This window comes from Aulonocara sp. 'chitande type north' Nkhata Bay, linkage group LG22, assembly GCF_057382095.1.
Source record: "Aulonocara sp. 'chitande type north' Nkhata Bay isolate Kocher_YH1m ecotype deep benthic linkage group LG22, A_spYH_male_GT1.1, whole genome shotgun sequence".
Taxonomy (NCBI): Eukaryota; Metazoa; Chordata; class Actinopteri; order Cichliformes; family Cichlidae; genus Aulonocara; species Aulonocara sp. 'chitande type north' Nkhata Bay.
Window position 1 is genome coordinate 32,876,121 of NC_141364.1, and position 72,089 is coordinate 32,948,209.

General features: G+C 38.5%; 1 long non-coding RNA gene and 1 pseudogene across 8 annotated transcripts; both read left to right on the top strand.

Moving 5' to 3' along the window:
• The first annotated feature begins 21,584 nt into the window (after positions 1-21,584).
• Positions 21,585-31,897, top strand: LOC147304496 (uncharacterized). Of its 7 annotated transcripts, none has more exons than XR_015126924.1 (10): positions 21,585-21,638; positions 21,844-23,302; positions 23,964-24,125; positions 24,378-24,486; positions 24,592-24,711; positions 24,854-25,015; positions 28,894-29,007; positions 29,734-29,891; positions 30,319-30,376; positions 31,330-31,894. It is a non-coding gene; the product is annotated as an uncharacterized LOC147304496 (long non-coding RNA). The 7 variants fall into 7 exon arrangements; XR_015126926.1 differs by adding an exon at positions 23,618-23,698 and having other exon boundaries at positions 21,602-23,302; positions 31,330-31,897; XR_015126929.1 differs by having other exon boundaries at positions 21,602-23,302; positions 30,322-30,376; positions 31,330-31,897.
• A 3,013-nt stretch (positions 31,898-34,910) lies between these two features.
• LOC147304497 (uncharacterized) lies at positions 34,911-48,134 on the top strand (annotated as a pseudogene). The gene is made up of 2 exons (XR_015127026.1): positions 34,911-35,585; positions 45,800-48,134. The product of XR_015127026.1 is annotated as an uncharacterized LOC147304497 (transcript).
• The last annotated feature ends 23,955 nt before the right edge of the window (positions 48,135-72,089 follow it).

The window sequence follows — 72,089 nt, forward strand, 5'->3', positions numbered from 1 at the left end:
AGCTTTTTATATGAAGTTGTACAAAAACGCTTTCTTTCGCCAAGACAGTGCGTTTCTCACTGTTACATGCATTTGAATGGGGAACTCGACCGAAACAAAGTATAGGTTTTCATTATGTGTATAGCTTGGAAATCTTAGCTCAAACAGCTGCAAAACCTGTTCTGTTTTCCCAGCACAGGGACCTTGAGTTCTATAAGATAAAGCCATGAACATGTGTTTCTGAGTCTTCCATCAAAAGTTACAGCTATTTATAGGAAGTTGTACAAAAACGCTTTCTTTCGCCAAGACAGTGCGTTTCTCACTGTTACATGCATTTGAATGGGGAACTCGACCGAAACAAAGTATAGGTTTTCATTATGTGTATAACTTGGAAATCTTAGCTCAAACAGCTGCAAATCCTGTTTGCCCAGCACGGGGACCTTGAGTTCTATAAGATAAAGCCATAAACATGTGTATCCCAGTCTTCTATCAAAAGTTACAGCTATTTATATGAAGTTGTACAAAAACGCTTTATTTCGCCAAGACAGTGCGTTTCTCACTGTTACATGCATTTGAATGGGGAACTCGACCGAAACAAAGTATAGGTTTTCATTATGTGTATAACTTGGAAATCTTAGCTCAAACAGCTGCAAATCCTGTTTTCCCAGCACGGGGACCTTGAGTTCTATAAGATAAAGCCATAAACATGTGTATCCGAGTCTTCTATCAAAAGTTACAGCTATTTATATGAAGTTGTTCAAAAACGCTTTCTTTCGCCAAGACAGTGCGTTTCTCACTGTTACATGCATTTGAATGGGAAACTCGACCGAAACAAAGTATAGGTTTTCATTATGTGTATAACTTGGAAATCTTAGCTCAAACAGCTGCAAATCCTGTTTTCCCAGCACGGGGACCTTGAGTTCTATAAGATAAAGCCATAAACATGTGTATCCGAGTCTTCTATCAAAAGTTACAGCTTTTTATATGAAGTTGTACAAAAACGCTTTCTTTCGCCAAGACAGTGCGTTTCTCACTGTTACATGCATTTGAATGGGGAACTCGACCGAAACAAAGTATAGGTTTTCATTATGTGTATAGCTTGGAAATCTTAGCTCAAACAGCTGCAAAACCTGTTCTGTTTTCCCAGCACAGGGACCTTGAGTTCTATAAGATAAAGCCATGAACATGTGTTTCTGAGTCTTCCATCAAAAGTTACAGCTATTTATAGGAAGTTGTACAAAAACGCTTTCTTTCGCCAAGACAGTGCGTTTCTCACTGTTACATGCATTTGAATGGGAAACTCGCCCGAAACAAAGTATAGGTTTTCATTATGTGTATAACTTGGAAATCTTAGCTCAAACAGCTGCAAAACCTGTTCTGTTTTCCCAGCACAGGGAGCTTGAGTTCTATAAGATAAAGCCATGAACATGTGTTTCTGAGTCTTCCATCAAAAGTTACAGCTATTTATAGGAAGTTGTACAAAAACGCTTTCTTTCGCCAAGACAGTGCGTTTCTCACTGTTACATGCATTTGAATGGGGAACTCGACCGAAACAAAGTATAGGTTTTCATTATGTGTATAACTTGGAAATCTTAGCTCAAACAGCTGCAAAACCTATTTTCCCAGCACGGGGACCTTGAGTTCTATAAGATAAAGCCATAAACATGTTTGTCTGAGTCTTTCATCAAAAGTTACAGCTATTTATATGAAGTTGTACAAAAACGCTTTCTTTCGCCAAGACAGTGCGTTTCTCACTGTTACATGCATTTGAATGGGGAACTCGACCGAAACAAAGTATAGGTTTTCATTATGTGTATAACTTGAAAATCTTAGCTCAAACAGCTGCAAATCCTGTTTTCCCAGCACGGGGACCTTGAGTTCTATAAGATAAAGCCATAAACATGTGTATCCGAGTCTTCTATCAAAAGTTACAGCTATTTATATGAAGTTGTACAAAAACGCTTTCTTTCGCCAAGACAGTGCGTTTCTCACTGTTACATGCATTTGAATGGGGAACTCGACCGAAACAAAGTATAGGTTTTCATTATGTGTATAACTTGAAAATCTTAGCTCAAACAGCTGCAAAACCTGTTTTCCCAGCACGGGGACCTTGAGTTCTATAAGATAAAGCCATAAACATGTGTATCTGAGTCTTCTATCAAAAGTTACAGCTATTTATATGAAGTTGTACAAAAACGCTTTCTTTCGCCAAGACAGTGCGTTTCTCACTGTTACATGCATTTGAATGGGGAACTCGACCGAAACAAAGTATAGGTTTTCATTATGTGTATAACTTGAAAATCTTAGCTCAAACAGCTGCAAATCCTGTTTGCCCAGCACGGGGACCTTGAGTTCTATAAGATAAAGCCATAAACATGTGTATCCGAGTCTTCTATCAAAAGTTACAGCTATTTATATGAAGTTGTACAAAAACGCTTTCTTTCGCCAAGACAGTGCGTTTCTCACTGTTACATGCATTTGAATGGGGAACTCGACCGAAACAAAGTATAGGTTTTCATTATGTGTATAGCTTGGAAATCTTAGCTCAAACAGCTGCAAAACCTGTTCTGTTTTCCCAGCACAGGGACCTTGAGTTCTATAAGATAAAGCCATGAACATGTGTTTCTGAGTCTTCCATCAAAAGTTACAGCTATTTATAGGAAGTTGTACAAAAACGCTTTCTTTCGCCAAGACAGTGCGTTTCTCACTGTTACATGCATTTGAATGGGAAACTCGCCCGAAACAAAGTATAGGTTTTCATTATGTGTATAACTTGGAAATCTTAGCTCAAACAGCTGCAAAACCTGTTCTGTTTTCCCAGCACAGGGAGCTTGAGTTCTATAAGATAAAGCCATGAACATGTGTTTCTGAGTCTTCCATCAAAAGTTACAGCTATTTATAGGAAGTTGTACAAAAACGCTTTCTTTCGCCAAGACAGTGCGTTTCTCACTGTTACATGCATTTGAATGGGGAACTCGACCGAAACAAAGTATAGGTTTTCATTATGTGTATAACTTGGAAATCTTAGCTCAAACAGCTGCAAAACCTATTTTCCCAGCACGGGGACCTTGAGTTCTATAAGATAAAGCCATAAACATGTTTGTCTGAGTCTTTCATCAAAAGTTACAGCTATTTATATGAAGTTGTACAAAAACGCTTTCTTTCGCCAAGACAGTGCGTTTCTCACTGTTACATGCATTTGAATGGGGAACTCGACCGAAACAAAGTATAGGTTTTCATTATGTGTATAACTTGAAAATCTTAGCTCAAACAGCTGCAAATCCTGTTTTCCCAGCACGGGGACCTTGAGTTCTATAAGATAAAGCCATAAACATGTGTATCCGAGTCTTCTATCAAAAGTTACAGCTATTTATATGAAGTTGTACAAAAACGCTTTCTTTCGCCAAGACAGTGCGTTTCTCACTGTTACATGCATTTGAATGGGGAACTCGACCGAAACAAAGTATAGGTTTTCATTATGTGTATAACTTGAAAATCTTAGCTCAAACAGCTGCAAAACCTGTTTTCCCAGCACGGGGACCTTGAGTTCTATAAGATAAAGCCATAAACATGTGTATCTGAGTCTTCTATCAAAAGTTACAGCTATTTATATGAAGTTGTACAAAAACGCTTTCTTTCGCCAAGACAGTGCGTTTCTCACTGTTACATGCATTTGAATGGGGAACTCGACCGAAACAAAGTATAGGTTTTCATTATGTGTATAACTTGAAAATCTTAGCTCAAACAGCTGCAAATCCTGTTTGCCCAGCACGGGGACCTTGAGTTCTATAAGATAAAGCCATAAACATGTGTATCCGAGTCTTCTATCAAAAGTTACAGCTATTTATATGAAGTTGTACAAAAACGCTTTCTTTCGCCAAGACAGTGCGTTTCTCACTGTTACATGCATTTGAATGGGGAACTCGACTGAAACAAAGTATAGGTTTTCATTATGTGTTTAACTTGAAAATCTTAGCTCAAACAGCTGCAAATCCTGTTTTCCCAGCACAGGGACCTTGAGTTCTATAAGATAAAGCCATGAACATGTGTTTCTGAGTCTTCCATCAAAAGTTACAGCTATTTATATGAAGTTGTACAAAAACGCTTTCTTTCGCCAAGACAGTGCCTTTCTCACTGTTACATGCATTTGAATGGGAAACTCGACCGAAACAAAGTATAGGTTTTCATTATGTGTATAACTTGGAAATCTTAGCTCAAACAGCTGCAAATCCTGTTTTCCCAGCACGGGGACCTTGAGTTCTATAAGATAAAGCCATAAACATGTGTATCCGAGTCTTCTATCAAAAGTTACAGCTATTTATATGAAGTTGTTCAAAAACGCTTTCTTTCGCCAAGACAGTGCGTTTCTCACTGTTACATGCATTTGAATGGGAAACTCGACCGAAACAAAGTATAGGTTTTCATTATGTGTATAACTTGGAAATCTTAGCTCAAACAGCTGCAAATCCTGTTTTCCCAGCACGGGGACCTTGAGTTCTATAAGATAAAGCCATAAACATGTGTATCCGAGTCTTCTATCAAAAGTTACAGCTTTTTATATGAAGTTGTACAAAAACGCTTTCTTTCGCCAAGACAGTGCGTTTCTCACTGTTACATGCATTTGAATGGGGAACTCGACCGAAACAAAGTATAGGTTTTCATTATGTGTATAGCTTGGAAATCTTAGCTCAAACAGCTGCAAAACCTGTTCTGTTTTCCCAGCACAGGGACCTTGAGTTCTATAAGATAAAGCCATAAACATGTGTATCCGAGTCTTCTATCAAAAGTTACAGCTATTTATATGAAGTTGTACAAAAACGCTTTCTTTCGCCAACACAGTGCGTTTCTCACTGTTACATGCATTTGAATGGGGAACTCGACCGAAACAAAGTATAGGTTTTCATTATGTGTATAACTTGAAAATCTTAGCTCAAACAGCTGCAAAACCTGTTTTCCCAGCACGGGGACCTTGAGTTCTATAAGATAAAGCCATAAACATGTGTATCTGAGTCTTCTATCAAAAGTTACAGCTATTTATATGAAGTTGTACAAAAACGCTTTCTTTCGCCAAGACAGTGCGTTTCTCACTGTTACATGCATTTGAATGGGGAACTCGACCGAAACAAAGTATAGGTTTTCATTATGTGTATAACTTGAAAATCTTAGCTCAAACAGCTGCAAATCCTGTTTGCCCAGCACGGGGACCTTGAGTTCTATAAGATAAAGCCATAAACATGTGTATCCGAGTCTTCTATCAAAAGTTACAGCTATTTATATGAAGTTGTACAAAAACGCTTTCTTTCGCCAAGACAGTGCGTTTCTCACTGTTACATGCATTTGAATGGGGAACTCGACCGAAACAAAGTATAGGTTTTCATTATGTGTTTAACTTGAAAATCTTAGCTCAAACAGCTGCAAATCCTGTTTTCCCAGCACAGGGACCTTGAGTTCTATAAGATAAAGCCATGAACATGTGTTTCTGAGTCTTCCATCAAAAGTTACAGCTATTTATATGAAGTTGTACAAAAACGCTTTCTTTCGCCAAGACAGTGCCTTTCTCACTGTTACATGCATTTGAATGGGAAACTCGACCGAAACAAAGTATAGGTTTTCATTATGTGTATAACTTGGAAATCTTAGCTCAAACAGCTGCAAATCCTGTTTTCCCAGCACGGGGACCTTGAGTTCTATAAGATAAAGCCATAAACATGTGTATCCGAGTCTTCTATCAAAAGTTACAGCTATTTATATGAAGTTGTTCAAAAACGCTTTCTTTCGCCAAGACAGTGCGTTTCTCACTGTTACATGCATTTGAATGGGAAACTCGACCGAAACAAAGTATAGGTTTTCATTATGTGTATAACTTGGAAATCTTAGCTCAAACAGCTGCAAATCCTGTTTTCCCAGCACGGGGACCTTGAGTTCTATAAGATAAAGCCATAAACATGTGTATCCGAGTCTTCTATCAAAAGTTACAGCTTTTTATATGAAGTTGTACAAAAACGCTTTCTTTCGCCAAGACAGTGCGTTTCTCACTGTTACATGCATTTGAATGGGGAACTCGACCGAAACAAAGTATAGGTTTTCATTATGTGTATAGCTTGGAAATCTTAGCTCAAACAGCTGCAAAACCTGTTCTGTTTTCCCAGCACAGGGACCTTGAGTTCTATAAGATAAAGCCATGAACATGTGTTTCTGAGTCTTCCATCAAAAGTTACAGCTATTTATAGGAAGTTGTACAAAAACGCTTTCTTTCGCCAAGACAGTGCGTTTCTCACTGTTACATGCATTTGAATGGGGAACTCGACCGAAACAAAGTATAGGTTTTCATTATGTGTATAACTTGGAAATCTTAGCTCAAACAGCTGCAAATCCTGTTTTCCCAGCACGGGGACCTTGAGTTCTATAAGATAAAGCCATAAACATGTGTATCCGAGTCTTCTATCAAAAGTTACAGCTATTTATATGAAGTTGTACAAAAACGCTTTCTTTCGCCAACACAGTGCGTTTCTCACTGTTACATGCATTTGAATGGGGAACTCGACCGAAACAAAGTATAGGTTTTCATTATGTGTATAACTTGAAAATCTTAGCTCAAACAGCTGCAAATCCTGTTTTCCCAGCACGGGAACCTTGAGTTCTATAAGATAAAGCCATAAACATGTTTGTCTGAGTCTTCTATCAAAAGTTACAGCGATTTATATGAAGTTGTACAAAAACGCTTTCTTTCGCCAAGACAGTGCGTTTCTCACTGTTACATGCATTTGAATGGGGAACTCGACCGAAACAAAGTATAGGTTTTCATTATGTGAATAACTTGGAAATCTTAGCTCAAACAGCTGCAAAACCTGTTTTCCCAGCACGGGGACCTTGAGTTCTATAAGATAAAGCCATAAACATGTTTGTCTGAGTCTTTCATCAAAAGTTACAGCTATTTATATGAAGTTGTACAAAAACGCTTTCTTTCGCCAAGACAGTGCCTTTCTCACTGTTACATGCATTTGAATGGGGAACTCGACCGAAACAAAGTATAGGTTTTCATTATGTGTTTAACTTGAAAATCTTAGCTCAAACAGCTGCAAATCCTGTTTTCCCAGCACAGGGACCTTGAGTTCTATAAGATAAAGCCATGAACATGTGTTTCTGAGTCTTCCATCAAAAGTTACAGCTATTTATATGAAGTTTTACAAAAACGCTTTCTTTCGCCAAGACAGTGCGTTTCTCACTGTTACATGCATTTGAATGGGGAACTCGACCGAAACAAAGTATAGGTTTTCATTATGTGTATAACTTGAAAATCTTAGCTCAAACAGCTGCAAATCCTGTTTGCCCAGCACGGGGACCTTGAGTTCTATAAGATAAAGCCATAAACATGTGTATCCGAGTCTTCTATCAAAAGTTACAGCTATTTATATGAAGTTGTTCAAAAACGCTTTCTTTCGCCAAGACAATGCGTTTCTCACTGTTACATGCATTTGAATGGGGAACTCGACCGAAACAAAGTATAGGTTTTCATTATGTGTATAACTTTAAAATCTTAGCTCAAACGGCTGCAAAACCTGTTTTCCCAGCACGGGGACCTTGAGTTCTATAAGATAAAGCCATAAACATGTTTGTCTGAGTCTTCTACCAAAAGTTACAGCTATTTATATGAAGTTTTACAAAAACGCTTTCTTTCGCAAAGACAGTGCGTTTCTCACTGTTACATGCATTTGAATGGGGAACTCGACCAAAACAAAGTATAGGTTTTCATTATGTGTATAACTTGAAAATCCTAGCTCAAACAGCTGCAAATCCTGTTTGCCCAGCACGGGGACCTTGAGTTCTATAAGATAAAGCCATAAACATGTGTATCCCAGTCTTCTATCAAAAGTTACAGCTATTTATATGAAGTTGTACAAAAACGCTTTATTTCGCCAAGACAGTGCGTTTCTCACTGTTACATGCATTTGAATGGGGAACTCGACCGAAACAAAGTATAGGTTTTCATTATGTGTATAACTTGGAAATCTTAGCTCAAACAGCTGCAAATCCTGTTTTCCCAGCACAGGGACCCTGAGTTCTATAAGATAAAGCCATGAACATGTGTTTCTGAGTCTTCCATCAAAAGTTACAGCTATTTATATGAAGTTGTACAAAAACGCTTTCTTTCGCCAAGACAGTGCGTTTCTCACTGTTACATGCATTTGAATGGGGAACTCGACCGAAACAAAGTATAGGTTTTCATTATGTGTATAACTTTAAAATCTTAGCTCAAACAGCTGCAAATCCTGTTTTCCCAGCACGGGGACCTTGAGTTCTATAAGATAAAGCCATAAACATGTGTATCCGAGTCTTCTATCAAAAGTTACAGCTTTTTATATGAAGTTGTACAAAAACGCTTTCTTTCGCCAAGACAGTGCGTTTCTCACTGTTACATGCATTTGAATGGGGAACTCGACCGAAACAAAGTATAGGTTTTCATTATGTGTATAACTTGGAAATCTTAGCTCAAACAGCTGCAAAACCTGTTCTGTTTTCCCAGCACAGGGACCTTGAGTTGCCCAGCACGGGGATATTGAGTTCTATAAGATAAAGCCATGAACATGTGTTTCTGAGTCTTCCATCAAAAGTTACAGCTATTTATAGGAAGTTGTACAAAAACGCTTTCTTTCGCCAAGACAGTGCGTTTCTCACTGTTACATGCATTTGAATGGGGAACTCGACCGAAACAAAGTATAGGTTTTCATTATGTGTATAACTTGGAAATCTTAGCTCAAACAGCTGCAAAACCTGTTTTCCCAGCACGGGGACCTTGAGTTCTATAAGATAAAGCCATAAACATGTTTGTCTGAGTCTTCTATCAAAAGTTACAGCTATTTATATGAAGTTGTACAAAAACGCTTTATTTCGCCAAGACAATGCGTTTCTCACTGTTACATGCATTTGAATGGGGAACTCGACCAAAACAAAGTATAGGTTTTCATTATGTGTATAACTTGAAAATCTTAGCTCAAACAGCTGCAAATCCTGTTTTCCCAGCACGGGGACCTTGAGTTCTATAAGATAAAGCCATAAACATGTTTGTCTGAGTCTTCTATCAAAAGTTACAGCTATTTATATGAAGTTGTACAAAAACGCTTTATTTCGCCAAGACAATGCGTTTCTCACTGTTACATGCATTTGAATGGGGAACTCGACCGACACAAAGTATAGGTTTTCATTATGTGTATAACTTGAAAATCTTAGCTCAAACAGCTGCAAATCCTGTTTTCCCAGCACGGGGACCTTGAGTTCTATAAGATAAAGCCATAAACATGTTTGTCTGAGTCTTCTACCAAAAGTTACAGCTATTTATATGAAGTTGTACAAAAACGCTTTCTTTCGCCAACACAGTGCGTTTCTCACTGTTACATGCATTTGAATGGGGAACTCGACCGAAACAAAGTATAGGTTTTCATTATGTGTATAACTTGAAAATCTTAGCTCAAACAGCTGCAAATCCTGTTTTCCCAGCACGGGGACCTTGAGTTCTATAAGATAAAGCCATAAACATGTGTTTCTGAGTCTTCCATCAAAAGTTACAGCTATTTATATGAAGTTGTACAAAAACGCTTTCTTTCGCCAAGACAGTGCCTTTCTCACTGTTACATGCATTTGAATGGGGAACTCGACCGAAACAAAGTATAGGTTTTCATTATGTGTATAACTTTAAAATCTTAGCTCAAACAGCTGCAAATCCTGTTTGCCCAGCACGGGGACCTTGAGTTCTATAAGATAAAGCCATAAACATGTGTATCCGAGTCTTCTATCAAAAGTTACAGCTATTTATATGAAGTTGTACAAAAACGCTTTATTTCGCCAAGACAGTGCGTTTCTCACTGTTACATGCATTTGAATGGGAAACTCGCCCGAAACAAAGTATAGGTTTTCATTATGTGTATAACTTGGAAATCTTAGCTCAAACAGCTGCAAATCCTGTTTTCCCAGCACGGGGACCTTGAGTTCTATAAGATAAAGCCATAAACATGTGTATCCGAGTCTTCTATCAAAAGTTACAGCTATTTATATGAAGTTGTACAAAAACGCTTTATTTCGCCAAGACAATGCGTTTCTCACTGTTACATGCATTTGAATGGGGAACTCGACCGAAACAAAGTATAGGTTTTCATTATGTGTATAACTTGAAAATCTTAGCTCAAACAGCTGCAAATCCTGTTTTCCCAGCACGGGGACCTTGAGTTCTATAAGATAAAGCCATAAACATGTTTGTCTGAGTCTTCTACCAAAAGTTACAGCTATTTATATGAAGTTGTACAAAAACGCTTTCTTTCGCCAACACAGTGCGTTTCTCACTGTTACATGCATTTGAATGGGGAACTCGACCGAAACAAAGTATAGGTTTTCATTATGTGTATAACTTGGAAATCTTAGCTCAAACAGCTGCAAAACCTATTTTCCCAGCACGGGGACCTTGAGTTCTATAAGATAAAGCCATAAACATGTTTGTCTGAGTCTTTCATCAAAAGTTAGAGCTATTTATATGAAGTTGTACAAAAACGCTTTCTTTCGCCAAGACAGTGCGTTTCTCACTGTTACATGCATTTGAATGGGGAACTCGACCGAAACAAAGTATAGGTTTTCATTATGTGTATAACTTGAAAATCTTAGCTCAAACAGCTGCAAATCCTGTTTTCCCAGCACGGGGACCTTGAGTTCTATAAGATAAAGCCATGAACATGTGTTTCTGAGTCTTCCATCAAAAGTTACAGCTATTTATAGGAAGTTGTACAAAAACGCTTTCTTTCGCCAAGACAGTGCGTTTCTCACTGTTACATGCATTTGAATGGGGAACTCGACCGAAACAAAGTATAGGTTTTCATTATGTGTATAACTTGGAAATCTTAGCTCAAACAGCTGCAAAACCTATTTTCCCAGCACGGGGACCTTGAGTTCTATAAGATAAAGCCATAAACATGTTTGTCTGAGTCTTTCATCAAAAGTTACAGCTATTTATATGAAGTTGTACAAAAACGCTTTCTTTCGCCAAGACAGTGCGTTTCTCACTGTTACATGCATTTGAATGGGGAACTCGACCGAAACAAAGTATAGGTTTTCATTATGTGTATAACTTGAAAATCTTAGCTCAAACAGCTGCAAATCCTGTTTTCCCAGCACGGGGACCTTGAGTTCTATAAGATAAAGCCATAAACATGTTTGTCTGAGTCTTCTACCAAAAGTTACAGCTATTTATATGAAGTTGTACAAAAACGCTTTATTTCACCAAGACAGTGCGTTTCTCACTGTTACATGCATTTGAATGGGGAACTCGACCGAAACAAAGTATAGGTTTTCATTATGTGTATAACTTGGAAATCTTAGCTCAAACAGCTGCAAATCCTGTTTTCCCAGCACGGGGACCTTGAGTTCTATAAGATAAAGCCATAAACATGTGTATCTGAGTCTTCTATCAAAAGTTACAGCTATTTATATGAAGTTGTACAAAAACGCTTTCTTTCGCCAAGACAGTGCGTTTCTCACTGTTGCAAACATTTGAATGGGGAACTCGCCCGAAACAAAGTATAGGTTTTCATTATGTGTATAACTTGAAAATCTTAGCTCAAACAGCTGCAAATCCTGTTTTCCCAGCACGGGGACCTTGGGTTCTATAAGATAAAGCCATAAACATGTTTGTCTGAGTCTTCTACCAAAAGTTACAGCTATTTATATGAAGTTGTACAAAAACGCTTTCTTTCGCCAAAACAGTGCGTTTCTCACTGTTACATGCATTTGAATGGGGAACTCGACCGAAACAAAGTATAGGTTTTCATTATGTGTATAACTTGGAAATCTTAGCTCAAACAGCTGCAAATCCTGTTTTCCCAGCACAGGGACCCTGAGTTCTATAAGATAAAGCCATGAACATGTGTTTCTGAGTCTTCCATCAAAAGTTACAGCTATTTATATGAAGTTGTACAAAAACGCTTTCTTTCGCCAAGACAGTGCGTTTCTCACTGTTACATGCATTTGAATGGGGAACTCGACCGAAACAAAGTATAGGTTTTCATTATGTGTATAACTTGGAAATCTTAGCTCAAACAGCTGCCAAACCTGTTCTGTTTTCCCAGCACAGGGACCTTGAGTTGCCCAGCACGGGGATATTGAGTTCTATAAGATAAAGCCATGAACATGTGTTTCTGAGTCTTCCATCAAAAGTTACAGCTATTTATAGGAAGTTGTACAAAAACGCTTTCTTTCGCCAAGACAGTGCGTTTCTCACTGTTACATGCATTTGAATGGGGAACTCGACCGAAACAAAGTATAGGTTTTCATTATGTGTATAACTTGGAAATCTTAGCTCAAACAGCTGCAAAACCTGTTTTCCCAGCACGGGGACCTTGAGTTCTATAAGATAAAGCCATAAACATGTTTGTCTGAGTCTTCTATCAAAAGTTACAGCTATTTATATGAAGTTGTACAAAAACGCTTTATTTCGCCAAGACAATGCGTTTCTCACTGTTACATGCATTTGAATGGGGAACTCGACCGAAACAAAGTATAGGTTTTCATTATGTGTATAACTTGAAAATCTTAGCTCAAACAGCTGCAAATCCTGTTTTCCCAGCACGGGGACCTTGAGTTCTATAAGATAAAGCCATAAACATGTTTGTCTGAGTCTTCTACCAAAAGTTACAGCTATTTATATGAAGTTGTACAAAAACGCTTTCTTTCGCCAACACAGTGCGTTTCTCACTGTTACATGCATTTGAATGGGGAACTCGACCGAAACAAAGTATAGGTTTTCATTATGTGTATAACTTGAAAATCTTAGCTCAAACAGCTGCAAATCCTGTTTTCCCAGCACGGGGACCTTGAGTTCTATAAGATAAAGCCATAAACATGTGTTTCTGAGTCTTCCATCAAAAGTTACAGCTATTTATATGAAGTTGTACAAAAACGCTTTCTTTCGCCAAGACAGTGCCTTTCTCACTGTTACATGCATTTGAATGGGGAACTCGACCGAAACAAAGTATAGGTTTTCATTATGTGTATAACTTTAAAATCTTAGCTCAAACAGCTGCAAATCCTGTTTGCCCAGCACGGGGACCTTGAGTTCTATAAGATAAAGCCATAAACATGTGTATCCGAGTCTTCTATCAAAAGTTACAGCTATTTATATGAAGTTGTTCAAAAACGCTTTCTTTCGCCAAGACAGTGCGTTTCTCACTGTTACATGCATTTGAATGGGGAACTCGACCGAAACAAAGTATAGGTTTTCATTATGTGTATAACTTTAAAATCTTAGCTCAAACAGCTGCAAATCCTGTTTTCCCAGCACGGGGACCTTGAGTTCTATAAGATAAAGCCATAAACATGTGTATCCGAGTCTTCTATCAAAAGTTACAGCTTTTTATATGAAGTTGTACAAAAACGCTTTCTTTCGCCAAGACAGTGCGTTTCTCACTGTTACATGCATTTGAATGGGGAACTCGACCGAAACAAAGTATAGGTTTTCATTATGTGTATAACTTGGAAATCTTAGCTCAAACAGCTGCAAAACCTGTTCTGTTTTCCCAGCACAGGGACCTTGAGTTGCCCAGCACGGGGATATTGAGTTCTATAAGATAAAGCCATGAACATGTGTTTCTGAGTCTTCCATCAAAAGTTACAGCTATTTATAGGAAGTTGTACAAAAACGCTTTCTTTCGCCAAGACAGTGCGTTTCTCACTGTTACATGCATTTGAATGGGGAACTCGACCGAAACAAAGTATAGGTTTTCATTACGTGTATAACTTGGAAATCTTAGCTCAAACAGCTGCAAAACCTGTTTTCCCAGCACGGGGACCTTGAGTTCTATAAGATAAAGCCATAAACATGTTTGTCTGAGTCTTCTATCAAAAGTTACAGCTATTTATATGAAGTTGTACAAAAACGCTTTCTTTCGCCAAGACAATGCGTTTCTCACTGTAACATGCATTTGAATGGGGAACTCGACCGAAACAAAGTATAGGTTTTCATTATGTGTATAACTTGAAAATCTTAGCTCAAACAGCTGCAAATCCTGTTTTCCCAGCACAGGGACCTTGAGTTCTATAAGATAAAGCCATAAACATGTTTGTCTGAGTCTTCTACCAAAAGTTACAGCTATTTATATGAAGTTGTACAAAAACGCTTTCTTTCGCCAACACAGTGCGTTTCTCACTGTTACATGCATTTGAATGGGAAACTCGACCGAAACAAAGTATAGGTTTTCATTATGTGTATAACTTGGAAATCTTAGCTCAAACAGCTGCAAATCCTGTTTTCCCAGCACGGGGACCTTGAGTTCTATAAGATAAAGCCATAAACATGTGTATCCGAGTCTTCTATCAAAAGTTACAGCTTTTTATATGAAGTTGTACAAAAACGCTTTCTTTCGCCAAGACAGTGCGTTTCTCACTGTTACATGCATTTGAATGGGGAACTCGACCGAAACAAAGTATAGGTTTTCATTATGTGTATAACTTGGAAATCTTAGCTCAAACAGCTGCAAAACCTGTTCTGTTTTCCCAGCACAGGGACCTTGAGTTGCCCAGCACGGGGATATTGAGTTCTATAAGATAAAGCCATGAACATGTGTTTCTGAGTCTTCCATCAAAAGTTACAGCTATTTATAGGAAGTTGTACAAAAACGCTTTCTTTCGCCAAGACAGTGCGTTTCTCACTGTTACATGCATTTGAATGGGGAACTCGACCGAAACAAAGTATAGGTTTTCATTATGTGTATAACTTGGAAATCTTAGCTCAAACAGCTGCAAAACCTGTTTTCCCAGCACGGGGACCTTGAGTTCTATAAGATAAAGCCATAAACATGTTTGTCTGAGTCTTTCATCAAAAGTTACAGCTATTTATATGAAGTTGTACAAAAACGCTTTCTTTCGCCAAGACAGTGCCTTTCTCACTGTTACATGCATTTGAATGGGGAACTCGACCGAAACAAAGTATAGGTTTTCATTATGTGTTTAACTTGAAAATCTTAGCTCAAACAGCTGCAAAAACCTATTTTCCCAGCACGGGGACCTTGAGTTCTATAAGATAAAGCCATGAACATGTGTTTCTGAGTCTTCCATCAAAAGTTACAGCTATTTATATGAAGTTGTACAAAAACGCTTTCTTTCGCCAAGACAGTGCGTTTCTCACTGTTACATGCATTTGAATGGGGAACTCGACCGAAACAAAGTATAGGTTTTCATTTTGTGTATAACTTGAAAATCTTAGCTCAAACAGCTGCAAATCCTGTTTTCCCAGCACGGGGACCTTGAGTTCTATAAGATAAAGCCATAAACATGTGTATCTGAGTCTTCTATCAAAAGTTACAGCTATTTATATGAAGTTGTACAAAAACGCTTTCTTTCGCCAAGACAGTGCCTTTCTCACTGTTACATGCATTTGAATGGGGAACTCGACCGAAACAAAGTATAGGTTTTCATTATGTGTTTAACTTGAAAATCTTAGCTCAAACAGCTGCAAATCCTGTTTTCCCAGCACAGGGACCTTGAGTTCTATAAGATAAAGCCATGAACATGTGTTTCTGAGTCTTCCATCAAAAGTTACAGCTATTTATATGAAGTTGTACAAAAACGCTTTCTTTCGCCAAGACAGTGCGTTTCTCACTGTTACATGCATTTGAATGGGGAACTCGACCGAAACAAAGTATAGGTTTTCATTATGTGTATAACTTGGAAATCTTAGCTCAAACAGCTGCAAATCCTGTTTGCCCAGCACGGGGACCTTGAGTTCTATAAGATAAAGCCATAAACATGTGTATCGGAGTCTTCTATCAAAAGTTACAGCTATTTATATGAAGTTGTTCAAAAACGCTTTCTTTCGCCAAGACAGTGCGTTTCTCACTGTTACATGCATTTGAATGGGGAACTCGACCGAAACAAAGTATAGGTTTTCATTATGTGTATAACTTGGAAATCTTAGCTCAAACAGCTGCAAAACCTGTTCTGTTTTCCCAGCACAGGGACCTTGAGTTCTATAAGATAAAGCCATGAACATGTGTTTCTGAGTCTTCCATCAAAGAGTTACAGCTATTTATAGGAAGTTGTACAAAAACGCTTTCTTTCGCCAAGACAGTGCGTTTCTCACTGTTACATGCATTTGAATGGGGAACTCGACCGAAACAAAGTATAGGTTTTCATTATGTGTATAACTTGGAAATCTTAGCTCAAACAGCTGCAAAACCTATTTTCCCAGCACGGGGACCTTGAGTTCTATAAGATAAAGCCATAAACATGTTTGTCTGAGTCTTTCATCAAAAGTTACAGCTATTTATATGAAGTTGTACAAAAACGCTTTCTTTCGCCAAGACAGTGCGTTTCTCACTGTTACATGCATTTGAATGGGGAACTCGACCGAAACAAAGTATAGGTTTTCATTATGTGAATAACTTGGAAATCTTAGCTCAAACAGCTGCAAATCCTGTTTTCCCAGCACGGGGACCTTGAGTTCTATAAGATAAAGCCATAAACATGTGTATCCGAGTCTTCTATCAAAAGTTACAGCTTTTTATATGAAGTTGTACAAAAACGCTTTCTTTCGCCAAGACAGTGCGTTTCTCACTGTTACATGCATTTGAATGGGGAACTCGACCAAAACAAAGTATAGGTTTTCATTATGTGTATAACTTGGAAATCTTAGCTCAAACAGCTGCAAAACCTGTTCTGTTTTCCCAGCACAGGGACCTTGAGTTCTATAAGATAAAGCCATGAACATGTGTTTCTGAGTCTTCCATCAAAAGTTACACCTATTTATAGGAAGTTGTACAAAAACGCTTTCTTTCGCCAAGACAGTGCGTTTCTCACTGTTACATGCATTTGAATGGGGAACTCGACCGAAACAAAGTATAGGTTTTCATTATGTGTATAACTTGAAAATCTTAGCTCAAACAGCTGCAAATCCTGTTTTCCCAGCACGGGGACCTTGAGTTCTATAAGATAAAGCCATAAACATGTGTATCCGAGTCTTCTATCAAAAGTTACAGCTATTTATATGAAGTTGTACAAAAACGCTTTCTTTCGCCAAGACAGTGCGTTTCTCACTGTTACATGCATTTGAATGGGGAACTCGATCGAAACAAAGTATAGGTTTTCATTATGTGTATAACTTGGAAATCTTAGCTCAAACAGCTGCAAATCCTGTTTGCCCAGCACGGGGACCTTGAGTTCTACAAGATAAAGCCATAAACATGTGTATCCGCGTCTTCTATCAAAAGTTACAGCTATTTATATGAAGTTGTTCAAAAACGCTTTCTTTCGCCAAGACAGTGAGTTTCTCACTGTTACATGCATTTGAATAGGAATCTCGACCGAAACAAAGTATAGGTTTTCATTATGTGTATAGCTTGGAAATCTTAGCTCAAACAGCTGCAAATCCTGTTTTCCCAGCACGGGGACCTTGAGTTCTATAAGATAAAGCCATAAACATGTTTGTCTGAGTCTTTCATCAAAAGTTACAGCTATTTATATGAAGTTGTACAAAAACGCTTTTTTTCGCCAAGACAGTGCGTTTCTCACTGTTACATGCATTTGAATGGGGAACTCGACCGAAACAAAGTATAGGTTTTTATTATGTGAATAACTTGAAAATCTTAGCTCAAACGGCTGCAAAACCTGTTTGCCCAGCACGGGGACCTTGAGTTCTATAATATAAAGCCATAAACATGTGTATCCGAGTCTTCTATCAAAAGTTACAGCTATTTATAATAATGGATACTTTATTGATCCCCATGGGGAAATTGGGGATAAAGCCATAAACATGTTTGTCTGAGTCTTCTATCAAAAGTTACAGCGATTTATATGAAGTTGTTCAAAAACGCTTTATTTCGCCAAGACAATGCGTTTCTCACTGTTACATGCATTTGAATGGGAAACTCACCTGAGACAAAGTATAGGTTTTCATTATGTGAATAATTTTAAAATCTTACCTCAAACGGCTGCAAAACCTGTTTGCCCAGCACGGGGACCTTGAGTTCTATAAGATAAAGCCATAAACATGTTTGTCTGAGTCTTCTATCAAAAGTTACAGCGATTTATATGAAGTTGTTCAAAAACGCTTTATTTCGCCAAGACAATGCGTTTCTCACTGTTACATGCATTTGAATGGGGAACTCGACCGAAACAAAGTATAGGTTTTCATTATGTGTATAACTTGGAAATCTTAGCTCACACAGCTGCAAAACCTGTTCTGTTTGCCCAGCACGGGGATATTGAGTTCTATAAGATAAAGCCATAAACATGTTTGTCTGAGTCTTCTATCAAAAGTTACAGCGATTTATATGAAGTTGTTCAAAAACGCTTTATTTCGCCAAGACAATGCGTTTCTCACTGTTACATGCATTTGAATGGGGAACTCGACCGAAACAAAGTATAGGTTTTCATTATGTGTATAACTTGGAAATCTTAGCTCAAACAGCTGCAAAACCTGTTTTCCCAGCACGGGGACCTTGAGTTCTATAAGATAAATCCATAAACATGTTTGTCTGAGTCTTCTATGAAAAGTTACAGCGATTTATATGAAGTTGTTCAAAAACGCTTTATTTCGCCAAGACAATGCGTTTCTCACTGTTACATGCATTTGAATGGGGAACTCGCCCGAAACAAAGTATAGGTTTTCATTATGTGAATAATTTTAAAATCTTAGCTCAAACGGCTGCAAAACCTGTTTTCCCAGCACTGGGACATGTGTATCCGAGTCTTCTATCAAAAGTTACAGCTATTTATATGAAGTTGTACAAAAACGCTTTCTTTCGCCAAGACAGTGCGTTTCTCACTGTTACATGCATTTGAATGGGGAACTCGACCGAAACAAAGTATAGGTTTTCATTATGTGTATAACTTGGAAATCTTAGCTCACACAGCTGCAAAACCTGTTTGCCCAGCACGGGGATATTGAATTCTATAAGATAAAGCCATAAATACATAAATCTGAGCCTTCTATCAAAAGTTACAGCTTTCTTCGTGAAGCTGTACAAAAACACTTTATTTCGCCGAGACAGTGCGTTTCTGACTATTACATGCATTTGAATGCAGTTCTCGCACGAAACAAAGTATAGGTTTTCATTATGTGAATAACTCGAAAATCTTAGCTCAAGCCTGTTTGCTCAACACGGGGATACTGAATATTATAAGATAAAGCCATAACTACATAAATCTGAATCTTCTATCAAAAGTTACAGCTAACTTCATGAAGTTGTACAAAAAGGCTTTATTTTGCAAAGATAGTGCGTTTCTGACTATTACATGCGAGACATGTGTCTCTTTACTGTGTTTAAGACACTTTACAGGTCCCTCCCCTAATGAAGAGTAGTGAGCAGCTGATTGGACCATGGAACAGGTGACCACGTTCAAAAAGCCGCTCTGACATTTCCAGAGGGGAGAGAGGGAGAGAGTGTGTGCAACGAGCGAGTAGCCTGACAGCCGTCGCGGTCCTGACCATGGTTTTCCCAGCCTTGTGTATTTGTGTGAGGGTGAATTGTAAAAGCCGCTCCTAGTGCATTAGCTGAGAGCTTAGGCACTCGTGGGCTGAAGCGGAAGGGGTGAGCTGCCTTTTCTTTTGGAATCGTTTTCTCCTGTTTTCTTGGTCAGGGAGCGAGGGATAGCTCTGTCATTTGTTTGTTCTTTTTCTTTCCTAGGGTTTAGTTAGTCTTTTCTGGTGGGTCTTAGTTGGTTTTGTTTATTATTTTGGCCTGGGCTCACCCTGGAGCTATGCTTCTTGTCCTTAAATAAAATCACCTTTTTTTACTCACAACTGGTTTGGATGTTTGGCTTGGGAACCAGGGCGGGGATTTGTATCTCTCTCCTCCAACCTTATGTGCGTCCCTACACGCCTAGATTAGGGGCGTAACATAAATGGAGTTCTCACACGAAACAAAGTATAGCTTTTTATTTTGTGAATAACTTAAAAATCTTAGCTCACATAGCTTTAAAACTGTTTGCTCAATGGGGATATTGAATTCTATAAGATAAAGCCATAAATACGTATATCTGAGTTTCCTATCAAAAGTTACAGCTGTCTTCATGAAGTTGTAAACCCTTTATTTCGCCGAGACAGTGCGTTTCTGACTTTTACATGCATTTGAATGGAGTTCTCGCACGAAACAAAGTATAGGCTTTCATTTTTTCAATAACTGGAAGCTCTTGGCTCAAACAGCTGCAAAACCTGTTTCCCCAGCACGGAGATGCTGAATTGTATAAGGCAAAGCCATATTGATGTGTGTCTGAGCCTTCTATCAAAAGTTACAGGTAACTTCAAGCTGTACAAAAACACAAAAACACAAAAGTTACAGCTGTCTTGAATGAAAGCATTATAGCAGCTTACCTCGATCATGTGGTAGAACAGACACATGGGCCACCTACGTGTCCTTCTACGGCAGGAGTAGTTGCCACAAACCTGCAAAACAAAAAGAAATGATCAGGTGACATGAACAGATTTATACAGCCATAAGCAAGAGATTCTTCCTGCCTGTGGGCGTCAAACTGGACCCCCCCCCCCCCCCCCCTCCTTACTGTAACTATCAAAACTATCATAGTCTAAAACTATCATCTCATATCAAAACTATTATAATCACATTATCTGACTTTATCAGTTATAACAATGAGAAACGGTAAACAATTTGGCAAATAAATTACTTATAATTGTGCTTACCTGGTCCAAATGATCCACAGTCCCTTTGCATTTGTTATAATCCAGGATGATGTGGGGCTTTCTCTTCCCAGAGTCCTGGACTTGTAGCTCACGGTGCCTGGTGCTCAATAAGACAACCTTTTTTCTTTGCTCAAATCTTTTTTTTTTTTTTGACATGGTAGCATGAAACAGAAGAGCCCTGTCTCCCCATTTCACAGGCTTGTTGTCGTTTCATGTTGAGACCTGTACAGGCCAGCCAGCATCACAAGCCCCATGTAAGCCTGCAACTCCTCATCTATGTCCTTCCAGTCTTTTACTGACCTGTTGCCCCTGCAGGTTGGTGAAATGCAGGATTAACTGCATAATGTCCTCTGCAAAAAAAAGATGGAAAGTGCTCACAGGGCTGCTGATCCTATACGAATTGCATAATGGGTTGGTCCTGGGGTTAAAATGGGGGGAGGAAAAAATGGCAGGACCTCTTCGTGTGTGGGTTGCCACATGATTTCTCCATTTTTAGATCTCTACTGGCCATCCTCCAGTCTTGTCTCTTCCTCCTGCTCTTCTTCCTCCTTCTCCTTCTCCTCCTCCGCACATGAGCTGCAAAGCTCCTCGGTGCCTGGCAAAAATTCTTCTTCGCTGTCAGAAGTATCTCCACTGCTTGTGGAGAGTGCAAAACTGCAGCAACAGCCTCCTCTAAACTGAGTGCAGCTTCATTGTGTCTGTGCAGAAATGACCACTCAGACCAGGCTGCAAAGTATTCTCATAGACTTCAAAGGTGCACCTGAATAAACATGCTATACCATACATCCAATAAGAGAGAGGAGGCACACTTTTGATCAAGAAAAAACATAAGCGCACGCCTTTGATCTCTCTCTCTCTCTCTCTCTCTCTCTCTCTCTCTCTCTCTCTCTCTCACACACACACACACACACACACACACACACACACACACACACACATAATACCATTTTATGGTGGTTAGCTGTTTTATTGTCATGCATTTTACAAGGTAAGATAACCATGTCCTGCATTCAAAACCACTGAAAATGTCTATGGTGGTGCTGTGCCTAATATTGTGCTGGTGTATGCTGGGTAATCGCACAGCTAGCGACTGGGTGACTTTATTCACCCGCTTCGGCTGTTATCAGTCCATATCCCCTAGATATGGACCATCTCCTGCTAGATTGTTCAGAAGGTTGTTATCATCCATCCAGATGGAGGATCACTAACAGGAGCGTGGGATGACTCCAGAATCCACTCTGGCTGCAATCCGGTGGATACAGCAGTGTTTACAGGTAAGACCGTTTAAACGGACAGCATTTATAGAATGACTATTAAAAGTCAGACCAGCGAGTGTCAATAATGTTAATGTGGTTATGTTAGTAATACACCGAGTGCTAATATAACAGCTTTAAGATGCATTTGTAGATGTTATTACGTGTTTTACCGTCTTTATGGTGCTAGCTTAAAGTTACGGTGTAAACGTTAGCTTATATTGGAGTAAAGCTGTTACTGTTTAAACGATGTTAGCACAGAAATATTAGCTTCTGTCATGACTGACGAAGTTACTAGTTAATAAAGTTTCCAGTAAAGTGTTTAATCGCAGCCACAGACTGACAGCAAATATCTCGATTAGCTTCAGTGCATCTGTAATAAATATGTGCAAGTTTCAGTGCTTCGTTTAAACTGTATGATACTTATACTGACCCAGGGTCAGTGTAAAATACAATCCTAGCTGTGTGAACAAAGCCTGGCTCCTTTAATCCTGCATGAAAAACCTCAGGATGCAGGTTATTATTACTCTTTCCTGCTGGCACACCTGTCACACCTGAGAGTCAGCTAGAAACTTACAGTGACGTGGACATCATGCAAAGACTGCCAGACTCTGTAATACTGCAAATGATCAGTGACTCAAGTTAACACTAAACTTTAAACAGTACCTCTGTGTCTCTGTGTGCTGAACATTTAGGATTGAGTCAGGCTGCATCTGTGTTAGTCCTCTGACAGACTGGTGACCTGTCCAGGTGTGCTCTACCTATGACTACTGGGACAGGCTCTAGCTCCTGTAATAGAAATTTTATGTTATTCTCATTTAAAGCATTTAAGTGCTTATGCATATGCTTAGTTGTGACACTGTTATAGACTGTTCAATGAAAGTTTCTAAAACTAGATGAACTTACTTCAGCAGTTTGAGAAAACAACTCCCTTTACAGGTGCTGATAACGTCAAGGGCACAAAACAGCATAACCATTGATCCGTTAGGTTTCATAGCGAGACACGTGAAGTGGCAGAGCTGACATGACTGAACTGTGATGTTTGATGTGTGTTTGCTCTCCTGTGCACAGTAATAAATAGCATGATCACAGCTCTTTCTGTGTTGCAGACTTTATTAAAAAAATTCCATGACATCTACTATAACTGAACCAACCTGGTGCTCTTCATTTATGGAGGCTGTTGAGTCTGAATGTTGGATGTTGTGTATCTCGTGTTCTCTGGGCTTTGTTGTCCTCAGTCTTTTTGCAGGATCAGAAAACAAAACCGGGAGGCGCGTAAATGTTTCTTCTCCATGATGTTTCTTCAAATGTTTCTTCTGGATGATGATATGACCGTGACACGGGATGCCACCTTTGGTCTTGTGACGAAGCAAAGCTCAGGAAGAAGTGTGATTAAATGGTACCCACATGTTGAGAAGGATGTACAGGGCACCTGCAGCCAAATCCAAGCTTCAGCTTAGTTGTAGTTGCAGAATGCTATAGGACTGAGACATCTAAGGCATCAAATGTTTGATTAAACGGATGAAAAAGAGAAGTTTTTTCCCTATAATTATCACTTCTTAAAATCTGTAGCAACTTCAAGTCTGTCAGCATGCTGAGCATGCTCAAAATGTGACAATATATTTTTGTTCAATATTTAATTTCTTTCAGTTGCAATTGTTAAATGAAAAAATATATATTCTTATAATTTTTTATTAATCCTTTATTTATCCAGGTAAAAAATCTCATTGAGATTAAAAATCTCATTTCCAAGAGAGACCTGGCATCATAGCAACAAAAGTCACACACCACATAGGTATACAACATTTAAATTTAGCAAACGAATTTATCAAAAAAAACCCACATATATCTGTATTAGTTTTAGTAAATTAATTTGACACCTGTATTGAAAATACCATATTGTATTCATACAGAATCAGTATGGTATCATTGTTTGTCTGTTCACTGATTGTTGAAGCTAAGAGCTACTTTGATCTGTTTAGATCTAAAGTATCCAAAGTTGAGTTCTAATGTTTCTTCACCCCTGTGTGTGTGATATGTGATTTCCTACATGCTGGCAGGGCAGAGCAGCAGTTTGTGCTCACAGATGGTGACGGTGTGGAGAGACGGTGGTATTTCCTCAGAAGAACCAGCAGAGTCACAAAGGACACCAGTCCATCTCACCACCTTGACTTGCTGACTGATGTTCGTCTGCACTGCACAGAGGAAATCAACTGACCGAGGTTTGTCCAGTGACGTGTTATGAAATGTATATTTGTTTTATGCTTACAGATATGTTTTTCTTGACAGAGGCTCTGCAGAGGTTAGACAAAGCAGAGAAAACATGTGCTTTACATTTTACTGTGATTTATTGAGATATTTGTTGCCTGATGTTCAGCAGGAATGGAGAAATAGAATCAAAGGGAGATGTTATTCCTGTTTTTGTAATGATGTAAGTAAATCTTCAATATTATTTATTTGCTTGGTTATATTAGGAGCGTTTCTGAGTGAGGGGGAGAGGAGTCATCATCCAGGTAAAGTGACGTGGATCAGTGGATACACTTGTCTCCCCTTTAAAGGAGACGATCCAAGTCATCCTTAAATGTTAGCGCTTTCAAATACACAAACATTTTTAAAGGACAAAAATGAACATCCAACTTTGACTGTAATACAAAATAAATCTTTGCATGTGTGTTTTCAAACTCTCAGATGGGCAGTATATCAGTCTTGGACTGTCTAACCTGCCGGAGCAGCACTGAATGACCACCGCACGAGCATGTTCCTGCAACATTCAGCATCTGATCCTTCATCTGTGTGCTTCTGCTTTTGGTAAGTAGAGTTACCCAACTCCAGTAACTCTAAACACATGCCATCCATTTCTAACGGCCTGGTTACTTCCTGTCAGTTACTTTAGAAACCATGTGGTCACCTGACCTAACACTGTTTCTTCTTCTTCCCCTTAATGTTGAAGTGTCAAATGTCAAACAGCTGGAGAGGAAACTACACCAGTGTACTGGGATGTTTCAGCAACATGTGCCAGATGCTGTTCCTTCATGGTGACATCACCAGAGGCAGTCCCGCCCACCTCAGGACCCATTGATTATGATGATCTGATCCATCAAACCCCCAGCAGGTGAACTTTATTCATGACATAACACCGCAACAATGTAAAAAATTAAACAGCAACAGTCTAAATGTAAAGTGCATTCTAAAGTCCTCTTCAATAAATTGTATGCAAAGAGTCATTCAGGTCACTACAGAACCCAGAGTCTTCATCATTAAATCTCTGGTTGCTTCATTTTTTCTATCCTATATCAGATATTTTAAAGGTTAGCTTAGGTAAAGTTCCATTCTCATGGTGAGGCAAAGTGCTTTATGTGTGTGTGTGCGTGTCATGAACGGCTATAAAAGGCCTATAATTAAAGAACAAAGTGGGGTTTGAGTTCGAGTTGCGGCAGACTGTCACTACTTGTAAATGGAACGCAGCCTTCCTACGGCGGACAGCTAATAACAGGAATCGGACGCGGTCCAGCCAAGTCCACAGCAACCACCATAGCAACCGCCTAGCATGACCTTAAAAACATATTCTGTCTTCATAACTATCAAAATCGTGAAATGATTTGCAAAGTGTGAAAGTGTTACAGCTGCAGAGAGCTATGGCGGTATCTATGGAAGCTGTTTACATAGCTAATAATATACGATGTAACCATGGAGACAGTCAGTCACTTGAGCTAGCGGTGCATGTTTACTACAGTGAATAAGGTGATTGAGTGCACAGCGTCCACACTCTGCAGGGGGTAAAGACATTACTTCAATATTGTTTTATATTGATATATATTAGCCTTCTGTTGACCATCACCTCAGGTTCACCATTACAGTTTCAGATTACAGATGCACACTGTCTAAACACATTCAAAAACTCATGTCTCAGAAATAAGCACAGCTGTTCATGTTTGTCATTAGAGTTTTATTTGTAAGAAAATTATGAACTTCATATTGTGCATTAAATAAAAGAACATTTCACAACTCTGAGTCAACAGAAACAGGTAACAGAAATGTCTCTAATGTGTACAGTGTAGTGTAAGCATTAAAAGATCATAAAGGAAAAACTAACATTTATGTGAAACTAATTGTAATAAAAAATGAGCAGGTGCTTTATAGATTTAAAAGAAAGAATCTGAAAACAACACTTTTTTGGTCTAAGTGATCAAAGTAGAAAACAGAACTGATGTTCAAGAACAAACCGTAGCTGCACTAATATTACACATCTCGATCGTTGTACTGAACAGACATGTTGCTTTTAAAACCACATGCAGTGTGTGACCATGACTGTTCACTGAGACCATGAACGCCACTTCGCTGAAGCATTCTTCTTCTTCTTCTTGCCATTAAATTGGAAGCAGAAGCAGCACGAGCTGATTTGATCTACTGAAAGGAAAAAGCAGAACATCTGAGTTGAAACCAGTCAGCTGAAATCATTAAGACAGGAACAAATTCAATGCAGTGTCTCAAGTGGCTTAGCCTGTTACAACTGTTGATACAAGCTAAATACGGTTAACACACAGTGTCAGGGAGCTCCAGTGTGGGAACTAGTGGCTTTAGGTTTGTAGTCATTTAACTTTCATCCATTCATTCATTTAATTCAGGAGGAAGAAATGCCAGGTTGGTGCAGGCTGGTTACATGCATTTGGTCCCATGCTGTCTTTAATTAAATGACTTGGTTCATTTTATGGCTGGGCTGTATGTGGGGTTATATCATGTTATTTGGGCAGGAGTACCTGTCCCCTGTTAGACTTAGAAAGTTTCTCCATAAGTAGAGTTTCTAACTCTTCTAGCACATCTGTGGCTGACAGCTTTTTGGTGGCTCTTTTTACCCCACACTGGTTGTGAGTGTGTAAATAGCCCCACTAGTTATTTTGGGTTGCAGTTAACTAGGGAGGAAGGGGTGGGTATGCCATGATTAGGTGAATAACAATTATATGTGATACATAAATTTCACAATGCATGCATATATCTCTATCAATTAAACCTGGCCTGAGGGCTGCCATTTTTTACATTCAGTTATTTCTCTTAGAAATGTTGGAACTAAATAATGAATGTGTTACAGTTAAAGTGAAACACTGGTCAGTGTAAATGGCTCATTGGGACACAGAAACCTTTAAATTAAACCTGATATCTAGTGTCAAACAATATCAAAGCTGTAAAAGATGTTTACATTCAGAATTTATAAAACTATGATTGTAAATAAATTCAAACAAGTGAGCTTTTCTCTTTGTGCTGAATATCAACACTGTGGTTTCTTAGACTGTAAGCTTTACTTTAGTGCAACCAGTTGCAGAAGCTGCCACTCCAAATGTCTTTTGATAACAAGAAAAAAATACCTTTTCAGTACACGGCCTGAAGTTCTTCTCCGACATCTTCTGCAATCGGCTTTGTCTGCTGGTTTGAAGACAATAAACCATAAAAAAGATGATTTAGTCACTTTGTCTGCGTCATGCAGCTCGAATGTGTCGTGTAACGATGTTGAATAGCCGTCGTTATCCCTCTGCTTTGAGCCTTTTATCAAAAGTTACAGCTAACTTCATGAAGTTGGACAAAAAGGCTTCATTTCGCCAAGACAGTGCGTTTCTGACTATTACATGCATTTGAATGGAGTTCTTGCACGAAACAAAGTATAAGTTTTCATTATGTGAATAACTTGTATTTTACACTGACCCTGGGTCAGTATCAACTTCATGAAGACAGCTGTAACTTTTGATAGAGGACTCACACACACACATATTTATGGCTTTGCCTTATAGAATTCAGCATCTCCGTGCTGAGGAAATAGGTTTTGCAGCTGTTTGAGCTAAGATTTTCAAGTTATTCACAAATTGAAAACCTATACTTTGTGTCGGGCGAGAACTCCATTCAAATGCATGTAATAGCGAGAAACGCACTAACGTGGTGAAATAAAGCGTTTTTCCATAAACTTCATAAAGACAGCTGTAAATTTTGAGAGAAGACTCACACACACATTGGGGGGATATTGAAGTCTATAAGATAAAGCCATGAATATGTTTGTCTGAGTCTTCTATCAAAAGTTACAGCAAGCTCTATGAAGTTGATGAGAAACGCTTTACTTCGCCAAGACAGTGCGTTTCTCACTGTTACATGCATTTGAATTTAGTTCTTGCCCGACACAAAGTATAGGTTTTAATTTGTGAATAACTTGAAAATCTTAGCTCAAACAGCTGCAAAACCTATTTCCTGAGCACTGAGATGCTGAATTCTATAAGGCAAAGCCATAAATATGTGTGTGTGATTCTTCTATCAACAGTTACAGCTGTCTTCTTGAAGTTGATACTGACCCACGGTCAGTGTAAAATACAATCCTAGCTGTGTGAACAAAGCTTGGCTCCTTTAATCCTGCATGACAAACCTCAGGATGCAGGTTATTATTACTCTTTCCTGCTGGCACACCTGAGAGTCAGCTAGAAACTTACAGTGACGTGGACATCATGCAAAGACTGCCAGACTCTGTAATACTGTGAATGATCAGTGACTCAAGTTAACACTAAACTTTAAACAGTACCTCTGTGTCTCTGTGTGCTGAACATTTAGGATTGAGTCTGCATTGACTTTATTTATTGAGACTTTAATGTGCTAAAAGCAGGTTGAAGACAGCTCAGAAACATTTGAAGATTAAAATTTAGCATTATGGCTGCTGGTGGTTTGTAAAGCCTATACTCAGCTGTAGTTTTTGTTACTAATTTATGTTTGTTGTTGTTTAACACAGATTTCAGAAGAGCAAATATGCTTAATAGTTTAACTAGATTTCATTTGTCAGTGTGGGACTGCTGAGTCACCTGAAGAACTCATTTCATTCATTCTCCACATGATGTTCATATACAGAAATGTTTCACAGGAACTGGTTCCTCCCAAACTGTGAACTAGTGTGTTTCCATAGATTATCTCTGTATGAATGTACTTTTAAATGAAGGCAAGTGTTTGTCCTTTTTTGTTCCTCAGTTACAGTACGTGATATCTTGATATCAGGCGGTCAACACTGGGGGAAGACAAGAAGCAGACGTACTTCCAAGAGGGAGCTGCAGTGAGGACACAGCCAGGTCACTGAGGTCAGAGGTCAGAATCTGAAACAGCTCAGGTTTATATTTTAGGGGTTATAAAAAATCAAAATGTATTTATGAAGAAACCTTTAAATAATAGTCATAATTATGATTATTATAAGAAATATCAAACATTTAAGTGGATTTTCTGTTACACATATTGTATTAGCCCTGCAATAAACTGGCAGCCTGTCTTTGTCCTGTATCAGCTGGGATAGGCTTCATCCTCCCGCAACCCTGAATTGGATACATTGTATTCCAATTATGTAATCTGATCATTTACAAACTCAAGGTATCTAATCAAAATGTAAGTAATAATTATAAAATGGGAAAGCAGAAATAAGTGTGACATAAATGTAAATGTGTTAGCTGACATAGAGGACAGCTACATGTAGTCTGAAAAACCTTTGTTGTCAAGTTTGCAGGTATATCAGCACGAGACATTCTTACATAGAAGAGTCTGTTAAAGTCTCTAACTCAGCGAAGCATTATTGGTCCCGTCTGTTTGGATAAATATAGTAAGTTGATGTTTGTCCATTTATTGACACATTTTCTTAAGTGCTTATCCAGTTCAGGATCACAGTGGAGCTGCAGCTGGATATGTTCATTAAATAAACCTTACAAAAGTTAACAATAAACCTGCATCCATGTACGTTGTTGTCCACAGGATAAGAAAATCAAACTGGAACACTGTGGAACATGTTAATAAATGTTTGTGTGTTTATGCCTGTGTCTTTCACAGGAGGCGCTGGAAGGTTTCCCTAATAGTTCCTGGTGAATCAAAGCAGAACCATAAAGGTTGCTGGATTGCATGATGGCCTTACCCCTGAGCAGTCATCCTGTTAAAGGAGGAACCAGTTAGAAGCTGTTTTCAAAGTAGCTGAGCAGATTTCATCTCAAGTAAGCGATTAACTGTTTGTTCATCTGTTCTGCCACTTAAAGAGCATTTAAGGACGTCTTTTGAGTGTCCAGCTGAATTAATTCTACTGGCTCTCATGGTCATTTGTTATTATAGACATATTTTTCATGTTCATCCAGCTATTTAGTAAATTCTATCTATTTAGTAAAATCCGTCAGCTATAAAATGTAATATAAATATAAAAAATATCTAAATATCTCCTGCACTTTATATTTTAATGATGTAAGTCTGTTATCGTGTTACATTAGCATTCCTCACATATCAATGAGATGCTGTACAGTACAATCCTACTGATGCAGCAGAGGGATAACGACGGCTATTCAACATCGTTACACGACACATTCGAGCTGCATGACACAGACAAAGTGACTAAATCATCTTTTTTATGGTTTATTGTCTTCAAACCAGCAGACAAAGCCGATTGCAGAAGATGTCGGAGAAGAACTTCAGGCCGTGTACTGAAAAGGTATTTTTTTCTTGTTATCAAAAGACATTTGGAGTGGCAGCTTCTGCAACTGGTTGCACTAAAGTAAAGCTTACAGTCTAAGAAACCACAGTGTTGATATTCAGCACAAAGAGAAAAGCTCACTTGTTTGAATTTATTTACAATCATAGTTTTATAAATTCTGAATGTAAACATCTTTTACAGCTTTGATATTGTTTGACACTAGATATCAGGTTTAATTTAAAGGTTTCTGTGTCCCAATGAGCCATTTACACTGACCAGTGTTTCACTTTAACTGTAACACATTCATTATTTAGTTCCAACATTTCTAAGAGAAATAACTGAATGTAAAAAATGGCAGCCCTCAGGCCAGGTTTAATTGATAGAGATATATGCATGCATTGTGAAATTTATGTATCACATATAATTGTTATTCACCTAATCATGGCATACCCACCCCTTCCTCCCTAGTTAACTGCAACCCAAAATAACTAGTGGGGCTATTTACACACTCACAACCAGTGTGGGGTAAAAAGAGCCACCAAAAAGCTGTCAGCCACAGATGTGCTAGAAGAGTTAGAAACTCTACTTATGGAGAAACTTTCTAAGTCTAACAGGGGACAGGTACTCCTGCCCAAATAACATGATATAACCCCACATACAGCCCAGCCATAAAATGAACCAAGTCATTTAATTAAAGACAGCATGGGACCAAATGCATGTAACCAGCCTGCACCAACCTGGCATTTCTTCCTCCTGAATTAAATGAATGAATGGATGAAAGTTAAATGACTACAAACCTAAAGCCACTAGTTCCCACACTGGAGCTCCCTGACACTGTGTGTTAACCGTATTTAGCTTGTATCAACAGTTGTAACAGGCTAAGCCACTTGAGACACTGCATTGAATTTGTTCCTGTCTTAATGATTTCAGCTGACTGGTTTCAACTCAGATGTTCTGCTTTTTCCTTTCAGTAGATCAAATCAGCTCGTGCTGCTTCTGCTTCCAATTTAATGGCAAGAAGAAGAAGAAGAATGCTTCAGCGAAGTGGCGTTCATGGTCTCAGTGAACAGTCATGGTCACACACTGCATGTGGTTTTAAAAGCAACATGTCTGTTCAGTACAACGATCGAGATGTGTAATATTAGTGCAGCTACGGTTTGTTCTTGAACATCAGTTCTGTTTTCTACTTTGATCACTTAGACCAAAAAAGTGTGGTTTTCAGATTCTTTCTTTTAAATCTATAAAGCACCTGCTCATTTTTTATTACAATTAGTTTCACATAAATGTTAGTTTTTCCTTTATGATCTTTTAATGCTTACACTACACTGTACACATTAGAGACATTTCTGTTACCTGTTTCTGTTGACTCAGAGTTGTGAAATGTTCTTTTATTTAATGCACAATATGAAGTTCATAATTTTCTTACAAATAAAACTCTAATGACAAACATGAACAGCTGTGCTTATTTCTGAGACATGAGTTTTTGAATGTGTTTAGACAGTGTGCATCTGTAATCTGAAACTGTAATGGTGAACCTGAGGTGATGGTCAACAGAAGGCTAATATATATCAATATAAAACAATATTGAAGTAATGTCTTTACCCCCTGCAGAGTGTGGACGCTGTGCACTCAATCACCTTATTCACTGTAGTAAACATGCACCGCTAGCTCAAGTGACTGACTGTCTCCATGGTTACATCGTATATTATTAGCTATGTAAACAGCTTCCATAGATACCGCCATAGCTCTCTGCAGCTGTAACACTTTCACACTTTGCAAATCATTTCACGATTTTGATAGTTATGAAGACAGAATATGTTTTTAAGGTCATGCTAGGCGGTTGCTATGGTGGTTGCTGTGGACTTGGCTGGACCGCGTCCGATTCCTGTTATTAGCTGTCCGCCGTAGGAAGGCTGCGTTCCATTTACAAGTAGTGACAGTCTGCCGCAACTCGAACTCAAACCCCACTTTGTTCTTTAATTATAGGCCTTTTATAGCCGTTCATGACACGCACACACACACATAAAGCACTTTGCCTCACCATGAGAATGGAACTTTACCTAAGCTAACCTTTAAAATATCTGATATAGGATAGAAAAAATGAAGCAACCAGAGATTTAATGATGAAGACTCTAAAACCCACTGTCTTGAAAAGCGTTTTTGTACAACTTCATATAAATAGCTGTAACTTTTGATAGAAGATTCAGATATACGTATTCATGACTTTATCTTATAGAACTCAATGTCCCCGTGCTGGGCAAACAGGTTTTGCAGCTGTTTGAGCTAAGATTTTAAAATTATTCACATAATGAAAACCTATACTTTGTTTCAGGCGAGTTTCCCATTCAAATGCATGTAACAGTGAGAAACGCATTGTCTTGGCGAAATAAAGCGTTTTTGAACAACTTCATATAAATTGCTGTAACTTTTCATAGAAGACTCAGACAAACATGTTTATGGCTTTATCTTATAGAACTCAATATCCCCGTGCTGGGCAAACAGGTTTTGCAGCCGTTTGAGCTAAGATTTTAAAATTATTCACATAATGAAAACCTATACTTTTTCTCAGGCGAGTTTCCCATTCAAATGCATGTAACAGTGAGAAACGCATTGTCTTGGCGAAATAAAGCGTTTTTGAACAACTTCATATAAATCGCTGTAACTTTTGATAGAAGACTCAGACAAACATGTTTATGGCTTTATATTATAGAACTCAATAGCCCCGTGCTGGGCAAACAGGTTTTGCAGCCGTTTGAGCTAAGATTTTAAAATTATTCACATAATGAAAACCTATACTTTGTCTCAGGCGAGTTTCCCATTCAAATGCATGTAACAGTGAGAAACGCATTGTCTTGGCGAAATAAAGCGTTTTTGAACAACTTCATATAAATCGCTGTAACTTTTGATAGAAGACTCAGACAAACATGTTTATGGCTTTATCTTATAGAACTCAATATCCCCGTGCTGGGCAAACAGGTTTTGCAGCCGTTTGAGCTAAGATTTTAAAATTATTCACATAATGAAAACCTATACTTTTTCTCAGGCGAGTTTCCCATTCAAATGCATGTAACAGTGAGAAACGCATTGTCTTGGCGAAATAAAGCGTTTTTGAACAACTTCATATAAATCGCTGTAACTTTTGATAGAAGACTCAGACAAACATGTTTATGGCTTTATCTTATAGAACTCAATATCCCCGTGCTGGGCAAACAGGTTTTGCAGCCGTTTGAGCTAAGATTTTAAAATTATTCACATAATGAAAACCTATACTTTGTCTCAGGCGAGTTTCCCATTCAAATGCATGTAACAGTGAGAAACGCATTGTCTTGGCGAAATAAAGCGTTTTTGAACAACTTCATATAAATCGCTGTAACTTTTGATAGAAGACTCAGACAAACATGTTTATGGCTTTATCTTATAGAACTCAATATCCCCGTGCTGGGCAAACAGGTTTTGCAGCCGTTTGAGCTAAGATTTTAAAATTATTCACATAATGAAAACCTATACTTTTTCTCAGGCGAGTTTCCCATTCAAATGCATGTAACAGTGAGAAACGCATTGTCTTGGCGAAATAAAGCGTTTTTGAACAACTTCATATAAATCGCTGTAACTTTTGATAGAAGACTCAGACAAACATGTTTATGGCTTTATCTTATAGAACTCAATATCCCCGTGCTGGGCAAACAGGTTTTGCAGCCGTTTGAGCTAAGATTTTAAAATTATTCACATAATGAAAACCTATACTTTGTTTCGGGCGAGTTTCCCATTCAAATGCATGTAACAGTGAGAAACGCATTGTCTTGGCGAAATAAAGCGTTTTTGAACAACTTCATATAAATCGCTGTAACTTTTGATAGAAGACTCAGACAAACATGTTTATGGCTTTATCTTATAGAACTCAATATCCCCGTGCTGGGCAAACAGGTTTTGCAGCCGTTTGAGCTAAGATTTTAAAATTATTCACATAATGAAAACCTATACTTTTTCTCAGGCGAGTTTCCCATTCAAATGCATGTAACAGTGAGAAACGCATTGTCTTGGCGAAATAAAGCGTTTTTGAACAACTTCATATAAATCGCTGTAACTTTTGATAGAAGACTCAGACAAACATGTTTATGGCTTTATCTTATAGAACTCAATATCCCCGTGCTGGGCAAACAGGTTTTGCAGCCGTTTGAGCTAAGATTTTAAAATTATTCACATAATGAAAACCTATACTTTGTTTCGGGCGAGTTTCCCATTCAAATGCATGTAACAGTGAGAAACGCATTGTCTTGGCGAAATAAAGCGTTTTTGAACAACTTCATATAAATCGCTGTAACCTTTGATAGAAGACTCAGACAAACATGTTTATGGCTTTATCTTATAGAACTCAATATCCCCGTGCTGGGCAAACAGGTTTTGCAGCCGTTTGAGCTAAGATTTTAAAATTATTCACATAATGAAAACCTATACTTTGTCTCAGGCGAGTTTCCCATTCAAATGCATGTAACAGTGAGAAACGCATTGTCTTGGCGAAATAAAGCGTTTTTGAACAACTTCATATAATGTCAGAGTATTTTTGCTTTTAAAGATTTTATTATTCATATAATAATCAGCTAAGAGTGTTTATATTTCTGTTCTGTACTCAACCAGCTGCATATTTTAATTGCTGGCTCCCTACTTTATAACGGAAACTGCTTGCCTTCACATTATCAGTCTTTGCTTTCACATTGTCACTGTTTGCCTTCACACTAGCAGGAAACCGCCACCCACGAGTAAGAAACAACCTTGTAGAGAACACGAAGTTTTTTGATAAACCACACCTGTTTTCTTGACAAGATAAGGATGATATTTCCTTTTTTGTATGCTTCATGATGTGTATAAATAAAGCCAGACTGCACCAAGGAGGTGTGTGAGTCTCTCCCTGAGTCTCTCACCCGTGCACGTTTAAAACTGCTCTAAGTGTCTGAGTGATATTTCATTGCATCTGAGTACTTTGATAATAGAATATCTTTAACATTTAATTGGTCCTTCGAGCCGGATTGGACATTGATATTTTTTCAATGCTCCAATAGGAGACCTTCGTCAAGTCCTGACGTCGTGAGAAGCCCACGCTGTCGACTCCTCTCCAGGCAGAGGATAAAGTCCAGAGACGTGACGTTCGGGTTCTGGCCAGCGTTCTTATAAGAGGTCCACGACTTCAGGGGTTGATGAAGGAAACCAAAGCAACCACACAATAACTCAGGTGAATATTTAGCACTCACTCACATCTTGCGCAAAACGACTGAGGCAACCTGTGGTCTGTACATTAAATAGTTTCCCGTCAATGTATGACAGATTAATTAAGTAACATTCTCGTCTGAAAAAGGACTGGTAGAGGTTACAGCTCGCCTGAAAAAGGGCTCGGAGCAAGTTTAATGTCAAAATACGACAGGATAGTAACATTCTCGTCTGAAAAAGGACTCGTAGAGGTTACGAAGCAGCTCGCCTGAAAGAGGGCTTGGAGCAATGTAGAAAGACACAGTGTTGCCCAGAATAAAAAACTCATTACGCGTATAATCTGTTGTTTTACTGTTTTGTTGGTGGAGTAAGTTGATTTTACAGCACATTAAGGAGGCTGAACTACTCCACCGAATTGTTTACCGTTGGTTGCTCGAGTTCTGGTGGAACGGGAAAAGGTTGTGTTTCATCACATAAAATTGACACCGCTTTCAAGGCTAGCTTGAAAGTAGAAGGCCGTGTCAATAGCCTCTCCCATTCCTCGTGCCAGAGAAAGCACCACGGGTGTGTATGTGTGTGTAAACGCAAATATATTTATAAATAAATAAATAATAATAACAAGAGGAAAAAATAATAATGGGTAATAAATCAACAAAACTCACTGCTGACGAGCAGTGGCTAGAGAAAAAATGTCCAGGCGCCGGACTAATTAGCGCAAATAGATGGAGAAATCCAAAGAAACTAAACTGCCCTGCGTGGGAGGGACAATGTACTCCCTTTGCAGTGACTGCTTTAAAAGAGACCCTCCAAGCGGAACTAAACAATGAAAAAAGCTTTAAAAAGAAAGCCAAACGTCTCACAGAGTGGCAACATTTTAAAGCCTGGATGGCAGAAAATGATAAATGCACAAAGGTGCGAGAAGAGAAAAAGAAAAAGAAAAATGAACAAAGTAGTGAACTAAAAGATCCACAACACCCAAAACCACCTCCTCCATATGTGCCTGCCCCCGGCCCGTCTAATCAGCCAGTATCAAAAAACCCCTTCACTGACGCGCCAGGCCCATATGATTCAGCAAGACAGGCATTAAATTTAATGACAACAAATCACCATAAAGAAGACATAGGGAAAGACCCGTCAGGTAGGGATATGGGAGGACAGATTGACCCCCCAGGACCGTCAGGTCTGTTTCCAATGATAGCCACGCCCAACCCAAGATATGGCCAACTAACGGGTGGCGACAATAATGAAAGAGACAACAACCCTTTCCTATATGTTTTCAGAGCATGGTCCCAAACTGACAGATTTAATGTTTTAAAGGACGTTCCACTGTTAAATGAAGGTTTTGAGCCATGGAGGGAGGCAGTTGAGTTAATTAGAACACACTGGCACTTGAATGGCCATGAAATGCTCCAGGTAATTCAGGACTTATTAGGTCTAAAAATGGGAACAGTAAAGGGAGACTTCACGGGGTCAGATGACCAGGGTATAGCCCTGCTCCCCACCTCTGAGCCTCTAAGGGCTCAGTTGGCAGGATTATATGAAAGGATTAGAGTCCGTCTAGCCCCAAGAGCAGATTACGGCAAAATAGGCGAGATAAAGCAGAAGGAAGCTGAGACTGCCTCTGACTTCCTCGATCGCCTACGCCCAGTTTTCAGACAACATTCAGGTTTAAATTACCAGGAGGAGCCACAAACACCATTTCAGCAACAGCTAAAAAATGCATTTCTGAACGGCCTCCTCCCAAAAGTGAGGGCCCACGTAGAAAAACACTGGGTCACACAAAATACAGGAAGTCTGTCAGATGCACTGCAATATGCTGAACACGCAGTTAAAATACAGAAGCAAAAAGAAAAAGGAGGCGTCTTTACTGTAGATCCAGCAACAGGATTGGTGGCATTCTCTGGAGAATACAGAAGACATAAACCAGGCCCCTACAAAGGAAAAGGAAAGGCAGGAGGAGGGCGAAAAGGAGAGAGAAGACTGAAAAACACAAGCTGCTACAATTGCGGAAAGGAGGGGCATTTTGCTCGCGAGTGTAGACATAGAAAAAAGGATGACACTGAGGAAGAGGATGAAAGAAATAACAAATGACTAGGAAAAAGCACAGAAGCAGAGAGCAATGAAAACACGGACGTGTATAACATAGAGCAATTGCTTTTGGGCTCTGAACATAAACCAACTGTAATTATATACGTAAATGGGCAGCCAATGACGATGCTCTGCGACACTGGAGCATGTAAAACTGTACTGATTAAAAAACCACCAAAAGTGAAATTCTCTAATGATACTCTGATAGTTAAGTCAGCATCAGGACATGTCAGTACTAAATCACTGACTGAGCCTCTACTCTTATCTCATGAAGACAGCGGCCGCAGCTGTAAAAACCAGTGCATATATGACCCATCTTGCCCAGTTAATCTTCTAGGGAGAGATGCGCTAGAGAAACTGGAAATAGGAGTATTGCCAGGACCAGAGGGCATGTATGCAAAGCTAATGTTAAACGAGAAACAAAGTCCAGCAGATTATCAGATTAATGTGTGTCAAGGACTCGGACAGCCTCACTACTACTGGACATTAGACCTGCCCTCACTAGAGCCTTTACAACACATAGCAAATCGATATCTGCCAACTCATTCAACACGACAGGACTACACTCAGTATCACAACACATTGAGGTTCAAACAGAGTCCAGGTCCTAATCCTGTGTATGACCAAGAAGTACACAAGCTAGGACCACAAATGCTGACATTACAGTACCTATATGTCACCCAAAGTGGTAATGCAGTGTGCTCTGTGCTGCAGCCTGAGGCAGTACAACGAGTAAATAGGATGCCAAATCCACATGTGTCAGTAGCACACAATGACAGTACTGAGTGGAAAGATTTAGGCCGCATTCTCACCCAAGTTGAAAGAGACAGATATGAAAAAACTGAGGACACGCATGAAGGATGGCTACAAGGTTGCAGAACGGGATGCATGAGATACACATTAGGGTGGGTGATCACTACCCACCCAGCCACATACATGACTGACAGCACTGATTTGCATGTGCAGGAAGATAGTGAAAACTGACATATACTCTCATTAGAATTACACCCAGAACTACAAGAATTGCCCACAACACTATGGTCCACAGGATCGACAGATGTAGGATTAATTAAAGGAGCAGATCCTGTTGTAGTAAAAACTACTACAACCTACAGGCCAGTTAAACCACAATATCCCTTGACGGCAGAAGCAAAAGCAGGGATCAGGCCAGTAATTGCAGATATGGAAAAAGCAGGCATTTTAGTGAAAACAACTAAAGCAACCTGTAACACTCCAATCTTCCCAGTGAAAAAAGCAAACACAGGAAAATATCGCCTAGTGCATGACCTCAGAGCAATAAACGAAGTAACAGAACAAATCCCACCTGTGGTAGCAAATCCACACACAATCTTAAATCAAGTGACGCAAAAAGAACAATGGTTCTCAGTCATAGATCTGTCAAACGCGTTCTTCTCGGTGCCATTACACCCAGATTCACAAAATCTGTTTGGCTTCACCTTTGATAACGAAAAGTATACCTATACAAGACTGCCACAGGGTTTTCAGAACAGTCCCACCCTGTATGCAGAGGCATTAAAGAAATCTATGTCACTATGCACACTCCCTGCCACAGGGCAATTTCTTCTGTACGTTGATGACATTCTCGTCACGGGAGATACACGAGACAACTGCAGAAAAAACACCATGACTGTGTTGAAACATTTAGCACAGCAGGGCCATAAAGTATCACAGCACAAGTTACAGCTGTGGAGCCAAGAGGTCACATACCTTGGCCACAAACTCACGGGAGAGGGAAGAACACTGTTAGACAGCAGAAAACTAGCAGTACAGAATGCTCCAAAGCCTCTCACAAAACAACAAATGATGAGTTATTTAGGTCTCTGCAATTTTTGCAGATGCTGGATACCTGAATATGCTCTGCTAGCTCAACCTTTGCAAAACTTAATTTATGGAAAAAATCTAGCACTGAAAGATAAAATAGAATGGACACCAGAAGCAGAAAAAGCATTTAATGATCTAAAACTTGCACTGCAGACGCGCACAGTTTTGGCATTGCCAGACTATGAAAAACCTTTTTACTTGCATGTAGACGGAGGTGCAGGCTACATGAAGGCCGTTCTAACACAAGCCTTTGGGGAAAAGCAACGCCCTCTTGCATTTTATTCGTGTAAGCTAGATTCAGTGGCCTCAGGACTGCCCTCGTGCGTGCAGGCATGCGCAGCTGCAGCAGAGGCAGTTAAGAAATCAGCTGACATCGTCTTAGGACACACATTGATCGTCAAAGTTCCCCACGCTGTAACCTCCATCTTACTGCAGGCGAACTTGTCTTATCTCACACATGCAAGACAGCTCTCATACGTAGGCATCTTGTTATCACAGTCACACATTACAATCGAGAAGTGTGGTCAGCTAAATCCCAGCACACTTCTCCCCACATCAGAAGATGGTGAAAAACACTGCTGTATGGAAAAGCTAGATGAAGAAACAAAACCACGAGCCGATATATATAGCACACCACAGTCAACTTTCACTGACATTTTTGTAGATGGATCAGCTTCTAAAAATAGCTTAGGTCGCAACTGCGTTGGTTATGCAGTAACCACAGTAGACACAGTTCTGGAAGCAAGACCTTTGACTTCCTCTAACTCTGCACAAAGTGCAGAACTTACAGCTGTTGTGAGAGCATGTAAGCTGAATGAAGGAAAAAGCATAAACATACACACAGACAGTCAGTATGTCTTTGCAGCAGTACATCATTTCGCAAAGATTTGGCAGAACAGAGGCATGGTCACTTCTACTGGTAATCCAGTACAGCATGCACACCTTTTAAAAGAACTGCTAGAAGTGATAACACTGCCGAAAAAATTAGCATTGTGCAAATGTGCCGCACACCAAAAAGATAACTCAGAAATTACTAAAGGCAATAACTTTGCAGACCAAGCCGCAAAAAAGGCAGCACAACAACATATACAAACTTTAATATCTGAAACATCAACGTTAATACCACTTGATGTACTTAAAGATGAACAGAAAGCTGCATCCATCACAGAACAGAAAAAATGGTTAACACTTACACCCCCGGAGAGCAGTCATTTCGGGGTAGTACCTTAGACCCCCGCGGAGTCATCATTTTGCGTTTCTACCTTTAAAAGCCGGAGAGCAGTCAAATGCTGGAAGTGGAAGCTAAATTGGCTAGTCATTCATATGTATATTGGGTCGTTACCTAGGAATTCTGGAGGGAGGGGATTGGGGGAGAAATCAACACACATGAGTCTAGGTCCTTTGTTGCTGACATTTATTGATAAAAACAGTAGTTTCATTTCATGTTATTTCCTTTTTCATTTCAAGCAAGGAAGTGGATGTAGTTAGTAAGTAAGATATTTCAGACATTATTCTGACACAGAGGAGGAGATACTGGAATTATAATTAGTATCTATGCATGCATTTGTGATTTTGTTTGACCTTCCCATTGCTCACAATTTGAATTTGTTCACACTGCAGATGAGTGTCTCAGTCCCCAAACAAGCTCTCTTTTTCGGTGGAGAAGCAGTCTCCTCATCCGCAGTGAGTGTGGAGAAATCAACACACATGAGTCTAGGTCCTTTGTTGCTGACATTTATTGATAAAAACAGTAGTTTCATTTCATGTTATTTCCTTTTTCATTTCAAGCAAGGAAGTGGATGTAGTTAGTAAGTAAGATATTTCAGACATTATTCTGACACAGAGGAGGAGATACTGGAATTATAATTAGTATCTATGCATGCATTTGTGATTTTGTTTGACCTTCCCATTGCTTACAGTACAAAAAACCAACCATTTGTACACATATGTACTAATAATAATAAAAAGTGAGTGCAACACTGCAACCCGTCACCCCGTCGTTCAGTGGTCGTTGATCAGTGGTCCATTGTGGCACCATTCAGAGCACTGGTACAATAGTACCAGCAAGATATGGGAAGACATTGCAAATGTACTTGGATTTTAGGTTGCAAGCCACCCAAAACTTGATCCCAAACTTGTCAGGTTTACTTGCAAACACTTGGAGTGTTTCAGTATGCCATCTTAGGGAGAACTCAACACACATGTAGGTCCTTTGTTGCTGACATTTATTGATGAAAATAGAAAAAAAACCAACCGTTTGTACACATGTTTACAAATAATAACAAAAATTGAGTGAGTACATTACAACATTTTCAGCAATCACTCACAATCCTGGCACTGCCACGGTATCTGTCGCCTGCATTTACCACATGTGTACCTGTAGCAGTGAACACATCGCACAGTGGCCTGATTTTTTTTGCATCTGTGTTTGACCTGACACGTGGCCCTTTTTCCAGGGCTCGGTGTGGAGGGTTGTGTCCGAAGCAACTGTTCTTTTCTTTCCTTCTTCGCAGCTACATGAGAGTGAGCCAATTCGGTTGCAAGGGCTACCAGGAAGTCCACCCGTCTTTCCTTCGTCCCGGTGCATTCTTGATACAGCACATGTGCATTCAGTGCTGCCATGTCAATCATGTTATAAAACACGGCAACTGGCCAGCGCCGTGTTCCTTTGCGGACAGTGTACTCCCGAACCATCTGGTCCATCACATCCACGCCACACTTTGTCTTGTTGTAAAGGGTGACAGTGTTTGGCTTCCTTTTGGTAGTGTTTTCGGTCTGAACCACGCTGTGCATGCTGCTAAGAATATATACTGTCTTCTTCCGTTTGGCCGCATACGCCGTCAGCGTGGCAGCAGAGGTTGAAAACACCTAAGAAATAAGATAAATTGTTAATTCCATAGCCCTTTTACACACAATGAAACACATAAACATAGAACCACAAAAGACCTGCAACATACCTGAGTGGTGAATTCATTGCGATCTGTCTGTCTAGTGGATTGAGGAATTTCCCTGCGAATCTTGTTGACTGTGCCGAGGATGGTGGTTTTCCGTCTAAGAAGTTTTTGCGCAAGTGAAAGCGATGTGAAAAAATTGTCAGTGGTAACATTTCTGCCCTTGTCCAGGAATGGTTCCATCAGCCTCATAACTACATTTTCGGAAAGTCTCTCCCCAGTGGGACGATTGGGGTCCTTGCCAAGATATGGGAAGACATTGCAAATGTACTTGGATTTTAGGTCGCAAGCCACCCAAAACTTGATCCCAAACTTGTCCGGTTTACTGGCAATATACTGCAGGAAACTGCACCGAGTTTTTGATGGGAAAAGCTGTTCATTGATGGTGATATGTAGACCAGGGTTGTAGCACGTGATGCAGTTGGTGACAAATGATCCCCACACACTGGAAATTGCTGCGAACTTATCAGTCTTTGCTCGATCACAGCGGGTGGACTTGTCATCAAAGCGTAGGTGTTGCATGATGTCTTGGAAGCGGTTTCGTGCCATAGTTCCAATTATCTGTGGGTTTCCCAGGTTTGCTGACCAGCAGTCATTTACAGATGGAACCCTGTAAACCCCCCGCAAGATGACAATAGCAATAAATGCCATTAGTTCAGGGAGGTCCATGAACCAACAAACATGCTCCGTTTGCTGTGCATGTTGAATAGTCCATTCTTGAATGCTACGAAGCATGTCAAGAGTGATGAAACACAGGAAGCTCTGAAGGCGACTCAAGATACTTCTCCTGGCCTTAGCCGTTGGCTCTCCATCTGCAGCGTACGGTTCTATAGGGGTGAAAGGGAGACGGGTCCCCACATGTTCTTCACGCCACACTGTGCCATCTTTCGCTGTCTCAGTCCCCAAACAAGCTCTCTTTTTCGGTGGAGAAGCAGTCTCCTCATCTGCAGTGTGAACAAATTCAAATTGTGAGCAATGGGAAGGTCAAACAAAATCACAAATGCATGCATAGATACTAATTATAATTCCAGTATCTCCTCCTCTGTGTCAGAATAATGTCTGAAATATCTTACTTACTAACTACATCCACTTCCTTGCTTGAAATGAAAAAGGAAATAACATGAAATGAAACTAACCGGAAGACTGATCAGACAGCTCTGAGTCCGAATCCGGCTGAACTTCTAGGTCTTCTCCATCCGAGTCACAAGGGTCGACTTCCGCCAGGATCATTTCCAACGCCTGCTGGGTGGTGAGTCTTCTCTGCATTTTCTTTCCTTGGAGAGGAGGTCCGTACACCACAGGATTCTTCAGGGCAATGAAGGGTTAGGCTAAGTGCAGTGAGATTGTATCATATATATACCCTTGATCACAATTGATCAGTGGGGTCAGGTCACACTGATCAGCGGGGTCACACCCCCGTCGTTCAGTGGTCGTTGATCAGTGGTGCCACAATGGACCACAGAACGACGGGGTGACGGGTTTCCTGCAGTATATTGCAAGTAAACCTGACAAGTTTGGGATCAAGTTTTGGGTGGCTTGCAACCTAAAATCCAAGTACATTTGCAATGTCTTCCCATATCTTGCTGGTACTATTGTACCAGTGCTCTGAATGGTGCCACAATGGACCACTGATCAACGACCACTGAACGACGGGGTGATGGGTTGCAGTGTTGCACTCACTTTTTATTATTATTAGTACATATGTGTACAAATGGTTGGTTTTTTGTACTGTAAGCAATGGGAAGGTCAAACAAAATCACAAATGCATGCATAGATACTAATTATAATTCCAGTATCTCCTCCTCTGTGTCAGAATAATGTCTGAAATATCTTACTTACTAACTACATCCACTTCCTTGCTTGAAATGAAAAAGGAAATAACATGAAATGAAACTACTGTTTTTATCAATAAATGTCAGCAACAAAGGACCTAGACTCATGTGTGTTGATTTCTCCACACTCACTGCGGATGAGGAGACTGCTTCTCCACCGAAAAAGAGAGCTTGTTTGGGGACTGAGACACTCATCTGCAGTGTGAACAAATTCAAATTGTGAGCAATGGGAAGGTCAAACAAAATCACAAATGCATGCATAGATACTAATTATAATTCCAGTATCTCCTCCTCTGTGTCAGAATAATGTCTGAAATATCTTACTTACTAACTACATCCACTTCCTTGCTTGAAATGAAAAAGGAAATAACATGAAATGAAACTACTGTTTTTATCAATAAATGTCAGCAACAAAGGACCTAGACTCATGTGTGTTGATTTCTCCCCCAATCCCCTCCCTCCAGAATTCCTAGGTAACGACCCAATATACATATGAATGACTAGCCAATTTAGCTTCCACTTCCAGCATTTGACTGCTCTCCGGCTTTTAAAGGTAGAAACGCAAAATGATGACTCCGCGGGGGTCTCAGGTAGAAGCCTTCTTGACTTGACTGCTCTCCGGCTTTTAAAGGTAGAACGGTAGAAGCTGGGAATTCCAGTGTTAAGGTGTGGAGCACAGCTAGAAAATGACCTAATGACCTGTAATGGCAAACCAATACTGCCAAAATCTCTACACAAGACAGCAGCATTAGTGACACATGGCTTAACGCATTTGTCAACGGGTGGAATGATGAATGTCCTCTCTAAACACTTCTACACTCAAAATTTTGAAAATTCAGCAAAGGAATTCATCAGAACATGCATGATTTGCCAAAGACATAATGTACAGGGGAACCTCCGACCACAAAGAGGTCATTTCCCCACACCACCTCACCCTTTCCATACAATCCACATGGATTTTATTGAACTTAACGAATGCCAAGCATCAAGATATGCTCTAGTAATTATAGATGTATTTTCAAAATGGCCAGAAATCTATCCAGTAAAAAGAGCAGATGCAATATCAGTGGCAAAGTGTTTATGCAATCACTTCATCCCCACATATGGCATTCCCAGTCTGATAAGGTCAGACAATGGAACACATTTTGTTAATGACATCATCAGCAAAGTCTCTGAAGCTCTAGGATTTAGCATCAAACATCACTGTGCATATCACCCACAAAGCGCAGGATTAGTGGAAAGAACTAACGGCACAATAAAACAGAGATTAAGAAAATGCATGGAAGAAACAGGAAGACCATGGCCTGAATGTCTAGGCCTAGTAAAGATGTGGATGAGAATAACACAAGGTTCTCAGAAACTTACACCTTTTGAAATCATCCACGGGAGAGCGTTTCCATTGCCAATTACCAGTGAACCTATTAATAAATCAATAAGGGAAACTACCCTAGCAGAATGGATGACTAAACTGTTTGAAAATAAAGAGATTGTGTTAAACAACCAACTGCCGAGTGATTTCTCTCCAGTGTCTTGCAGGTTACAACCAGGTGATTGGATCCTGATCAAAGTACTCCAGAGAAAGAATTGGAGTTCACCAAGGTGGGAGGGCCCATACCAAGTCCTACTTACCACACCCACCGCCTGCAAAATAGCAGAAAGACCATCTTGGATCCACCACAGCCACTGTAAAAAAGTGAGTGACAATCCAGACGCTTAGACGCCGGCTCCCCTGGCTTCTAGGTGATCTATTGGTGAAGGGAAGGGCTGATTGGGTATATCCCGCCCTTTTTTACTTCTCGCCAATAGTCTACTCACCAGAAGTCTAGGTGTGCCTGGTCATCATGAAGACACTTGTCCTCCTAGTGGCCAGCATTGCGCTCCTAGTGAGCCTACTAACACTCACCCAGATGAGAGGAAATAAACAACACCACCTGCAAAAAAGATGGACACATGATAATTCGCATCTACGTGACCTGAACCAAGACCATAACCACCCATGGATGAACAACGCGTGGTATAGATATGTGTATGATAGAACACGCACCGACAACAGCACGGAATGCTATGTATGTTCACATATGCCAACAACAGCCGTACACGCAACAATATATGGAAAGGCACCTGAACTTGACGAAGCGATGTGTGTGTTCAACAAAGCAACAACTGGCAATTGCACACGCAGAGATTTGATGGCAACAGGACTGACCCTAAAAGGTCAAAGCACAAAGAAAGAAGACCTAATTCCATGGTGTAGTGACACAGACGTCAAACGTGTCACGAAACCACTTTCACAACGACGTATCCTAATTGAACAGACAACCCCTTGTGCCTACAATCTGACGAACTGGAACTACACCTGCAACGAAAAACATTGGGTAAACGTCAAAGCCAACAACACAAAAAACAAATCATTCGCCATAGTTTTGCCGCCGGACATACAGCACCCAATGTGTTTCAACTTCTCCGATGGAAACAGGAAACTTGGACGAAACCGCAACTGCACACAGACACTTGACCTGACCCAATCCAAAGGAATACACACCTTCAAAAATTGAACTTTCTGGGTCCAGGGAGCCGCTTGGGCCTGCGGGCCTAAAACCTACTTCATGCTCCCACCGAACTCCACCGGTCTGTGTGCACCAGTACTAATTTCAGACCACACCTTCAAGATCACAGCAGAGACACACACGTCAAGAGCAAAACGTGAAGTTGCTGAAGTCACTGAAGTAATGCCACATGACTCAATCTATGGATCAGATGTGCCCAAAAACTTCAAACTATGGACTGATGGTCAGAAAGTCCTCCACTCCTTGTTCCCTTGGGTAGGAGTTGGGAAAAACATGCTGAGGATCGAGACACTTGACTATCGATCTGGACTGTTCCTAAATGCTTCAATGAAAATCAACAAAGCGCAAAATGAAGAACTCGACGCAATACGCATTGTAGTGATGCAACACAGAGTCGCACTAGACATGATTCTAGCTGAAAAAGGAGGTTTGTGTGTATTGTTTGACACTACATGTTGTACATACATCCCAGACAACATACACTCACAAAACATGACCGACGCTTTGAACACCTTGAGAAAGATTAAAGATGCTGAACAACAAGACTATGTCACAAGCACTGATGATTGGTTGACATGGTTACTAGGTGGTTCATGGAAGTCCCTTCTGATTAAAGGACTTGTTGGAATAGCATGTTTGCTTTTACTGTTATGTGTTTTCACAACATGTGTAGTACCCTGTCTGAAGAAAATGGTATCAAACATGGTGACAACTTCTATCAATGCTTATGTGATGATGTCTCAAATGGAAGAAATTTTGAAAGATGATCCATACAGTAATGTTTAGTTTAATTGAACACAGGACTGTTTTATGACGTTCAAACCGAAAATGTTTAGACAAGAGGTTATGAACTGACAAAAATAACAGTACTGTCATGTAAGAAATCTAAACAACAGGAGGGAATGTCAGAGTATTTTTGCTTTTAAAGATTTTATTATTCATATAATAATCAGCTAAGAGTGTTTATATTTCTGTTCTGTACTCAACCAGCTGCATATTTTAATTGCTGGCTCCCTACTTTATAACGGAAACTGCTTGCCTTCACATTATCAGTCTTTGCTTTCACATTGTCACTGTTTGCCTTCACACTAGCAGGAAACCGCCACCCACGAGTAAGAAACAACCTTGTAGAGAACACGAAGTTTTTTGATAAACCACACCTGTTTTCTTGACAAGATAAGGATGATATTTCCTTTTTTGTATGCTTCATGATGTGTATAAATAAAGCCAGACTGCACCAAGGAGGTGTGTGAGTCTCTCCCTGAGTCTCTCACCCGTGCACGTTTAAAACTGCTCTAAGTGTCTGAGTGATATTTCATTGCATCTGAGTACTTTGATAATAGAATATCTTTAACATATAAATCGCTGTAACTTTTGATAGAAGACTCAGACAAACATGTTTATGGCTTTATCTTATAGAACTCAATATCCCCGTGCTGGGCAAACAGGTTTTGCAGCCGTTTGAGCTAAGATTTTAAAATTATTCACATAATGAAAACCTATACTTTGTCTCAGGCGAGTTTCCCATTCAAATGCATGTAACAGTGAGAAACGCATTGTCTTGGCGAAATAAAGCGTTTTTGAACAACTTCATATAAATCGCTGTAACTTTTGATAGAAGACTCAGACAAACATGTTTATGGCTTTATCTTATAGAACTCAATATCCCCGTGCTGGGCAAACAGGTTTTGCAGCCGTTTGAGCTAAGATTTTAAAATTATTCACATAATGAAAACCTATACTTTGTTTCAGGCGAGTTTCCCATTCAAATGCATGTAACAGTGAGAAACGCATTGTCTTGGCGAAATAAAGCGTTTTTGAACAACTTCATATAAATCGCTGTAACTTTTGATAGAAGACTCAGACAAACATGTTTATGGCTTTATCTTATAGAACTCAATATCCCCGTGCTGGGCAAACAGGTTTTGCAGCCGTTTGAGCTAAGATTTTAAAATTATTCACATAATGAAAACCTATACTTTGTCTCAGGCGAGTTTCCCATTCAAATGCATGTAACAGTGAGAAACGCATTGTCTTGGCGAAATAAAGCGTTTTTGAACAACTTCATATAAATCGCTGTAACTTTTGATAGAAGACTCAGACAAACATGTTTATGGCTTTATCTTATAGAACTCAATATCCCCGTGCTGGGCAAACAGAACAGGTTTTGCAGCCGTTTGAGCTAAGATTTTAAAATTATTCACATAATGAAAACCTATACTTTGTCTCAGGCGAGTTTCCCATTCAAATGCATGTAACAGTGAGAAACGCATTGTCTTGGCGAAATAAAGCGTTTTTGAACAACTTCATATAAATCGCTGTAACTTTTGATAGAAGACTCAGACAAACATGTTTATGGCTTTATCTTATAGAACTCAATATCCCCGTGCTGGGCAAACAGAACAGGTTTTGCAGCCGTTTGAGCTAAGATTTTAAAATTATTCACATAATGAAAACCTATACTTTTTCTCAGGCGAGTTTCCCATTCAAATGCATGTAACAGTGAGAAACGCATTGTCTTGGCGAAATAAAGCGTTTTTGAACAACTTCATATAAATCGCTGTAACTTTTGATAGAAGACTCAGACAAACATGTTTATGGCTTTATCTTATAGAACTCAATATCCCCGTGCTGGGCAAACAGGTTTTGCAGCCGTTTGAGCTAAGATTTTAAAATTATTCACATAATGAAAACCTATACTTTGTCTCAGGCGAGTTTCCCATTCAAATGCATGTAACAGTGAGAAACGCATTGTCTTGGCGAAATAAAGCGTTTTTGAACAACTTCATATAAATCGCTGTAACTTTTGATAGAAGACTCAGACAAACATGTTTATGGCTTTATCTTATAGAACTCAATATCCCCGTGCTGGGCAAACAGGTTTTGCAGCCGTTTGAGCTAAGATTTTAAAATTATTCACATAATGAAAACCTATACTTTGTCTCAGGCGAGTTTCCCATTCAAATGCATGTAACAGTGAGAAACGCATTGTCTTGGCGAAATAAAGCGTTTTTGAACAACTTCATATAAATCGCTGTAACTTTTGATAGAAGACTCAGACAAACATGTTTATGGCTTTATCTTATAGAACTCAATATCCCCGTGCTGGGCAAACAGGTTTTGCAGCCGTTTGAGCTAAGATTTTAAAATTATTCACATAATGAAAACCTATACTTTGTTTCAGGCGAGTTTCCCATTCAAATGCATGTAACAGTGAGAAACGCATTGTCTTGGCGAAATAAAGCGTTTTTGAACAACTTCATATAAATCGCTGTAACTTTTGATAGAAGACTCAGACAAACATGTTTATGGCTTTATCTTATAGAACTCAATATCCCCGTGCTGGGCAAACAGGTTTTGCAGCCGTTTGAGCTAAGATTTTAAAATTATTCACATAATGAAAACCTATACTTTGTCTCAGGCGAGTTTCCCATTCAAATGCATGTAACAGTGAGAAACGCATTGTCTTGGCGAAATAAAGCGTTTTTGAACAACTTCATATAAATCGCTGTAACTTTTGATAGAAGACTCAGACAAACATGTTTATGGCTTTATCTTATAGAACTCAATATCCCCGTGCTGGGCAAACAGGTTTTGCAGCCGTTTGAGCTAAGATTTTAAAATTATTCACATAATGAAAACCTATACTTTGTTTCGGGCGAGTTTCCCATTCAAATGCATGTAACAGTGAGAAACGCATTGTCTTGGCGAAATAAAGCGTTTTTGAACAACTTCATATAAATCGCTGTAACTTTTGATAGAAGACTCAGACAAACATGTTTATGGCTTTATCTTATAGAACTCAATATCCCCGTGCTGGGCAAACAGGTTTTGCAGCCGTTTGAGCTAAGATTTTAAAATTATTCACATAATGAAAACCTATACTTTTTCTCAGGCGAGTTTCCCATTCAAATGCATGTAACAGTGAGAAACGCATTGTCTTGGCGAAATAAAGCGTTTTTGAACAACTTCATATAAATCGCTGTAACTTTTGATAGAAGACTCAGACAAACATGTTTATGGCTTTATCTTATAGAACTCAATATCCCCGTGCTGGGCAAACAGGTTTTGCAGCCGTTTGAGCTAAGATTTTAAAATTATTCACATAATGAAAACCTATACTTTGTTTCGGGCGAGTTTCCCATTCAAATGCATGTAACAGTGAGAAACGCATTGTCTTGGCGAAATAAAGCGTTTTTGAACAACTTCATATAAATCGCTGTAACCTTTGATAGAAGACTCAGACAAACATGTTTATGGCTTTATCTTATAGAACTCAATATCCCCGTGCTGGGCAAACAGGTTTTGCAGCCGTTTGAGCTAAGATTTTAAAATTATTCACATAATGAAAACCTATACTTTGTCTCAGGCGAGTTTCCCATTCAAATGCATGTAACAGTGAGAAACGCATTGTCTTGGCGAAATAAAGCGTTTTTGAACAACTTCATATAAATCGCTGTAACTTTTGATAGAAGACTCAGACAAACATGTTTATGGCTTTATCTTATAGAACTCAATATCCCCGTGCTGGGCAAACAGGTTTTGCAGCCGTTTGAGCTAAGATTTTAAAATTATTCACATAATGAAAACCTATACTTTGTTTCAGGCGAGTTTCCCATTCAAATGCATGTAACAGTGAGAAACGCATTGTCTTGGCGAAATAAAGCGTTTTTGAACAACTTCATATAAATCGCTGTAACTTTTGATAGAAGACTCAGACAAACATGTTTATGGCTTTATCTTATAGAACTCAATATCCCCGTGCTGGGCAAACAGGTTTTGCAGCCGTTTGAGCTAAGATTTTAAAATTATTCACATAATGAAAACCTATACTTTGTCTCAGGCGAGTTTCCCATTCAAATGCATGTAACAGTGAGAAACGCATTGTCTTGGCGAAATAAAGCGTTTTTGAACAACTTCATATAAATCGCTGTAACTTTTGATAGAAGACTCAGACAAACATGTTTATGGCTTTATCTTATAGAACTCAATATCCCCGTGCTGGGCAAACAGGTTTTGCAGCCGTTTGAGCTAAGATTTTAAAATTATTCACATAATGAAAACCTATACTTTGTTTCAGGCGAGTTTCCCATTCAAATGCATGTAACAGTGAGAAACGCATTGTCTTGGCGAAATAAAGCGTTTTTGAACAACTTCATATAAATCGCTGTAACTTTTGATAGAAGACTCAGACAAACATGTTTATGGCTTTATCTTATAGAACTCAATATCCCCGTGCTGGGCAAACAGGTTTTGCAGCCGTTTGAGCTAAGATTTTAAAATTATTCACATAATGAAAACCTATACTTTGTCTCAGGCGAGTTTCCCATTCAAATGCATGTAACAGTGAGAAACGCATTGTCTTGGCGAAATAAAGCGTTTTTGAACAACTTCATATAAATCGCTGTAACTTTTGATAGAAGACTCAGACAAACATGTTTATGGCTTTATCTTATAGAACTCAATATCCCCGTGCTGGGCAAACAGAACAGGTTTTGCAGCCGTTTGAGCTAAGATTTTAAAATTATTCACATAATGAAAACCTATACTTTTTCTCAGGCGAGTTTCCCATTCAAATGCATGTAACAGTGAGAAACGCATTGTCTTGGCGAAATAAAGCGTTTTTGAACAACTTCATATAAATCGCTGTAACTTTTGATAGAAGACTCAGACAAACATGTTTATGGCTTTATCTTATAGAACTCAATATCCCCGTGCTGGGCAAACAGGTTTTGCAGCCGTTTGAGCTAAGATTTTAAAATTATTCACATAATGAAAACCTATACTTTTTCTCAGGCGAGTTTCCCATTCAAATGCATGTAACAGTGAGAAACGCATTGTCTTGGCGAAATAAAGCGTTTTTGAACAACTTCATATAAATCGCTGTAACTTTTGATAGAAGACTCAGACAAACATGTTTATGGCTTTATCTTATAGAACTCAATATCCCCGTGCTGGGCAAACAGGTTTTGCAGCCGTTTGAGCTAAGATTTTAAAATTATTCACATAATGAAAACCTATACTTTGTCTCAGGCGAGTTTCCCATTCAAATGCATGTAACAGTGAGAAACGCATTGTCTTGGCGAAATAAAGCGTTTTTGAACAACTTCATATAAATCGCTGTAACTTTTCATAGAAGACTCAGACAAACATGTTTATGGCTTTATCTTATAGAACTCAATATCCCCGTGCTGGGCAAACAGAACAGGTTTTGCAGCCGTTTGAGCTAAGATTTTAAAATTATTCACATAATGAAAACCTATACTTTTTCTCAGGCGAGTTTCCCATTCAAATGCATGTAACAGTGAGAAACGCATTGTCTTGGCGAAATAAAGCGTTTTTGAACAACTTCATATAAATCGCTGTAACTTTTGATAGAAGACTCAGACAAACATGTTTATGGCTTTATCTTATAGAACTCAATATCCCCGTGCTGGGCAAACAGAACAGGTTTTGCAGCCGTTTGAGCTAAGATTTTAAAATTATTCACATAATGAAAACCTATACTTTGTCTCAGGCGAGTTTCCCATTCAAATGCATGTAACAGTGAGAAACGCATTGTCTTGGCGAAATAAAGCGTTTTTGAACAACTTCATATAAATCGCTGTAACTTTTGATAGAAGACTCAGACAAACATGTTTATGGCTTTATCTTATAGAACTCAAGGTCCCCGTGCTGGGCAAACAGGTTTTGCAGCCGTTTGAGCTAAGATTTTAAAATTATTCACATAATGAAAACCTATACTTTGTCTCAGGCGAGTTTCCCATTCAAATGCATGTAACAGTGAGAAACGCATTGTCTTGGCGAAATAAAGCGTTTTTGAACAACTTCATATAAATCGCTGTAACTTTTGATAGAAGACTCAGACAAACATGTTTATGGCTTTATCTTATAGAACTCAATATCCCTGTGCTGGGCAAACAGGTTTTGCAGCCGTTTGAGCTAAGATTTTAAAATTATTCACATAATGAAAACCTATACTTTGTCTCAGGCGAGTTTCCCATTCAAATGCATGTAACAGTGAGAAACGCATTGTCTTGGCGAAATAAAGCGTTTTTGAACAACTTCATATAAATCGCTGTAACTTTTGATAGAAGATTCAGACAAACATGTTTATGGCTTTATCTTATAGAACTCAATATCCCCGTGCTGGGCAAACAGGTTTTGCAGCCGTTTGAGCTAAGATTTTAAAATTATTCACATAATGAAAACCTATACTTTGTCTCAGGCGAGTTTCCCATTCAAATGCATGTAACAGTGAGAAACGCATTGTCTTGGCGAAATAAAGCGTTTTTGAACAACTTCATATAAATCGCTGTAACTTTTGATAGAAGACTCAGACGAACATGTTTATGGCTTTATCTTATAGAACTCAATATCCCTGTGCTGGGCAAACAGGTTTTGCAGCCGTTTGAGCTAAGATTTTAAAATTATTCACATAATGAAAACCTATACTTTGTCTCAGGCGAGTTTCCCATTCAAATGCATGTAACAGTGAGAAACGCATTGTCTTGGCGAAATAAAGCGTTTTTGAACAACTTCATATAAATCGCTGTAACTTTTGATAGAAGATTCAGACAAACATGTTTATGGCTTTATCTTATAGAACTCAATATCCCCGTGCTGGGCAAACAGGTTTTGCAGCCGTTTGAGCTAAGATTTTAAAATTATTCACATAATGAAAACCTATACTTTGTCTCAGGCGAGTTTCCCATTCAAATGCATGTAACAGTGAGAAACGCATTGTCTTGGCGAAATAAAGCGTTTTTGAACAACTTCATATAAATCGCTGTAACTTTTGATAGAAGACTCAGACAAACATGTTTATGGCTTTATCTTATAGAACTCAATATCCCCGTGCTGGGCAAACAGGTTTTGCAGCCGTTTGAACTAAGATTTTAAAATTATTCACATAATGAAAACCTATACTTTGTCTCAGGCGAGTTTCCCATTCAAATGCATGTAACAGTGAGAAACGCATTGTCTTGGCGAAATAAAGCGTTTTTGAACAACTTCATATAAATCGCTGTAACTTTTGATAGAAGACTCAGACAAACATGTTTATGGCTTTATCTTATAGAACTCAATATCCCCGTGCTGGGCAAACAGGTTTTGCAGCCGTTTGAACTAAGATTTTAAAATTATTCACATAATGAAAACCTATACTTTTTCTCAGGCGAGTTTCCCATTCAAATGCATGTAACAGTGAGAAACGCATTGTCTTGGCGAAATAAAGCGTTTTTGAACAACTTCATATAAATCGCTGTAACTTTTGATAGAAGACTCAGACAAACATGTTTATGGCTTTATCTTATAGAACTCAAGGTCCCCGTGCTGGGCAAACAGAACAGGTTTTGCAGCCGTTTGAGCTAAGATTTTAAAATTATTCACATAATGAAAACCTATACTTTTTCTCAGGCGAGTTTCCCATTCAAATGCATGTAACAGTGAGAAACGCATTGTCTTGGCGAAATAAAGCGTTTTTGAACAACTTCATATAAATCGCTGTAACTTTTCATAGAAGACTCAGACAAACATGTTTATGGCTTTATCTTATAGAACTCAATATCCCCGTGCTGGGCAAACAGGTTTTGCAGCCGTTTGAGCTAAGATTTTAAAATTATTCACATAATGAAAACCTATACTTTGTCTCAGGCGAGTTTCCCATTCAAATGCATGTAACAGTGAGAAACGCATTGTCTTGGCGAAATAAAGCGTTTTTGAACAACTTCATATAAATCGCTGTAACTTTTGATAGAAGACTCAGACAAACATGTTTATGGCTTTATCTTATAGAACTCAATATCCCCGTGCTGGGCAAACAGGTTTTGCAGCCGTTTGAGCTAAGATTTTAAAATTATTCACATAATGAAAACCTATACTTTGTCTCAGGCGAGTTTCCCATTCAAATGCATGTAACAGTGAGAAAGGCATTGTCTTGGCGAAATAAAGCGTTTTTGAACAACTTCATATAAATCGCTGTAACTTTTGATAGAAGACTCAGACAAACATGTTTATGGCTTTATCTTATAGAACTCAATATCCCCGTGCTGGGCAAACAGAACAGGTTTTGCAGCCGTTTGAGCTAAGATTTTAAAATTATTCACATAATGAAAACCTATACTTTTTCTCAGGCGAGTTTCCCATTCAAATGCATGTAACAGTGAGAAACGCATTGTCTTGGCGAAATAAAGCGTTTTTGAACAACTTCATATAAATCGCTGTAACTTTTGATAGAAGACTCAGACAAACATGTTTATGGCTTTATCTTATAGAACTCAATATCCCCGTGCTGGGCAAACAGGTTTTGCAGCCGTTTGAGCTAAGATTTTAAAATTATTCACATAATGAAAACCTATACTTTGTCTCAGGCGAGTTTCCCATTCAAATGCATGTAACAGTGAGAAAGGCATTGTCTTGGCGAAATAAAGCGTTTTTGAACAACTTCATATAAATCGCTGTAACTTTTGATAGAAGACTCAGACAAACATGTTTATGGCTTTATCTTATAGAACTCAATATCCCCGTGCTGGGCAAACAGAACAGGTTTTGCAGCCGTTTGAGCTAAGATTTTAAAATTATTCACATAATGAAAACCTATACTTTTTCTCAGGCGAGTTTCCCATTCAAATGCATGTAACAGTGAGAAACGCATTGTCTTGGCGAAATAAAGCGTTTTTGAACAACTTCATATAAATCGCTGTAACTTTTGATAGAAGACTCAGACAAACATGTTTATGGCTTTATCTTATAGAACTCAATATCCCCGTGCTGGGCAAACAGGTTTTGCAGCCGTTTGAGCTAAGATTTTAAAATTATTCACATAATGAAAACCTATACTTTGTCTCAGGCGAGTTTCCCATTCAAATGCATGTAACAGTAAGAAACGCATTGTCTTGGCGAAATAAAGCGTTTTTGAACAACTTCATATAAATCGCTGTAACGTTTCATAGAAGACTCAGACAAACATGTTTATGGCTTTATCTTATAGAACTCAATATCCCCGTGCTGGGCAAACAGGTTTTGCAGCCGTTTGAACTAAGATTTTAAAATTATTCACATAATGAAAACCTATACTTTTTCTCAGGCGAGTTTCCCATTCAAATGCATGTAACAGTGAGAAACGCATTGTCTTGGCGAAATAAAGCGTTTTTGAACAACTTCATATAAATCGCTGTAACTTTTGATAGAAGACTCAGACAAACATGTTTATGGCTTTATCTTATAGAACTCAAGGTCCCCGTGCTGGGCAAACAGAACAGGTTTTGCAGCCGTTTGAGCTAAGATTTTAAAATTATTCACATAATGAAAACCTATACTTTGTCTCAGGCGAGTTTCCCATTCAAATGCATGTAACAGTGAGAAAGGCATTGTCTTGGCGAAATAAAGCGTTTTTGAACAACTTCATATAAATCGCTGTAACGTTTCATAGAAGACTCAGACAAACATGTTTATGGCTTTATCTTATAGAACTCAATATCCCCGTGCTGGGCAAACAGAACAGGTTTTGCAGCCGTTTGAGCTAAGATTTTAAAATTATTCACATAATGAAAACCTATACTTTTTCTCAGGCGAGTTTCCCATTCAAATGCATGTAACAGTGAGAAACGCATTGTCTTGGCGAAATAAAGCGTTTTTGAACAACTTCATATAAATCGCTGTAACTTTTCATAGAAGACTCAGACAAACATGTTTATGGCTTTATCTTATAGAACTCAATATCCCCGTGCTGGGCAAACAGGTTTTGCAGCCGTTTGAGCTAAGATTTTAAAATTATTCACATAATGAAAACCTATACTTTGTCTCAGGCGAGTTTCCCATTCAAATGCATGTAACAGTGAGAAACGCATTGTCTTGGCGAAATAAAGCGTTTTTGAACAACTTCATATAAATCGCTGTAACTTTTGATAGAAGACTCAGACAAACATGTTTATGGCTTTATCTTATAGAACTCAATATCCCCGTGCTGGGCAAACAGAACAGGTTTTGCAGCCGTTTGAGCTAAGATTTTAAAATTATTCACATAATGAAAACCTATACTTTTTCTCAGGCGAGTTTCCCATTCAAATGCATGTAACAGTGAGAAACGCATTGTCTTGGCGAAATAAAGCGTTTTTGAACAACTTCATATAAATCGCTGTAACTTTTGATAGAAGATTCAGACAAACATGTTTATGGCTTTATCTTATAGAACTCAATATCCCCGTGCTGGGCAAACAGGTTTTGCAGCCGTTTGAGCTAAGATTTTAAAATTATTCACATAATGAAAACCTATACTTTGTTTCGGGCGAGTTTCCCATTCAAATGCATGTAACAGTGAGAAACGCATTGTCTTGGCGAAATAAAGCGTTTTTGAACAACTTCATATAAATCGCTGTAACTTTTGATAGAAGATTCAGACAAACATGTTTATGGCTTTATCTTATAGAACTCAATATCCCCGTGCTGGGCAAACAGGTTTTGCAGCCGTTTGAGCTAAGATTTTAAAATTATTCACATAATGAAAACCTATACTTTGTCTCAGGCGAGTTTCCCATTCAAATGCATGTAACAGTGAGAAACGCATTGTCTTGGCGAAATAAAGCGTTTTTGAACAACTTCATATAAATCGCTGTAACTTTTGATAGAAGACTCAGACAAACATGTTTATGGCTTTATCTTATAGAACTCAATATCCCCGTGCTGGGCAAACAGAACAGGTTTTGCAGCCGTTTGAGCTAAGATTTTAAAATTATTCACATAATGAAAACCTATACTTTGTCTCAGGCGAGTTTCCCATTCAAATGCATGTAACAGTGAGAAACGCATTGTCTTGGCGAAATAAAGCGTTTTTGAACAACTTCATATAAATCGCTGTAACTTTTGATAGAAGACTCAGACAAACATGTTTATGGCTTTATCTTATAGAACTCAATATCCCCGTGCTGGGCAAACAGAACAGGTTTTGCAGCCGTTTGAGCTAAGATTTTAAAATTATTCACATAATGAAAACCTATACTTTTTCTCAGGCGAGTTTCCCATTCAAATGCATGTAACAGTGAGAAACGCATTGTCTTGGCGAAATAAAGCGTTTTTGAACAACTTCATATAAATCGCTGTAACTTTTGATAGAAGACTCAGACAAACATGTTTATGGCTTTATCTTATAGAACTCAATATCCCCGTGCTGGGCAAACAGGTTTTGCAGCCGTTTGAGCTAAGATTTTAAAATTATTCACATAATGAAAACCTATACTTTGTCTCAGGCGAGTTTCCCATTCAAATGCATGTAACAGTGAGAAACGCATTGTCTTGGCGAAATAAAGCGTTTTTGAACAACTTCATATAAATCGCTGTAACTTTTGATAGAAGACTCAGACAAACATGTTTATGGCTTTATCTTATAGAACTCAATATCCCCGTGCTGGGCAAACAGGTTTTGCAGCCGTTTGAGCTAAGATTTTAAAATTATTCACATAATGAAAACCTATACTTTTTCTCAGGCGAGTTTCCCATTCAAATGCATGTAACAGTGAGAAACGCATTGTCTTGGCGAAATAAAGCGTTTTTGAACAACTTCATATAAATCGCTGTAACTTTTGATAGAAGACTCAGACAAACATGTTTATGGCTTTATCTTATAGAACTCAATATCCCCGTGCTGGGCAAACAGGTTTTGCAGCCGTTTGAGCTAAGATTTTAAAATTATTCACATAATGAAAACCTATACTTTGTCTCAGGCGAGTTTCCCATTCAAATGCATGTAACAGTGAGAAACGCATTGTCTTGGCGAAATAAAGCGTTTTTGAACAACTTCATATAAATCGCTGTAACTTTTGATAGAAGACTCAGACAAACATGTTTATGGCTTTATCTTATAGAACTCAATATCCCCGTGCTGGGCAAACAGGTTTTGCAGCCGTTTGAGCTAAGATTTTAAAATTATTCACATAATGAAAACCTATACTTTGTCTCAGGCGAGTTTCCCATTCAAATGCATGTAACAGTGAGAAACGCATTGTCTTGGCGAAATAAAGCGTTTTTGAACAACTTCATATAAATCGCTGTAACTTTTGATAGAAGACTCAGACAAACATGTTTATGGCTTTATCTTATAGAACTCAATATCCCCGTGCTGGGCAAACAGAACAGGTTTTGCAGCCGTTTGAGCTAAGATTTTAAAATTATTCACATAATGAAAACCTATACTTTGTCTCAGGCGAGTTCCCCATTCAAATGCATGTAACAGTGAGAAAGGCATTGTCTTGGCGAAATAAAGCGTTTTTGAACAACTTCATATAAATCGCTGTAACTTTTGATAGAAGACTCAGACAAACATGTTTATGGCTTTATCTTATAGAACTCAATATCCCCGTGCTGGGCAAACAGGTTTTGCAGCCGTTTGAGCTAAGATTTTAAAATTATTCACATAATGAAAACCTATACTTTGTCTCAGGCGAGTTTCCCATTCAAATGCATGTAACAGTGAGAAACGCATTGTCTTGGCGAAATAAAGCGTTTTTGAACAACTTCATATAAATCGCTGTAACTTTTGATAGAAGACTCAGACAAACATGTTTATGGCTTTATCTTATAGAACTCAATATCCCCGTGCTGGGCAAACAGAACAGGTTTTGCAGCCGTTTGAGCTAAGATTTTAAAATTATTCACATAATGAAAACCTATACTTTGTCTCAGGCGAGTTTCCCATTCAAATGCATGTAACAGTGAGAAACGCATTGTCTTGGCGAAATAAAGCGTTTTTGAACAACTTCATATAAATCGCTGTAACTTTTGATAGAAGACTCAGACAAACATGTTTATGGCTTTATCTTATAGAACTCAATATCCCCGTGCTGGGCAAACAGAACAGGTTTTGCAGCCGTTTGAGCTAAGATTTTAAAATTATTCACATAATGAAAACCTATACTTTTTCTCAGGCGAGTTTCCCATTCAAATGCATGTAACAGTGAGAAACGCATTGTCTTGGCGAAATAAAGCGTTTTTGAACAACTTCATATAAATCGCTGTAACTTTTGATAGAAGACTCAGACAAACATGTTTATGGCTTTATCTTATAGAACTCAATATCCCCGTGCTGGGCAAACAGGTTTTGCAGCCGTTTGAGCTAAGATTTTAAAATTATTCACATAATGAAAACCTATACTTTTTCTCAGGCGAGTTTCCCATTCAAATGCATGTAACAGTGAGAAACGCATTGTCTTGGCGAAATAAAGCGTTTTTGAACAACTTCATATAAATCGCTGTAACTTTTGATAGAAGACTCAGACAAACATGTTTATGGCTTTATCTTATAGAACTCAATATCCCCGTGCTGGGCAAACAGGTTTTGCAGCCGTTTGAGCTAAGATTTTAAAATTATTCACATAATGAAAACCTATACTTTTTCTCAGGCGAGTTTCCCATTCAAATGCATGTAACAGTGAGAAACGCATTGTCTTGGCGAAATAAAGCGTTTTTGAACAACTTCATATAAATCGCTGTAACTTTTGATAGAAGACTCAGACAAACATGTTTATGGCTTTATCTTATAGAACTCAATATCCCCGTGCTGGGCACAAACAGGTTTTGCAGCCGTTTGAGCTAAGATTTTAAAATTATTCACATAATGAAAACCTATACTTTTTCTCAGGCGAGTTTCCCATTCAAATGCATGTAACAGTGAGAAACGCATTGTCTTGGCGAAATAAAGCGTTTTTGAACAACTTCATATAAATCGCTGTAACTTTTGATAGAAGATTCAGACAAACATGTTTATGGCTTTATCTTATAGAACTCAATATCCCCGTGCTGGGCAAACAGGTTTTGCAGCCGTTTGAGCTAAGATTTTAAAATTATTCACATAATGAAAACCTATACTTTTTCTCAGGCGAGTTTCCCATTCAAATGCATGTAACAGTGAGAAACGCATTGTCTTGGCGAAATAAAGCGTTTTTGAACAACTTCATATAAATCGCTGTAACTTTTGATAGAAGACTCAGACAAACATGTTTATGGCTTTATCTTATAGAACTCAATATCCCCGTGCTGGGCAAACAGGTTTTGCAGCCGTTTGAGCTAAGATTTTAAAATTATTCACATAATGAAAACCTATACTTTTTCTCAGGCGAGTTTCCCATTCAAATGCATGTAACAGTGAGAAACGCACTGTCTTGGCGAAATAAAGCGTTTTTGAACAACTTCATATAAATCGCTGTAACCTTTGATAGAAGACTCAGACAAACATGTTTATGGCTTTATCTTATAGAACTCAATATCCCCGTGCTGGGCAAACAGGTTTTGCAGCCGTTTGAGCTAAGATTTTAAAATTATTCACATAATGAAAACCTATACTTTGTTTCGGGCGAGTTTCCCATTCAAATGCATGTAACAGTGAGAAACGCATTGTCTTGGCGAAATAAAGCGTTTTTGAACAACTTCATATAAATCGCTGTAACCTTTGATAGAAGACTCAGACAAACATGTTTATGGCTTTATCTTATAGAACTCAATATCCCCGTGCTGGGCAAACAGGTTTTGCAGCCGTTTGAGCTAAGATTTTAAAATTATTCACATAATGAAAACCTATACTTTGTCTCAGGCGAGTTTCCCATTCAAATGCATGTAACAGTGAGAAACGCATTGTCTTGGCGAAATAAAGCGTTTTTGAACAACTTCATATAAATCGCTGTAACTTTTGATAGAAGACTCAGACAAACATGTTTATGGCTTTATCTTATAGAACTCAATATCCCCGTGCTGGGCAAACAGGTTTTGCAGCGTTTGAGCTAAGATTTTAAAATTATTCACATAATGAAAACCTATACTTTGTCTCAGGCGAGTTTCCCATTCAAATGCATGTAACAGTGAGAAACGCATTGTCTTGGCGAAATAAAGCGTTTTTGAACAACTTCATATAAATCGCTGTAACTTTTGATAGAAGACTCAGACAAACATGTTTATGGCTTTATCTTATAGAACTCAATATCCCCGTGCTGGGCAAACAGGTTTTGCAGCCGTTTGAGCTAAGATTTTAAAATTATTCACATAATGAAAACCTATACTTTGTTTCGGGCGAGTTTCCCATTCAAATGCATGTAACAGTGAGAAACGCATTGTCTTGGCGAAATAAAGCGTTTTTGAACAACTTCATATAAATCGCTGTAACCTTTGATAGAAGACTCAGACAAACATGTTTATGGCTTTATCTTATAGAACTCAATATCCCCGTGCTGGGCAAACAGGTTTTGCAGCCGTTTGAGCTAAGATTTTAAAATTATTCACATAATGAAAACCTATACTTTGTCTCAGGCGAGTTTCCCATTCAAATGCATGTAACAGTGAGAAACGCATTGTCTTGGCGAAATAAAGCGTTTTTGAACAACTTCATATAAATCGCTGTAACTTTTGATAGAAGACTCAGACAAACATGTTTATGGCTTTATCTTATAGAACTCAATATCCCCGTGCTGGGCAAACAGGTTTTGCAGCGTTTGAGCTAAGATTTTAAAATTATTCACATAATGAAAACCTATACTTTGTCTCAGGCGAGTTTCCCATTCAAATGCATGTAACAGTGAGAAACGCATTGTCTTGGCGAAATAAAGCGTTTTTGAACAACTTCATATAAATCGCTGTAACTTTTGATAGAAGACTCAGACAAACATGTTTATGGCTTTATCTTATAGAACTCAATATCCCCGTGCTGGGCAAACAGAACAGGTTTTGCAGCCGTTTGAGCTAAGATTTTAAAATTATTCACATAATGAAAACCTATACTTTTTCTCAGGCGAGTTTCCCATTCAAATGCATGTAACAGTGAGAAACGCATTGTCTTGGCGAAATAAAGCGTTTTTGAACAACTTCATATAAATCGCTGTAACTTTTGATAGAAGACTCAGACAAACATGTTTATGGCTTTATCTTATAGAACTCAATATCCCCGTGCTGGGCAAACAGGTTTTGCAGCCGTTTGAGCTAAGATTTTAAAATTATTCACATAATGAAAACCTATACTTTTTCTCAGGCGAGTTTCCCATTCAAATGCATGTAACAGTGAGAAACGCATTGTCTTGGCGAAATAAAGCGTTTTTGAACAACTTCATATAAATCGCTGTAACTTTTGATAGAAGACTCAGACAAACATGTTTATGGCTTTATCTTATAGAACTCAATATCCCCGTGCTGGGCAAACAGGTTTTGCAGCCGTTTGAGCTAAGATTTTAAAATTATTCACATAATGAAAACCTATACTTTGTCTCAGGCGAGTTTCCCATTCAAATGCATGTAACAGTGAGAAACGCATTGTCTTGGCGAAATAAAGCGTTTTTGAACAACTTCATATAAATCGCTGTAACTTTTGATAGAAGACTCAGACAAACATGTTTATGGCTTTATCTTATAGAACTCAATATCCCCGTGCTGGGCAAACAGAACAGGTTTTGCAGCCGTTTGAGCTAAGATTTTAAAATTATTCACATAATGAAAACCTATACTTTGTTTCGGGCGAGTTTCCCATTCAAATGCATGTAACAGTGAGAAACGCATTGTCTTGGCGAAATAAAGCGTTTTTGAACAACTTCATATAAATCGCTGTAACCTTTGATAGAAGACTCAGACAAACATGTTTATGGCTTTATCTTATAGAACTCAATATCCCCGTGCTGGGCAAACAGGTTTTGCAGCCGTTTGAGCTAAGATTTTAAAATTATTCACATAATGAAAACCTATACTTTGTCTCAGGCGAGTTTCCCATTCAAATGCATGTAACAGTGAGAAACGCATTGTCTTGGCGAAATAAAGCGTTTTTGAACAACTTCATATAAATCGCTGTAACTTTTGATAGAAGACTCAGACAAACATGTTTATGGCTTTATCTTATAGAACTCAATATCCCCGTGCTGGGCAAACAGGTTTTGCAGCCGTTTGAGCTAAGATTTTAAAATTATTCACATAATGAAAACCTATACTTTGTCTCAGGCGAGTTTCCCATTCAAATGCATGTAACAGTGAGAAACGCATTGTCTTGGCGAAATAAAGCGTTTTTGAACAACTTCATATAAATCGCTGTAACTTTTGATAGAAGACTCAGACAAACATGTTTATGGCTTTATCTTATAGAACTCAATATCCCCGTGCTGGGCAAACAGAACAGGTTTTGCAGCCGTTTGAGCTAAGATTTTAAAATTATTCACATAATGAAAACCTATACTTTTTCTCAGGCGAGTTTCCCATTCAAATGCATGTAACAGTGAGAAACGCATTGTCTTGGCGAAATAAAGCGTTTTTGAACAACTTCATATAAATCGCTGTAACTTTTGATAGAAGACTCAGACAAACATGTTTATGGCTTTATCTTATAGAACTCAATATCCCCGTGCTGGGCAAACAGGTTTTGCAGCCGTTTGAGCTAAGATTTTAAAATTATTCACATAATGAAAACCTATACTTTGTCTCAGGCGAGTTTCCCATTCAAATGCATGTAACAGTGAGAAACGCATTGTCTTGGCGAAATAAAGCGTTTTTGAACAACTTCATATAAATCACTGTAACTTTTGATAGAAGACTCAGACAAACATGTTTATGGCTTTATCTTATAGAACTCAATATCCCCGTGCTGGGCAAACAGAACAGGTTTTGCAGCCGTTTGAGCTAAGATTTTAAAATTATTCACATAATGAAAACCTATACTTTTTCTCAGGCGAGTTTCCCATTCAAATGCATGTAACAGTGAGAAACGCATTGTCTTGGCGAAATAAAGCGTTTTTGAACAACTTCATATAAATCGCTGTAACTTTTGATAGAAGATTCAGACAAACATGTTTATGGCTTTATCTTATAGAACTCAATATCCCCGTGCTGGGCAAACAGGTTTTGCAGCCGTTTGAGCTAAGATTTTAAAATTATTCACATAATGAAAACCTATACTTTTTCTCAGGCGAGTTTCCCATTCAAATGCATGTAACAGTGAGAAACGCATTGTCTTGGCGAAATAAAGCTTTTTTGAACAACTTCATATAAATCGCTGTAACTTTTGATAGAAGACTCAGACAAACATGTTTATGGCTTTATCTTATAGAACTCAATATCCCCGTGCTGGGCAAACAGGTTTTGCAGCCGTTTGAGCTAAGATTTTAAAATTATTCACATAATGAAAACCTATACTTTGTTTCGGGCGAGTTTCCCATTCAAATGCATGTAACAGTGAGAAACGCATTGTCTTGGCGAAATAAAGCGTTTTTGAACAACTTCATATAAATCGCTGTAACTTTTGATAGAAGACTCAGACAAACATGTTTATGGCTTTATCTTATAGAACTCAATATCCCCGTGCTGGGCAAACAGAACAGGTTTTGCAGCCGTTTGAGCTAAGATTTTAAAATTATTCACATAATGAAAACCTATACTTTTTCTCAGGCGAGTTTCCCATTCAAATGCATGTAACAGTGAGAAACGCATTGTCTTGGCGAAATAAAGCGTTTTTGAACAACTTCATATAAATCGCTGTAACTTTTCATAGAAGACTCAGACAAACATGTTTATGGCTTTATCTTATAGAACTCAATATCCCCGTGCTGGGCAAACAGGTTTTGCAGCCGTTTGAGCTAAGATTTTAAAATTATTCACATAATGAAAACCTATACTTTGTCTCAGGCGAGTTTCCCATTCAAATGCATGTAACAGTGAGAAACGCATTGTCTTGGCGAAATAAAGCGTTTTTGAACAACTTCATATAAATCGCTGTAACTTTTGATAGAAGACTCAGACAAACATGTTTATGGCTTTATCTTATAGAACTCAATATCCCCGTGCTGGGCAAACAGGTTTTGCAGCCGTTTGAGCTAAGATTTTAAAATTATTCACATAATGAAAACCTATACTTTGTCTCAGGCGAGTTTCCCATTCAAATGCATGTAACAGTGAGAAACGCATTGTCTTGGCGAAATAAAGCGTTTTTGAACAACTTCATATAAATCGCTGTAACTTTTGATAGAAGACTCAGACAAACATGTTTATGGCTTTATCTTATAGAACTCAATATCCCCGTGCTGGGCAAACAGGTTTTGCAGCCGTTTGAGCTAAGATTTTAAAATTATTCACATAATGAAAACCTATACTTTTTCTCAGGCGAGTTTCCCATTCAAATGCATGTAACAGTGAGAAACGCATTGTCTTGGCGAAATAAAGCGTTTTTGAACAACTTCATATAAATCGCTGTAACTTTTGATAGAAGACTCAGACAAACATGTTTATGGCTTTATCTTATAGAACTCAATATCCCCGTGCTGGGCAAACAGGTTTTGCAGCCGTTTGAGCTAAGATTTTAAAATTATTCACATAATGAAAACCTATACTTTGTCTCAGGCGAGTTTCCCATTCAAATGCATGTAACAGTGAGAAACGCATTGTCTTGGCGAAATAAAGCGTTTTTGAACAACTTCATATAAATCGCTGTAACTTTTGATAGAAGACTCAGACAAACATGTTTATGGCTTTATCTTATAGAACTCAATATCCCCGTGCTGGGCAAACAGAACAGGTTTTGCAGCCGTTTGAGCTAAGATTTTAAAATTATTCACATAATGAAAACCTATACTTTTTCTCAGGCGAGTTTCCCATTCAAATGCATGTAACAGTGAGAAACGCATTGTCTTGGCGAAATAAAGCGTTTTTGAACAACTTCATATAAATCGCTGTAACTTTTGATAGAAGACTCAGACAAACATGTTTATGGCTTTATCTTATAGAACTCAATATCCCCGTGCTGGGCAAACAGGTTTTGCAGCCGTTTGAGCTAAGATTTTAAAATTATTCACATAATGAAAACCTATACTTTTTCTCAGGCGAGTTTCCCATTCAAATGCATGTAACAGTGAGAAACGCATTGTCTTGGCGAAATAAAGCGTTTTTGAACAACTTCATATAAATCGCTGTAACTTTTGATAGAAGACTCAGACAAACATGTTTATGGCTTTATCTTATAGAACTCAATATCCCCGTGCTGGGCAAACAGGTTTTGCAGCCGTTTGAGCTAAGATTTTAAAATTATTCACATAATGAAAACCTATACTTTGTCTCAGGCGAGTTTCCCATTCAAATGCATGTAACAGTGAGAAACGCATTGTCTTGGCGAAATAAAGCGTTTTTGAACAACTTCATATAAATCGCTGTAACTTTTGATAGAAGACTCAGACAAACATGTTTATGGCTTTATCTTATAGAACTCAATATCCCCGTGCTGGGCAAACAGAACAGGTTTTGCAGCCGTTTGAGCTAAGATTTTAAAATTATTCACATAATGAAAACCTATACTTTTTCTCAGGCGAGTTTCCCATTCAAATGCATGTAACAGTGAGAAACGCATTGTCTTGGCGAAATAAAGCGTTTTTGAACAACTTCATATAAATCGCTGTAACTTTTGATAGAAGACTCAGACAAACATGTTTATGGCTTTATCTTATAGAACTCAATATCCCCGTGCTGGGCAAACAGGTTTTGCAGCCGTTTGAGCTAAGATTTTAAAATTATTCACATAATGAAAACCTATACTTTGTTTCGGGCGAGTTTCCCATTCAAATGCATGTAACAGTGAGAAACGCATTGTCTTGGCGAAATAAAGCGTTTTTGAACAACTTCATATAAATCGCTGTAACCTTTGATAGAAGACTCAGACAAACATGTTTATGGCTTTATCTTATAGAACTCAATATCCCCGTGCTGGGCAAACAGGTTTTGCAGCCGTTTGAGCTAAGATTTTAAAATTATTCACATAATGAAAACCTATACTTTGTCTCAGGCGAGTTTCCCATTCAAATGCATGTAACAGTGAGAAACGCATTGTCTTGGCGAAATAAAGCGTTTTTGAACAACTTCATATAAATCGCTGTAACTTTTGATAGAAGACTCAGACAAACATGTTTATGGCTTTATCTTATAGAACTCAATATCCCCGTGCTGGGCAAACAGGTTTTGCAGCGTTTGAGCTAAGATTTTAAAATTATTCACATAATGAAAACCTATACTTTGTCTCAGGCGAGTTTCCCATTCAAATGCATGTAACAGTGAGAAACGCATTGTCTTGGCGAAATAAAGCGTTTTTGAACAACTTCATATAAATCGCTGTAACTTTTGATAGAAGACTCAGACAAACATGTTTATGGCTTTATCTTATAGAACTCAATATCCCCGTGCTGGGCAAACAGAACAGGTTTTGCAGCCGTTTGAGCTAAGATTTTAAAATTATTCACATAATGAAAACCTATACTTTTTCTCAGGCGAGTTTCCCATTCAAATGCATGTAACAGTGAGAAACGCATTGTCTTGGCGAAATAAAGCGTTTTTGAACAACTTCATATAAATCGCTGTAACTTTTGATAGAAGACTCAGACAAACATGTTTATGGCTTTATCTTATAGAACTCAATATCCCCGTGCTGGGCAAACAGGTTTTGCAGCCGTTTGAGCTAAGATTTTAAAATTATTCACATAATGAAAACCTATACTTTTTCTCAGGCGAGTTTCCCATTCAAATGCATGTAACAGTGAGAAACGCATTGTCTTGGCGAAATAAAGCGTTTTTGAACAACTTCATATAAATCGCTGTAACTTTTGATAGAAGACTCAGACAAACATGTTTATGGCTTTATCTTATAGAACTCAATATCCCCGTGCTGGGCAAACAGGTTTTGCAGCCGTTTGAGCTAAGATTTTAAAATTATTCACATAATGAAAACCTATACTTTGTCTCAGGCGAGTTTCCCATTCAAATGCATGTAACAGTGAGAAACGCATTGTCTTGGCGAAATAAAGCGTTTTTGAACAACTTCATATAAATCGCTGTAACTTTTGATAGAAGACTCAGACAAACATGTTTATGGCTTTATCTTATAGAACTCAATATCCCCGTGCTGGGCAAACAGAACAGGTTTTGCAGCCGTTTGAGCTAAGATTTTAAAATTATTCACATAATGAAAACCTATACTTTTTCTCAGGCGAGTTTCCCATTCAAATGCATGTAACAGTGAGAAACGCATTGTCTTGGCGAAATAAAGCGTTTTTGAACAACTTCATATAAATCGCTGTAACTTTTGATAGAAGACTCAGACAAACATGTTTATGGCTTTATCTTATAGAACTCAATATCCCCGTGCTGGGCAAACAGGTTTTGCAGCCGTTTGAGCTAAGATTTTAAAATTATTCACATAATGAAAACCTATACTTTGTCTCAGGCGAGTTTCCCATTCAAATGCATGTAACAGTGAGAAACGCATTGTCTTGGCGAAATAAAGCGTTTTTGAACAACTTCATATAAATCGCTGTAACTTTTGATAGAAGACTCAGACAAACATGTTTATGGCTTTATCTTATAGAACTCAATATCCCCGTGCTGGGCAAACAGGTTTTGCAGCCGTTTGAGCTAAGATTTTAAAATTATTCACATAATGAAAACCTATACTTTGTTTCGGGCGAGTTTCCCATTCAAATGCATGTAACAGTGAGAAACGCATTGTCTTGGCGAAATAAAGCGTTTTTGAACAACTTCATATAAATCGCTGTAACCTTTGATAGAAGACTCAGACAAACATGTTTATGGCTTTATCTTATAGAACTCAATATCCCCGTGCTGGGCAAACAGGTTTTGCAGCCGTTTGAGCTAAGATTTTAAAATTATTCACATAATGAAAACCTATACTTTGTCTCAGGCGAGTTTCCCATTCAAATGCATGTAACAGTGAGAAACGCATTGTCTTGGCGAAATAAAGCGTTTTTGAACAACTTCATATAAATCGCTGTAACTTTTGATAGAAGACTCAGACAAACATGTTTATGGCTTTATCTTATAGAACTCAATATCCCCGTGCTGGGCAAACAGGTTTTGCAGCCGTTTGAGCTAAGATTTTAAAATTATTCACATAATGAAAACCTATACTTTGTTTCAGGCGAGTTTCCCATTCAAATGCATGTAACAGTGAGAAACGCATTGTCTTGGCGAAATAAAGCGTTTTTGAACAACTTCATATAAATCGCTGTAACTTTTGATAGAAGACTCAGACAAACATGTTTATGGCTTTATCTTATAGAACTCAATATCCCCGTGCTGGGCAAACAGGTTTTGCAGCCGTTTGAGCTAAGATTTTAAAATTATTCACATAATGAAAACCTATACTTTGTCTCAGGCGAGTTTCCCATTCAAATGCATGTAACAGTGAGAAACGCATTGTCTTGGCGAAATAAAGCGTTTTTGAACAACTTCATATAAATCGCTGTAACTTTTGATAGAAGACTCAGACAAACATGTTTATGGCTTTATCTTATAGAACTCAATATCCCCGTGCTGGGCAAACAGAACAGGTTTTGCAGCCGTTTGAGCTAAGATTTTAAAATTATTCACATAATGAAAACCTATACTTTTTCTCAGGCGAGTTTCCCATTCAAATGCATGTAACAGTGAGAAACGCATTGTCTTGGCGAAATAAAGCGTTTTTGAACAACTTCATATAAATCGCTGTAACTTTTGATAGAAGACTCAGACAAACATGTTTATGGCTTTATCTTATAGAACTCAATATCCCCGTGCTGGGCAAACAGGTTTTGCAGCCGTTTGAGCTAAGATTTTAAAATTATTCACATAATGAAAACCTATACTTTTTCTCAGGCGAGTTTCCCATTCAAATGCATGTAACAGTGAGAAACGCATTGTCTTGGCGAAATAAAGCGTTTTTGAACAACTTCATATAAATCGCTGTAACTTTTGATAGAAGACTCAGACAAACATGTTTATGGCTTTATCTTATAGAACTCAATATCCCCGTGCTGGGCAAACAGAACAGGTTTTGCAGCCGTTTGAGCTAAGATTTTAAAATTATTCACATAATGAAAACCTATACTTTTTCTCAGGCGAGTTTCCCATTCAAATGCATGTAACAGTGAGAAACGCATTGTCTTGGCGAAATAAAGCGTTTTTGAACAACTTCATATAAATCGCTGTAACTTTTCATAGAAGACTCAGACAAACATGTTTATGGCTTTATCTTATAGAACTCAATATCCCCGTGCTGGGCAAACAGAACAGGTTTTGCAGCCGTTTGAGCTAAGATTTTAAAATTATTCACATAATGAAAACCTATACTTTGTCTCAGGCGAGTTTCCCATTCAAATGCATGTAACAGTGAGAAACGCATTGTCTTGGCGAAATAAAGCGTTTTTGAACAACTTCATATAAATCGCTGTAACTTTTGATAGAAGACTCAGACAAACATGTTTATGGCTTT